Below are 71677 nucleotides of genomic sequence, written 5' to 3'. Positions count from 1 at the left end.
CCCGGCTGAGTTGCTCAAGGATTGCCCTCTTTGATGAAGATAAACGATCTTCATGGGGTAGATTAAGTTTCTGGTACTTCACTATAATAGTTTTCTAATTTGGGCACATTTTCTGTGATGCAAGACATGATTTATCTATTTGTAACTCCAGCTTGACACTGCAGTAATATAATTGAAAGCAGGTGCTAATTATACCTTTGATTGGGCTCGGAAGTTAACAAATAGAAGACAGCATCCTGATTAACTAGCCTGTTTTCAACACATAGCAATTAAACAATAATTAGGACCTTGTCACCAAGTTTTCTTCATAAAAGTCAAACCCAGGCTATTACTTCTTGTGCATAGTCTTTGGATGAACCCTGCATCTGGTGTCCTGAAGTGTGGGATTGTTTCCTTCTTCATCTGGCAATAGGTTTCACTGTGTTTATATTTAATTTGTTCTCACCACTTCCCTGAGCTTTACTATTAATGACTAATATCTATCAAGCACATGATCCTCGCTGTATTTTGTTTTTGCCTGCCTCTATAGAGCAAGCTCTGCAAAACGCTTTTGATTCATTACTTTTAAACCATATTTATTATTTGTTATACCCTATTAAAATGATCAACTGCCTGAATATATACAACAGTCTGAGAAACGGAAGCGCCGTGTGGACTTCAGATGTGAACTTGTTTAAACTTGGCTCTGTAAAACAATGAGATATAATTTTGATTAATCATCTCAAAACACGCAACCCAGCACTCGCCTGAGTTGTGGTGGGAAATGACATCAGCATAATCATCGCTACGCAGGGACTTAAAGTTCACAGGTCTGGACTGAGGAGAAATATCTAACTAAGTAACACAGTGCTGCTGAGAAGAATAACAGCACCTCTTTGAATGAAAGGTGTTCATTTTTACAGACACACATTTGAGAACACAGCGCCAACCCACAGTCATGTTAATGATGGGTACTCATTCAATGTCTCCTGCTCCCTGGAAGAACTTATGATAATTGCTCTAATGTCGTGGAAAATCTGAGTTCGGAAGATGGGCTGAGACTTGAGACCCAGCCAACGAGCCTGAAACTAGATGATTCACTTTCTCCTGTTGAATTTATGATTTGTTTTTGAGTGAAAAAAACTTTCATTTGTTTTTATTTCATCTAAGTGGCTGGGTTTGGGGGATGACGGCTGTCACAGAGGTGTTTTTATTCATTCTGGCAGAATGTGTGACTGGTAGAGACATTGCATTGTTGGCAGTGTGTCCAGTTAGGAACACTCATTAAGAAAGAAAGAAAGAAAGAAAGAAAGAAAGAAAGAAAGAAAGAAAGAACGAAAGAACGAAAGAACGAAAGAACGAAATAAACTTCTGGTCATATCTACAACTGTTTGTGTTCAGTGGACAAACAGCTAACTGTACCAGTGGACAAACAGACAAACTCTACCACTTTCCAATCTAAGGCCCATTCCCATATCTGCAACACCTTTTACATTTCATCCTTGGCCTCATCCTTGCTATAAGTTTAATAGTGAAACCTAACTCCAATGCCAAAATAAACTTCATTCGTCCTACAGACATCCGTTTTGTTTTCAGCAGATTCTCGCTGAATGACATAAAAGAAGCTGATCTTTAAGTGCTTTTCAGAAACGTTTTCAGTTACTCTGTTGACTTTGCCTGTCCTTGGAGGATCAGTGAACTCTTTAATAGGATGCAAATCAGACTTGACTCACAAATGTTCGCTTCGGTTTACCTCCAAAATCATCAAATTGATTATGTCGTCTCTCACTTGGTGTCTTAGCATGTCATGATAGATTGGGGATTGAGTTGCTCAGTGATGGTCCAACAGGTCAGATATGCTGCCTCCTTGATTGGGCAAAGCATAAGCATGACCTACGAGTCTGAATGCCTGATTACACAAATGCAGTAGTAACAGGAAAAATTGTTCATTCAACATCAGTAACCACTTTAGTCAGTCCACTGAGAAATATGTTTTTGGGAGGTGAGAGGAAACTGGAGAAACCCAAACAATGTTAAAACACATACAGTAACCTGGGCTCAGGATTGAACTGTGAGAGCCCAAGGCTCATTGATACATAAGGGGAAAGAACATTATCCCATCTAGTTTGAATTGGCAAAAGCACTACTATGGCACATATCACAGAAAATTTAGTTATGGGAGGAATAGGTCACATAGTGCATGGAGCTCTGCTGCATATAAAGATGCAATCTGCAGACCATTCAGTGTGCCCATGCTAAGGACTGTGCACCACTGAAAGCTTCTACAACTGTACTTTTTGCCTGTTCTGATGAGTCTCAATTTATTTCACTTCATGTGGAGGGCCATTTACCTAAGGGAACTGATGGCACCAGGATGCACTGTGTGAAGAAGACAAGTCAGTGGAGAGAGTGTGATGCTCTGGGCAACATTTCTGCTGGGAAACCATGAGTCCTGGCATTCCTGTGGATGTCAGTATAACACGTCACCTACCTAAATAATGTTGCAGGCCAGGAACACCCCTTTATGTCAGTGGCATTCCCCAATGTCAGTGGCATCTTCCAGATAGAAAATGCACCCTGCCACACTGCAAACACTGTCTGAGAAACATGATGAAATGTTTGAGGTACTGACCCGGTCTCCAAGTTCCCCAGATCTCAATCAAATCTAGCATCCGTGTGATGTGCTGGAAGTCCAATCCTCAGCAGCCACACCTCACAATTTAAAGACTTAAAGAATCTGCTCTTACAGTCTTAGTGCCAGAAACCACAGGGAACTTTTAGAGATCTTGTGGAGTTCATGATTTGGCAGGTCAGAGCTGTTTTAGTGACACACAGAGGACCAACACCATATTGGGCAGGTGATCATAATTTTTTGTACAGTGCAGATAGATATAGCAATAAAAAAAGGTTGAGTACATAATAAAGCCCTGGACAAAGAGTTCTAACAGTTATCATTATTGCTTTTACAAGCCATTCATGAAAGCAAGCAATTCTTCAAACTATGAATTGCAGAGCACTATTAAACCAGTAAAGGAGTCTTGAAACTAGTTGGCAAATTGGGTAAACTAAGTGTATAGATAGAATGAGACAGAGAATAAAAGCCAGCTCCAGTTCTAGTATAAACGGCAGATAATTACAACCAACCCTACAAGCCTGGACTATCATAATTGGCTTTTCTTGACTTTCCTTTAGTCTCTTTCTCATCACTGTGATTTAGCAAAGCCTAAGTGAATTTCTTTTCAGACTTGCACTGAATGGCTCTTCTGTATGTCACTACTCGATCACCAGAGAGACGCCGTAGGGGGTGTATTCATACAAAGGCCAACGTCAACAACAAACACACAAGAACCGCAGCCAGCTGCACAATGCTGGCTCAGATGGACATGTCTTCAGTCGTCTCTCATTCAACAGACCACCTTTCAGAGGTAAATGTTGGGAGTCTTTATTCATAGGTTTGTTGTTAACCAAGTACAGAGACCTTTTGATAAGTGAATAATTGCTTGTTACTTCCACAGGATTAGAGATGATATGTTTAGAGTTCTTTTCCAAAGCCAGGATGCTTTGACTTTTTTCCAAAGCCAGGATGCTTTGACTTTAACACAGCTACCATTTAGTGCTGTTTGACTATGTAATCATCGTCATGAATGAAAGGTGTGTGCATGTTTATCTAAACACTTTCTTCAGAAGGAAGCAAAATTTTACCTGACATTGTTCTCTGTCTTTTTTGACAATTTAACTGATAATGGCTGATATTCTGTAGCACACTGTTTAACAGAGGTTAAAGTGAAATTTGGAAGGTAGCTTGATCTCGCACCACATTTAGAAAGACAGAATTGTTACAAAATCTTGCAAATTTTTATTATATTGATATCTGACTGTTTATATCGTGTTTGATACATTTTCAGAAGATCAAAATAAACAGCTTTCATAGCTGCGTTCTGAGTTGAATGATCACTGATTTGACCTAAATTGCTTTTATTTTAGATCTCCAAATGCAGGCTGCCATTTAATAAGTTAATTGAGATAATTGACTAGGATAGAAAGCAAATTAAACACATTGCAATGTGAAAATCAGATTACACATATGGACTAGCTAGCTAATTAGGCAGCTAGTTAACCTAATCACCAAGCCAGCAAACTAGCTGAACTTAATTTAATAAAGGTAGGAATTTTGTATGTATTATATACTGCTTAATTAGAACAACATGGACAACTCACCAGTAATAAATGTTAAAATCAACTTGATTTAAAGTGATTTTGAATTTCTACACTGCTGTATTCCATTGTTGTCTGATTACATTCTGGACAATACTGAATGAATGTCTGTAAAGTAAGTCATAAAACATGACGCAGGAATATAATCTATACTAATAACCAGCCTGAAATGGATTATTTCCTTATCACAGTATGTCCCAAAGTGCGTTATTTCACTTATACCACATATTAAATGACTGACACACAGTGTTTATACATAGAACTGTTTATAATTATATTTAAAGTTATGGAGTGTCAAGATAAGTCAGCTCCTGTTATCATATTGTTCCCTTATCAACTTTTTCTTTCTTAAAGTTAATAAGACAAAAAAGCACAGCCACGTATGATGCTCCTGAGAAACTGGTATATCAAACTCCACAGACTTGTTCCATAAAGGTTAAATAAGTGTTGCTAAGGCAAGCCCTTATCTATGTAATCATTTGAATGAGTATATAGCTTTCTTTGTTAAACAAGAAGATTTCCTTAATCTATTTATTATTAGGGTTAGATTTTGTGGACCGTCTTCCATACAAGTCCCTTTGAATTAATTGTTACTATAGAAAATATAGTGCATTATAACAAGCTCATTAATATAAATCTGCCATTTAAATTACAGGTGGAACAACTGTCAGATATATAACTGGAATAACGGCACAAAATCCTCTGATTCAAGAAGCCAATTGCGTTGTGGTATAAAAGCTGAAACATGATTAGATAAGAATTTTTTTTTTATCAGCATATGTTTTTGGTTTCTGCTGTCCATCAAGCCACAGGTACAATTACATTCAGATCCTCTCAATCTAAAGGATGTCTTGGATCACTTTAACTCATGCTCTACTACTATAAAATATTGTCTAGATGACATGGTGGTAAGTTTGTACATGATCTCTGTGAGCCAGTCATAAACAGCAGGATACACATAAAGGCAGGAGAGGTGAAACACCATCATGTTTCTACTGGCTTTCCTGTCGTCACATGCCTTAGAGTTACAAAACCACACCGAGAGGGAAAGAAACTGGTTAACACACATCTGCTTCCTCCATTAACTGCTATCATCATCATCATCATCATCATCATCATTCTCTGATGCTCTCCAGGTAAAATTTTATAAGTGAAGCTCCAGCTGTTTGTATGACACATGCTTTCAGCGTATTGGCCTCTAAAATTCAAATGGTAAGCCATTAGAGAGAGAGAGAAAAAAAATTGGTTCTTGTCTGATTTCAGCATGCCTGCATTGCTCAGTGTAAACAATAGTTCATACACTGCACTGGCATTTTATTTAATGGATTCATAAACATATTGGTGACTAAAAAGTCATCTGGCCCACTGAATGAGTCAGGTAATAAAAAATTATACCAGCAGTGTGGCTAGTACTTGTTTTGTAAGCAGTAACTGTTTAATTGTGATTCATAAAGCGGAATTAGAGTGGTTAGGTACAAGCCATTATTTGGTTTCTATTTTTAAATTTGTTCTAGAAAAAGTCATGTCTGCACAGCGTAGTGAACCCAGCGGTTGGTGGATTTACAAGGAGGCTGTGAGATCATTTCTACACTTTCCATGGCTTGTAAATTACTGCCCCAAAAAAAAAATAAAAAATTGCACTGTTTCAAATGACTTTACCACTTCAGCACACCTACTCCTCTATACTTCACAGTGAACTGAGAGCGTACATTGTCTTTAGTAACAGCTGTGGTTAAACTTTCCTTTTCCTTTGCAGGGGCGAATGAACTCAGTTCCTTCTTATACTACGCTTTTTTATTATTATTTTAGACTTTGTTGATTAATTGTAAATTTGTAGCTCTCTAATGGACTTTTTAATCAAATTATTTGTTGCAGCATTTACTAAATTAAATGAACCGACATGCTTTCAAGCAATATGCCTGGTATTAATTTCACAGTGGTCTTATTGGTACAAAACCTACTGAGCGCATGTGGACTTTGTTTTAATGGAAACAGAGGTGTTAATGTGTTCCAGATGGGCTTCTACGAAATCTGACAGCGTGAATGCAGGCAATAAACTACAGCGATACACACAAAGATAGACTCCAAAAACACACACACACACACACATATATATATATATATATATATATATATATATATATATATATGTATATTATTGTTTCTTATTCCAGGTAAAAATGCTGATTATTATTCTTTTGTGTTGTAGGAAACATGCACATTACCTTAAAAAAAATCACAACCACAACTGAAAGAATAACAGGTCCTGGTTTTTCCCACTCCTGAACACAACATTCTCTGGCTTTCCATACTGTCACAATGATCCATGGGAAAGGCTGTATTTATTCAGCAGTAAAAGTTGAACATGACCACACTGCTTCATGTGCCGTGTCTTTGACTGGCAAATCCTGTTTATGTTTCGCCCCTAAAATGCATCAGAACCACTGAAACTTAGCAAAAGTGCAGCGAGACTTCCACATGAAAACCAGCAGAAACAGACATCCATCAAAGCTGTGGCTTATATCAATCGGCTTTAAAGAATTATTTTAGCACATTGTTAAACTTAAAACCTTATTAACTTAATCACTTATTAACTATTTAATTCCTACACTTATAAATATAAGGGTGGCTGTTATTTATTTATTTTTATTTGTTTTTTTAATTAGTAATTCATGTTACTTAGATATTTAAACATTTCTTAATATAATACATTCACTGTAGAGATTCCTGAAAGACACTGCAAGTATATATTATATCTACAGTGTGAATAAATAAAAGCAGCACATCTCTATACACCAAGAATAAACATAAAAAAAAATCATATCAATACAGCACAAACAGCAAAATGATCATGGATAAATAGCAGCTTCAATTTGTTCATTTACTGTAACGGCATGTAAATAAATTACGCTTTTCAGACTTTCAAACAAATATTCGAGCTGAGCAAGAGACCAGAATGAAATATGATTGACCAAGGCATTTTAAACACTAACAAAATGACAAGAAAACCAGGAATCATAAGCATTAAAGAATGAAAAATCTCTGTCATACTACATACTAACTCTTTAAATTGGTGATATACTTTATCGGAAATGAACTTTGGAACATTGGCAGTTTTCATACTACTACTGCTACTTTATCTTTTTCGATGCGAGGCATGATCTAGAATATAAATCATTTAAAGTTTGCCAACTAAATGTGAAATGTTTAAAAAAGTGTGATACTCAAAATCTGACATTTAATACATGTTAGCAAGGGTAGATCCCAGAAATATATATATGCTTAATTTTATATTTCTATATCCTTAAGTCACTCAAACTTTAGTGTTTGTGTGTAAAAAGAATCTTGAGCTTTCTATCTTCAATTCTGATTTCTGATCATGATTTTATCTAGTCTTTACCAAGACAAAAAACAACCAAAATATCTAAACTCAAAAGATCCCCAAAGATTTTTTCCCAGTCGATGACAAGTCCACCACTGGCTGTCTAGCAAATCTCGTATATTCACCCAATCTTCTTTGGGTTAAGTGTTTGTTTTTCTGCTTCCTGTCAGCTGGCAGCTTGCAGCCAATATTGGTTTACTTCAGTGACAGAGACGACTGAGAAAGCTGCTCAACAGGACAAAGTAAAAGGCACTTTACTCCACGTGTTTTAGCTCTTAAAAGTAAAAATAGCTCTTTAGAATTATTACATCATGTCTAAGAAAAGTATAATAATGAAGACTTAATATGGACAAGTTGTTTTTTTTAAATCTTACGTGAAATTTCAGTTGGTTGTTTGCTTATGATATTGTGCAGCGTTCAGCTTGTCTAAATAACAGCAGTGACAATTGTGACAAATATTTAAACATTACATATTAAAAGACACATTTTCATATATTCAGTAGATCGTACCTGACTACACATTCAAGGCAAAATAATGAAGATGGCTAGGAAACCTGTGCTTTGAGTTATATGTTGTAGGTGAAGATATAAATCGAGTCATACAAGGTCATAACACAGTTGATGAAAATGTCTAGTGTGCTTCCTGCGCCATATATTTAATACTAAACGATCAGAACAGCACTGAAACTCAAACTCAGTGCACATGATTAACTTCATATAACAGTATTTCAACACTGTTCAAACAGATGAGAGCTGTCACCCCACTGAGGAAACTGTGGAATAACTTAGTGTGGAAAAAAGCCAGAACTCATTCGTTCATTCACAAGGGGGTTTCTGATTGCCACTGGTTGCCATGAAGAAGCGAGATGCTCTGCAACACGTCCAGCCACACTTTGTAACAGAAGACGTACTGTTCCTGGAAACAGAAAGAACAACAGTAAGTCCATAAACTCAGTCTCATTAATGAAACCCTGCCTGGGCAATTTTCATATCAGTGTCTGTAAATCATATATCACAGTATACAAAAGCAAACACATGCTCTTCCTGAAACTGAGACATTCCACTGAGACAGCTGTTTAAATCAGAGATGATATATTAGTGGTTATCAGGGATGGGTGGGAATCTGGCAGCTTTCGGATTCGTAAACCCTCAAATTAGTGAGGGCTATGAAATCCTAAATGGTAAGTCACAGTGTGATTTTATACCTTTGACTTTACGACTAGCAGCTTGACTTACTGACCTTGGTTTGAATCATCCCGTGGCGCTGGAGCCGCATCTCCCTCACAGTCTCACTCACATTAATCTGAGAAAGCAGATGCAGGTGGATGTATGTTAGGTGCATGTTTAAAGAGGAAACCAGATCATACTCCATTAAGATTGATGGTTAAGAAGCAGAATCAAAATTTGCAAAAGTGAAGCAAAAAACATTTGCAAACTACCATGTCAGAAATATTTACTATCATAGCCACATGTATTTCACTCTGCTCTATTGCCTCTTTCTACTACAGTTAAACTATTATTTTTGGTCTAGTTACTGTTCCTGTTGATAAAATGAAACAAATGCATACTTACGAATCTATTATGGTCTATACCTACTGCACACATTGATCTCTTTACAGTGCAAAAAATATATATCTAAGCAAATTAAATATCTTTAATATAGTACAAATTTCTTTAATATATGATGCATGAATTTATCTAGTATGTGCTATTATAAGATTATGAAACCTATTTCTAGACTTTAAACCTATTTCTACACATTTCACATTTACAAATAGTTCTATTAACAGATACCTTTGCTAATTTTAAGCAGTTATTTCTTGAAAGATCTGCCAATAGAATATGACATTTTTGAGATATTTCTAAGAGATTTTTAAGATATAAGTCATTCATCTTCATTAACTGCTCAGTCCTGGTCAAGATCACTGTGGATCCAGAGTTCATTCTGGTAACAATCAGTGCAATACAGAAGAATTCATGCTTGATGGATGCCAGTCCATCGCAATACACCATACACAATTTCACTTTGCCATTCTGGCTAAATTACTTTTGGACAGTGGGAAAAAATGGAAAGCCCAGATGAAACTCATGCAGACATGGAGAGATCATGCAAAACTCCACACAGACAGTAACCTGAGCTCAGGTTCAAACCCAGGACCCTTAAGCTGTGAGGCAGTAATTCTACCCACTGTGGCAACAATGACACCACTTATTACATCATGACTTCTTATAAATGTGTTCACATTTATTCATTTTGCTGATTATGGAGCTGCTACGACAGTTACAGGAAACCCATCGTCCAGTATCTATATTTTGTCCTCATTACATTAACGTGTAATCACCATACAAATATCTCTTCGGAAAACCATGTACTACATGGAAAGCATGTATCAGACATACTCACAGTGAGGTCCCTTTCTATGTGGCCGAGGATGACGTCAGTGCAGATGAGGACGCCGGTCCGGCCGATGCCTGCGCTGCAGTGCACTATGATTGGCCCGTTCAAGTGTACTGCACGCATGTATCGGATAAAGTGCACTAGCTGCTTTGAAGAGTGAGGCGTACTGTGATCTGGCCACGTGGTGAACTTCAGGTGTTTCACGAAGTGTGTGGCTCCAGTCTAGATTCAAACACATGGTATAACAGGATGAGGATTTGGGGATGAAATACCAGGTCTTGTATTGTGCACAGTAAAAGACAAATCTACACCGATGTTAAGAAACATTGTAAACACTGGAGACGTTATACATACCTAATAATTTTACACACTAAAATCACTACACATTCTTACACATACACTGCCACTTTATTTATGACCACTCTACATTTTATTTCCAGACTACCACAACTGCTCATCACACATGTCTAATGTACAGTTTTAAACCTGCCAACTTAATCTGATCAGATATCTCAGTCTGTAAAATAATTTGGTGAGTTAGGTATATGTATGTTCATTCTTTTAATTTGTGGTATTTTGTGAGATTATTGTGCTGCTCCCTGTCCTAGTCCTCCCTTGCTCTTGTGTTGTGGCTGTTGTGACACCAAATTTTCCCTTAGGATTAATAAAGTTCTCTCTACTCTACTCTGAATGAATGTCTTCCAGTGAATGACTACACAGTGAAAATGCCATTAAAGTAAAAGTCAGAGCATTAACAAGACAGAAGGGATAACTACATACTTCCTACATAAACAGTATAAAAGTAACTGACAACCAACAAAAGTAAGAGTATATACAGTATTTGAAAAATAAGCAAAACATTAATTGAAATTACTGTAAAGCATCAGCATTGCACAATTATAAATAAGAATATAATGGTAGATCCAGCACTACCCTTCAGCACTACTCTCTATGGTCTCTCACCTCTTTCTCTACCATCTGGATGACCTTGATGTAGAAGTAGTCCAATTTTTGGAAATTTTTCAAGATCAGCTGGTAGTGGCTAGTTTCTATGGGAACATCACATTTCTCAGGCCAGTACTTGTGGCATTTGATTCTGCCGCGCTCTACTTCCCGGGTCATCATGGCAATGATGTCAGACTTGTTCTCCCAAACCATCTGCCAGAAGCAGTCCTGAGTGTTGGGCAGAGGTCCCTGTGATGAGATGTAGAAAAACTCATCCGGGCCCACCTTCATCCGGATGTAGCTGGCATTTATGTAGTCCTGTTTCTCTCCCACAGGAACCCGTGTCTTATCATCTGTATGTAGAATTAATAGTCTAAATAAGTTTACATTTCACGTATTAGTTTTTCCTTCTTTTTTTCTTAAACATTCTCCCAATTTTGCTGCAACTAGGTTTTTGTCTCATTAAAGTCAAGAGAATGTGGAGGATCGTATACATATGTATTCATAATACATATGCAACCTGAAACCCGTTATAAATTTAATATAAACTTCAGGACATGCTGTTAAATAGACAGAAAATAACTGACTTCTAATGGTAATGCCACCCTAATGCTGCACCACCAATGATTATTTTCCTATTTTATTTCTTAATGTGAAACAAGTTGATTGTCAGCAGATTAATAGATCAACTCCAGCTAATTAAGTCTGCATAAAAAGTATGTTAGGAAGGAAAAGTATTCAATGGTTCACACATACACATTCACACATTTACTGGAGTGCAGTAATGTACTGTAGCACTGATCAAAAATCACAGGTCGAGAAAGAACGAATCACAAAAGAACTTAAAAGTATTCAAACCATAGTTGTTTTTACTGCATTGAAACCTAATGCTAAATGTGAGGAATGAATTTAATAGATTATCCCCCAGGTTTAATAAATAAGTACAAGTAAAAAAAAAGCAGAAAGGCAGGCCAGGATGAGTATATAGAGAGGAATGTTCTAGACTATTCCCATGATATCCATTTTGGTTGATACATTCATGTTGGTGGGAATACAGGGAGGCATGCTGAGGTGTCTCTGCATGAAACCTTGGTACATGATTTCTCACAGTATTAACCTGGTAGCTTGCTGACCTACATGTAAGACTGGACCTACATGTAATGCTCTACAAGGGGCCTGTCTGTATAAACATGTTCAACAGCCACAGAGAAAAGGGGGTTCAAGAAAGAGTGAAAACAAAAAAAGGGGGGCTTGCAAGGGGAAGTTGAATTCTCTGAGAGTAGGTAGATGCATGCAGAGACATCCTCACAATGGGTGGCATCGGGCTTCTTATAGGAAGCCTTGAACTACTTCCAGTAAAAACATTTAAGTCCCAGGGGCCTCACAATTTGCAATCCTAGGGCCTTTATTTGGGGGAACAGAAGCCCAGTGAGCAGCCATGATAATAAACAAACACTCAAGGGCAGGCGAGGGCCAGTCTGCCTCCTGCCAGCGCAAGAAGTCCTGCATTGTACCGCAATGCCCGCCTCTGAGCATACACATCCCCGGTGTGTGTTCCTCAGGGACTCATATAGCCCTCTCACACAAACACAGTACCAACCCAGAGGTTCAGACTGCTTCCCATTACAGAAACTGTGGAACTAGGAGTCAAAATGACGTAAAATTGGAGGAGTGTAAACTTGATAACAAAAGCTGCAGTGTGAGAATCAGGCCAGGAGAGGAGGCCTGGAAAACCACAATAAGGGAATGGATGTAGTTAAATCATACAGACACACACAAGAAGTGTAAACCGACACCCTTTAATGTGGGTGGGTAGATTGGCTACTCTACATTACCACTAGGTGTGAATGAGTGTGTGAATGTGTATGTGCATGGTGCCCTATGATTCCTTCCTCATGCCTAGTGTCCTGTAATAGATTTCAGTTCTACTGTGACCATGTTAAAGTAGTTAGTGAAGAATGAATGAATGAATGAATGAATAGATGGATGTATGGATGAATCAGTCAATCAATCAATCAATCAATTAATCAAAAGTGTTTTAGCAGTGTTTCTTAGCAATAAAAACTTGCAGGAGGTCTTACAGGGCAGGATTTCTCTGTATCGGTTTTTCTCTCGGTTCTCTGGTGCTTTCCCAACCAGGCAGTTATCGGAAGGTGCCAGATGACCTAATGCCTACAGTAAAAAAGATAAATACATAATACTGTGGGAATAAATATCTCATTAAGAATAGACATGTAACAAAGGTAAGTGAAACTTAGAACTTTCATGAAGGATAATTACACTTTTCCCAACATAACTAAGGCAGATGCTACAGTTGTAACTGGAAGGACCTGGATAATGTTTTTGATGTTGATTATGAAAGTTTTTTGCTAATATACATACATTTACTGAATATCTTTTACTCAAAAGTGTTATAATGGCTTTGTGGGCTGTTCAGTTTGTAATCACAGTCTTCAACATTTTCTAGCCAATTTTATTTGAAATGTCAGCCAAATATAATTATGTAATATATAGAATATATATATGCTATAGATAGAAGACTGATATCCTTTAAGTCAGTGCTAGCTGCTAATATTTAACTCTGTTAAGGGGACACAAAGCAGAAACTGAAAAATAGAAATAGAAAGAATGCAAAATGAGAAAAAATCCATGAAATGATTTCCATTGCCACTGTCACTTCTAGCTTTCTGATCAGGGATAAATTGATAAATCATTTCAATTAAAATCTATATCTGGAATTGATACGTTTTTATATGTTTACTTAAACATGTTTTGTGACAATGTCTTTTATTAAAAGTGCTATACAAATAAAATTGATGATTTTATGTTTATTTAATCTATAGCTAATGAAACATGTAAAAAAAATTGCATTGGTATACTATTTCATTCTAAATTATTCCAAATTAGGCATATTTCAATATGCAAACTGAATATGAAAATTAATTCAAATTTAAAAATCAAGCAATTTCTATACTTTCAAACATCTGTACGAATCATGTAAATGAACAGGAAGGAAAAGAACTTACCATAAACTCCTTGACAAGCTCATGCTGATCCAGTAGATTCTGAAGATTTTGAATAAGACTTTTGAGTCTGGATCCTGAGTATTGGCCATTCATAGGTGGGCTGATCAGGGCAAATCTGGTCAGTTCCTCCTCAGACACAATAGGCGGACCTAAAATTGTTATGTTTAATGTATTTAATGTATGTTTAATATTCAAATATTAAAATTATGTATTTACTGATACTTTAATACAATGATATGACTTCATACTTCAGCTTAAACCTGGTCTCAATGCATTCTTAATGTCTAATATTCAGTCTCATCTACCTGTGTGAGGTGTTGTTTCTGTAGTGGAATGTTGAGTGTCATCATCGTCATCTTCATCATCATCATCTTCATCATCACTGCTCCAGCTGTCTGTGTAATTTTTCTCCATTATTTTGCAAGAATTTTCTAAATTCTGTTTCTGTGGGTCTGTCCTGGAAGGGATATAAAACAGGTATGAACGGAGACCACATTTCTGTGTTCTGAGGATCATGCAAGTTGATTTTCCTGTTACTTTACCAACAAACATCAAAAACTTAAAAAAATAAACTAAAACAATTAATTAAAACTGAAACTGCTAACTGTAGTGCACCACATTTCAGCTCTAGCATGTAGTGTGGGAAAGCTGGGTTTGTTAAATTCATAACTCGTTGGTGCCCCCTTGTGTTATACACAAAGCAACACAAAACCCAGATGCTATGACATTCAGTACTTGGTCTTACTTATTTATTCTAACAGAACAACCTGTTTTATATTTTGGATGATTTGGTACTGTCACGATTAACCTGTAACAGGTTCAATGGTCAAGTGAAGATGTAAGATCTTAAGTTCTTAATTATGACAACCATGTTATTATGCAAACTTAAAGATCTAGGAACCTCTTTACATGAACATTTTGCAGATACGGAATATGACGGAGAACAAAGTTAAACCATTGTCAGCCAGAAAGGAATAACACTTACCTGCTGTGTAGCATATCTTTGACACTCAGAGATGGACAACAGCCCTGAAAGTTAGGTGTACAGTTTCCACTATCCTGAAATGTGTGAGGGACAGAGAAAGATTTAAAACCAGCTGCATTGTTGCACTTCAGCACCTTCTGCTAAGTGTAGTTTGAAAAGATGTGCTAATTAATTTTATAAATTAATACAAAATATTAATATTTAAAAAATATTTTTGTTATTCTGAAAAGCAGGCAGCAAAATAATCAAAGTGAAAGTGTGGTGATTTTTTTTTTTACCTGTTCATATTCCATTCGAACCACAGGACACCCTGGTGTCTGAAAAGACACATGATCCTCCTGCACTTCTAGAAGTGAGCTTACTCCTGCTAGAGAAATACACCACACTTAATTTTGATTTAAATACAGTGTTAACTGAGCAAACGAACACTAACAACACTTCTACCTATTGAGCATTTGAAACCAGAATTGCGTCTGTGTGGATTATTCTAATTGTTACAGAATAAATGTGTCATAGTCTGTCTGAGTTAAATGGAGCGGTGGAAGACCTTTAGTGTTGTTTTCTTGAGGGTCTTCAGTGGAGCACCTAGGGCCAGTGCAGGAAGTCATGGGGAAAGTGTCTCTGTATACAGTCAGCTGAACTGTCCCCTCTGCTCTCCTCAGAATATCTACCACTTTAAGGTGGCTCAATCCTGACACGATCACCCCATTCACCTGCACACAGAGTGACTCAGGGTTTAGTGCTTCTGCTCTGTTCACCTGACTAAACATAACAAAACTGAAAGAAGAAACTTTTCATTGTGAACCACCTCCAGAAGGATGTCTCCCACACGCAGCCTGCCATCCTGCTCAGCCACACCTCCACAGCAGATGTCCTTTATTTGCAGACTACTGCCATTGATGCCACCTACCAGAGAAAAGCCCAACCCACCTCTCTCTGGTTTAGTAAACTCCAGCTGAAGAATGCAGCTCTAAGACAGACAGAGAGCACATATAACATATATGCATAAACATATACAATGGCAGAAAAAGCTGCTTCATGTGTTTAAATGTTTTCTACTATACAAAGCTTTCAACTGATTTTTCTAACCTGAAATACACTCACTACCCAAATTAAAAGGAACACCTTAATGATTATGTAATTATCCAGTCAATCATGTGGCAGCTGTGCAATGCATAAAATCATGCAGATACAGGTCCAGAGCTTCAGTTAACATTTACATTAAACATAACTATAGGGGGAAAATGTGATCTTATCAACTCTGACCATGGCATAATCATTGGTGTAAAACACACTGGTTTGATTATTTCTGACACTGCAGCTCTCATGAACAAAAGTCACTAGAGTTTGGTCTAGCACTTAAATTGGTCAGATTCCTTCAACTCAGGCACAGGTATACCAAAACTAGACAGTTAACATTAGAAAAGCTTTGCCTTCTCTGATAAATCTCAATTTTTGCTGCTAATATTCAGATGCTAGGGACAGACTTTGGCATCAGCAGCATGAATGCATGAGCCCAGCCTGTCTTGTTCAGGCTGGTGGGAGTGTAATGGTGTGGGGAATCTTTTCTTGGCACCCATTGCACCACTTAATGCTAATTGAGCATTGTTTGAATGCCATTGCTTGTTTAAGCATTGTTGCTGCAGCTATACTGAGAGCTAACCAGGAATATACAAGTAATGAATATGACCATGAAAACAAATCCTTTAGAAAGTTAACGAAAAAATGTGTGTGTGTTTGCAGAAATATATGTAAAAACAGAAATACAATACATTAAAGTAGTTTGTTTTCTCAAAGTAGAGGTATCAAAATATGTTCTAAGCAGAAAAAAATGAATTTGATTTTGATTAATCTGATTTTTCATCATTTTGACTATTTACCAGACAAATAATAAAAAAGTGACCCAAACTGACTAATAGGCTATTTGGCGAGGCCCCAAAGACCATAGAAGACTACTCGAAAGACCAATCTTCTGATTTCTGACTGTATAAGTATTTTCAAACAGTGAAATATTAATGTATGAATCAAGGGCAAAGAATTGTGACATAGATAGCTAATAGTGGCTAATAGTGTGCAGAGAGAGGGATTATAAGACTCAGGTTTCAGTGTCATCATTTAGATACAGAGCATAGTTACCTCCTGCTGAGAGGTTACAGAGGGCATTGGCCCAAATCCTTCAGCATTTTCAGCCATGAGTTTTACTGCAAAAACATAGAAAGAGAGACAGACAGAAACAAATATGAAAACTTTGACCCAGAAACATGCAGTCTAAATAAGAGTGAGTTATGCTGTAAACCTGTAACAAAAACACACCCATAGAAAAACTGCACATCTACAAATGTACAATTTCACCCCAATACAAGCCTCATAACCATTTATGAAACAATCTCAAGACTCACGGTAACCTGCCTCCTCTGCTGCCATCCTAGGAGGAGATGTACTGACTGGTGTAATGCTCTGAAAGATGAGCAACACTAGCCTTTTCAGGTGCTGTTGGACCCCCTAGCTAGCCGTCGCCCAGCAACCCAGGTGTCACACAGGATCACCTGGGACACGTCCAGCAGGCATGACAAAAATGCCGTGTGATGGATCAAAGAGGGTAGGGGCACTCGCTAATAATTAATTTTGCACTTTATGCCCTTTGGTCCAGACAAACTGTGTCTGTCAGCATAGAGCTAAAGCAACAGCACTCAGGGAATAGAGACACAGAGACGAAGAAACCAGAGTCCTTACCATCAGCAGTAGCCTCCGCCTCAGATGACCTAGGCTCCTCAGAGGGAGGCTCTAATCTCTTTTCTTTCTTCCAATCAAAGAAACCTGGGGATGAAAGGAATAAGAATAGGGCAAGAAATGCAATTACAATGGAACAAACATTGGTACAATGTAGTTTGTATATATATATATATATATATATGTATATATATATATATATATATATATATATATATATAGTTTTCTACACCAACATCTAAGCTATTACCAAGTACTAAGAAAAGTATCATGAATGGGACGCTACTCTATCATATCATAGGGCACCATGCACATACAGTCACACATGGGGCAATTTATTTTACCCAATCCACCTACTGGCATGTTTTTGGAGATGAGAGAAAACCGGCATTCTCAGAAATTCCACAGAGTCACCCGAGCTGGAGCTGTGAGGCAACCAACTATGAGCTATGACCCAAACCAACAGAATAAAACATTAGTCAGGACTTATGTTGACGGAGGGGGCTCATCTAATCTGAGCTGACACTGCACTCAAAAATGTCGTTGTGGCCACTGAAGCGTTCACTGAATCCCAGGCCACAGTGGCAGCCACCAGAGCAGCTCACTGTCTCACTTCTGTCACTTCAGACTAGAATGAAACATGTCAGCCATGTGCTAAGAGCGTGACATGCACATACACACACTTGTGTCTTACAGAGAGGAGCATGAAGCCTAGCCCAGGGCAAGGTGAAATGCTGTATACTAAACAACTGACAAACAGCTGAATAGAGAACACACATACAAAGAAAATATATAATCTTGAACGAGTTAGGGAATTAATTTAAAGGATTAAGTATCTTTAAAACATCTTATTCTGATGATTATGATTAAGTTCAAATTAAAGTTACCTACCATTCCATTTGCTTTTGGGTGTCACAGGTTGATCATCTCTGCAGTAAAAAAAAAAAAGGATCGGTCAATACATGAAAATTATTATTATTATTATTTTCAGGTATCATCTGCAAAATGCAACCTAAATATTTCATTTATATCCCATAATTAAATGTGGGATTTCTGATTTAATAGATTAAATATATTGCTGTCCGTTAAATGGCTTTCACCCTGTGTGTGTGTGTTAGTGTTTGGCTAGCTCTTTCCAGTGTGGTCTCTGACAAGACACTGTGGTATAGTTTGTGCAGGTCAAGATATTGTATAGTATCTCTTTATGTTAACATAATCTTAACATTACGGTGGTTTTGGAAAAGGTCTTGCTCATTTTACCTCTTTTGAGGTTTGTAAAGCCTTTTGCTCTTGGTCATATGGCCCTTGAATTATAAAAGTGGCTAAAAGTTATTTACAGCTGCTCACCTCATAGCTTTGAGTTTGACTTTGCGTGAAGCATGTTCACAGGTCTTCACTGCATCTTCCAGTGCCATTCCCAGGGTGCACCTGCCATTGATGTAGACAATTCGGTCATTTGGCTGAATGCTGCCCTCCTCACTGGCAGGTGAGTTTGGCACCACTTCCTGAACATAAATGCACTGCCATTTGCTGCCAATGCCACCTCTGAGCTTAATACCTGCACAGCAAAAACAAGACAAGTTTAATTACTTGGAAGAGAGGAAGAGATTTTTTAATTGCCTTGATTACAAGTTTATGATTGCAAATCTATATATCTAATGTAACTATAAGAAATGAAGTACAGTTTAGTGACTGGAATCTTCATCAAGAACATATATATATATATATATATATATATATATATAGTTGTAAAATTTACTCAGTTCAATGTATATTACTACATTAGAACATAGTCATTAAAATCGACAGCAGTGTGCAAAGGTATTAGGTGCTCTCATTTTTTTAAAATTCTTTTTAAATTTTGTATTAGAAGTTTATTTTATGACTATTTTATGCACTATATTTAAATTATTAAATATACAGTAAAAAAATAGTACTGGGTCAATAAAGAAATCATCTCAAACATTACTTTTACAACAACATTGAAGTAATGTTATCAATCTGGATGATTAGAAAAACTTCCTGGCCAATTTTCTTATAACACTGCTCAAACAGCTGAGTGTGCACATACATTTTTAAAGATCTTCGATTGAGTTTTTGCTGGTAACTGCTCTACTGCTCAGACCGTCTCTCAGGGTACAAGAAAGGTATGCATCAAGATTTTTCTCTGTTCTGGTACCTAGGTGGTGGAAAAAACTTCACTAGATGTCTGAACAGCTGAGTCACTGCTGATCTTCAAACCTCTTCCTGAAGTACTTTCTCTAGCACTTAAAAACGTAATAAAAAAAGTTGTTTGTGTTGCTATATATATAGTAACTCCCAACAGAGTTTTTAGACTGATGCTATTCTTAGTCTGCGACCTAGTGAACCATTATCGATCTTTTCATTGACAGAGACTTTCAAAGCACTTTTGTAAGTCTCTTGAATAAGGGTGTCTGCCAAAATGCCTTTAATGCAAATATAAATGCGCCTTTTTAAATATAGAAAATGTTTAATTGCCATCTTTGCTTTAAAGCATTTCTTCACACCTTACTGACTCTTTTGCCCAGTATTCGATATAATGTCCATTTGCAATGCCTCACCCATTTGTCCAGATGTGGTCTTGTATATAATAATGTCCTGAAGGCTGTCTGGTGGTGGAGGAGGCAGGAGGTTCTGTACAGCTCTGCCTAACACCATGTGAAGCCTTTTAGGAGAGTATCTCAGAATAGTCATGGCCACTTCATCAGACACATTGGTCACATAGTGACCATTCACCTGAGAAAGTGTGACATAGGTTAAACAGATTCGCTACAGTATTGACTGTGTTATGTTAAGTATCAGCGAAAGAACAATGTTTTCCAAAATTATGACACATGATAAGTACCATGATTAGTCTGTCTCCTGCTCTGAGACGGCCATCTGCTTTGGCTGGATTATCCAGGACGTCCTGTATGTAATAGCAATTATCTAATTTGCTCCTAGTGATAGTAAAGCCAAAACTACCACTTCTGGATTTAGTAAGAGTTACTGTCAGCTCAAACTCCTTAAAGACTTCCTGAAAACAAACAAACAAACAAACAAACTATAAATATATAGAGAATTAAATATAAAGGTCATTTATATTTCTAAGCACATCAAATACCACTACATCAAAATGTAGTGTAAAAATGAACAAGTCTACACAGCTTGTACCCTTCTTGAGTCTTCTTCATCCTCATCCTCCTCTTCATCATCCCAGCCATTGTTGGTGCTTGTTGTAGTAGGCTGAGGTAGAGGAGGGGGTGATTTTGTTGTTTTTGTTGGACTGGTATGTGGAGAAGGTGTAGGAGGGATCAAAGCACTAGTAGATGCAGTGGTAGTAATGGTCAGATATTCTTCATCAGCTAAGACATCCAGTCCATTGGCCATAAAGCATGCCCTACTTCCATCCATATCCTCAGTGAGCTCACTACAAGCACATGTAATTATTAAATTATTCTGTATTCCACTACAGTCTACTATAAAGAACTGCTACATTTTAAATTATATTCCATTAAATAGAATTACATCAGCCTTTAGCTTTACCAAAATCAACCCTGGCATCAATAACTCAAAAGTATAGAATGGCAAATACAAAATCACAATATTAAGAATTTTTTATTATTTCAGGATATTGAGAAATAATGTATAGATGCTGAGGTGGTATTAATATATTTATGTGGTTGTGATTTTGTTTAGTGCGGTTTAGTAAACATCTTTGTGAATGCTAAATCTATTTGCATTGGCATTTGGTTCATTTGAAAAATGCAATCTGACTTAGAGCCTGTCTGTAAACCAAATGGTTGGCAAATAGGATATTCACAGTTATTTTATTGCAAAATTTCAAAGCAATTTCATTTCTTAAATACTTAAAGCATGTATTCCTGAATAACAAGCATCAGATGAGTAAAACTGAATTATTGTGGATGAAAAACAAATTAGTTAAGTGTGTGCTTAATATTTACTGTAGTGTACTGTAGTGTCAGACAGTACAGGTATCTCCTAAGCCAGTACTGTCCATATAAATCCAAATATAGTGTGGGATGGTACCTGGCATTAGCTGAATTATGGTTGCTTTTTGAGGACGTGTCCTCTTTTACTTCTGGCTTTGGGTATGGGCATGTTGGAGAAGGTGTTGGCATGAGTGGAGTTTGAACAGGGCTCAGGGTTGTTGTTGTTGTTATAAGTGTGGTTGGTGTTTGGGAACAAGAAGTGCTGGAGAGAACCTCCTCATCTGGATTTTCTGTGTTCTGTCCATCAGTAGATGGCAGGGATGGTGGAGATGATAGGGTGGATGGTGTCTCATCCTGTTCACTGTCTTGTCTCTGCTGAATTAATCGGACAGCATAGGGTTTAGGTGAAGCACTGTCCTTTGTTTGGCATAGTGCTATGGACTTTTGTTGGAGCATTTCACCAAAGTCCGGAGAGACAGACTCTAAAGACCGCGACCTCTGCTTTTTACTTGGCAATGGGGAAGGACTCTATCAAAAAGAAAAGTAAGGCAACAAAATATATTCTCTGAAATGACCTTTGGAAAGATATCAAATACACTGATCTTACACTCTTACCTGTGAGATGGATTCCATCTCTGGAAGTTGTCCAGGTGAAGGTCTGCATATTAACAGCTTGAGCTCAGATGGTGTTCCCCGCAACAGCTGCAGGACTTTCTGTTGGTGACACAAACATCTTTAGCACCATGCTAGAGCCTAGCTCTCAGAAGATACACACGTACTATAGAAAATTAAAAAAAAGCTATAGCAAACTTTGCCTTTTCTTGTCACCGTGGTGTTAAACATAAATATTACATCTTTTGCATCTTTTGTATATTTTTAAAATAACACCCATGTGACAAGGAAAAGTGCAATTACCTGAAACTTTCCTGATACGTTTATTCTATCTTCTATTTTAGTCTATCAAATATATAAGCATATTATGCTTTACCTAGAAATTACATAAGCAAAAAAAAAAAAAAAAAGTCATCAAATGTTTTGGTAGCAATCCTTTTTACTTTTGGTTTGTTTTCCAGTTTAAAAAAAATCAGTGTATTCTGAAGTATAAGCAAAGCTTATTTTGTATGTGGATTAAAGGTTTAACAGTTGAGGATAAAATAGCAAAAGATTTAAATAGTCCCTAATCCTTATCCCCTGTCAGACACAATATAATGTGTCAAAATACATCATCTTTAAATGGTGTTGGCTTAAACAAAGTGATACTAGTGATACTTGTGGAGTGTTTTAGAAATTAAGTGTACATGAGCACAGTACCTTATAGGAAAGACCTTTTACGGATTCTCCATTAACAGTGAGGATGACGTCTCCCTCCCTGAGTAGCCTGCTCTCTTCCGATATCTTGTCAGAGAACAGTCTCCTAATGCGCACTACACTTCCTACCTCAGGAGTAATGTCACTGATGAGGAAGCTAAAGCCCAAACCACATAGTTTCTTCTCCAAAGTCACCTCCAGTGTGTTCTCTAGTACCCAGAAAAAGCACAAGCATAGTTTTATGTTAAAATGTGATTAATAATTTAATGTATATAGCCCACATGCTCAATACACAATATAATTTTTCACCTTTTTTAAAAATTTATAGTTACATTTGCAGAACAGATAAGGCAGCTAGCCAAACAAAGCTGTCAGATTTATTTGAAATGTCTCACTATGCTGCCTTCCTGCTCTCACCGCTGTTTCGTACCATCTGACACAAAGCTGTAGTCCTTGGCCCTGACAGACAAGGGCGTTTCCATGGTAATGTCTTGTCTGGTGGGGGTGGTGGTGCTCTGTGCACTTAGGGATGATGGAGATTTCTGTTTCTCCTCACTGAAAGGAAAGCTGGAGGTCTCCATCATCAGAGGAGGCTCCCGCTCTAAAAGTAGAGACACCACCTAAAAAAAGCACGAATCACTTTACATTATATTGGAATCAGGATTATTACTTGACATTATTCTACAAGAAACTTTCTGTTTTTTAGTGAAGATCTTTTTAAAAAAAACCATTTATATTCCAAAAATTAAACTTCAGGTCATCTCCTAAAAGGTGAAATTAAATTCTTAAAGTTATTGGACTGGTAAAGACCAGTGTGGACACACACCAGTGTAGACACATATGTGTTATCCCTGAGCATGTAAGCATACTGGGATTCTAATTTGAATAATATTACTTTGATTTATATTTATAATTTGGTTGAATCATATACAACATATATAGCTTGTTTACAAATAAATGTATAATACACTTGAAAAACTGTATTATATATGAGAAAAGGAAAATACTCCCTTCTCCAATCATGTGTTCTTGCCATTAGGGCCTAAATAATAATTGTGTTTTCTATCACCATCTTCTTTAAAATAAGGTGTCAGGTAAAAAAAAAAAAATTTGACGAGTTGAATATGTAATCATTGTGAAGACAATTATGCTGAAATGTTCTGTGTTTAAATTATATTTAAAATGAAATTTTAGAAATACTATAGTTTATCACCTCTCCAGTTTTTTTCAAACATTCAACAGCTTGCTTGTGTGTGACACCTTGCAGGTTACAGCCATTCACCTCCAGTAACCTATCACCTGTAACACACACACATACACACAGGGCAAGTGTTACCCTGATGATTACCTAATTCATTCAACATAAACAACTCTGAATGACATCAGAAAGGAAACTCAGTTAGATATTTTAATTTAAAACCACTGTGTGCTTGTAGTGTACACTGACAGTGACAGTATATTGTCTTTTTCAGATGATATAGACAGACATATATACTTTTATGAAATAAAAAAACAAAGTTTGACTATATTCCTGTAAAAACTCTTTAATTCAACAATTCAATAACAATTCTAAAAATGTATTTTATTAATTCTATATTCATTAAAACATCAATCCTTAGACCACTTAAGGCCATACCTCCTATAGACTCTGATTTATTATATAAAAAGTCGACTATGGTGTGACTAATTGAATTAGGTGGGATAAATTAAGCAAGTAATTGTACAAATAGTTGTTTTTAAAATTACTTCAAACATTTCTCTTTGGAGCCAAAACAGATTACTTATTTACCAGTCTGTATTCGACCATCTAGATCAGCAGCTCCTCCAGGTATCAGGCTTTTGATATAAATCCCTCCATGGCGAACACTGGTATTGATGCCACCCTGGAAATGACTCACACTGATTATTCTTCCAAAATCTCATTTAAAAGATATTTTAACTGTGTATTGGTAAGTTGTAATTATCAGCATTAGATGGCAAAAACACTGATGTACTAAACTGAGTTGTTTTACTTCTGCATGTTAATTGACACTAAAACTAAAAACTTACTGCAACACAGATGCCCAGACTGCCGTTGAGTTTCTTGAGCCCCACACAGACCAAGTCACCTGGCCTGAGGCTGGACTTCGAGGATGACCCAGGGAATGCATCCTGTGTAGGAAAGACAAGGAACAAGATCAGTCATTTTTAGCTCATATTTACATAATTGTTCACCTTCTATAAACATTCTCAAAATTTGCAGTGTTACAACCCTGAACTGAAATAGACTTTTCCCATTTGATGTACACAGTGTGTCTAATGAGTTAGTACCTAGTAGACCAATCTTTGGCTGCAACTACAGCTGCTTGTCTTGTGGCATATGTTTCTATCTATAAGATTTTTACATTATGATCCAATCTTCTGAGGGATAATTTCTCAAGCTCTGTCAGATTAGATGGAGGCAGATAGTGAACAGCCACAATCTTAATCAAATTGAGTTCTGAGCTTTGTCTGATCCAATAAAATAGGTTCAGGTTTGAACTACTCACAATGTTTGGAACTTTGAGAGTATACATATGTTTGGAACAGGTTTTCTCTTAGAACTGCCCTGTTGTTGGTTCCTATAATAACCTTGCTCTTAAACCTGACCAGTGTTCCAGTCCCTGTTGATGAAAAGCATCTCTAGCACATGATGCTATCACCAGCATACTTCACTAAGGGGATGGTATTCTCTGTTTTTGTTGAGTCTCCATCAACACCAAACGTTTTTTGTCTTTCTTCTTGTTTCCTTCTCTTGGCCTCTGCTTATAATTAAACAAAAAATGCCCTGGACATGTTTTGATAGTGCTTTGGTCTTTATGATGTTGTTTATTTCGGTTTGTCTTCTGGATCATTCCAGGAACAGGTATATTTATATTGAACAGGTATATCATGTGACTCTTTAATTGCACAAAGGTGAACTCCATTCAAGTAGGTATCTGACTTCTGATGGCCAACTGACTATTTCCATGGTAATATGAGTGAGCAAATAGGAGCAAACTACTGAACATTTTCACAGCAGTAAGAGAAAATACCTTTGCTTTAACCTTTTTAAATACCTATTTTTGTGAAGCATTGTGATATACATTCCCAATAAGTCGGTCATTTCCAGGTTGTAATGCTACTAAATGTGGAAAAGTTTAAAATGCATGAATACTTAAATAACTGTCTTCACCTAATAACTTCATACCTTAGTATCTAGAATTCGTACAACAGGGATATGTAGCTTTCTTCCCATTTTAGGTGTGACAATGCTGGATTCAGTGTCCTCTTTTACAGTCCTGTGCTCTGCATTCTGTGTACTTCGAGAGTCCAAGCCTTTCTCCAGCATCAGCCCTAGGTTGCCAGCAGTCAGAGAGCTTTTACGGTCCCAAAAGTCATCTGATTATACAAGAAGAAAACAATTTTGTGTTAAATAATAATAATATGTCAACAAATATTTAACTATTTAAATAATTTGCAATGTCAAGATATACGTTTTGGTTGAGACACTATAAGCTCCACTTCATCTGGGCTGTTCTGTAAGATGTCAGCAGCTGTACTGAAAGTTACTCCTTCCAGGCTGGTTTTGTTAAGAGAAATCAGTCGCCCACCTACATAAGAATCATTGTAAAAAAAAAATACACATGAAACCTGTAGAGTGTGCATCCTTTGGCCATAGAAATGGGGGGCAATATTTTTAGAAAAAAAAAAAACAACTCTACCTGGCCTGATTCTGCCATCTTTATCAGCAGGCCCATCAGGTATGATGGATGCAATGAAGATTCCAAGATCTAATTTTCCTGTATTGTCCTCTCCGACTATAATAAATCCTGTCATGAAAACGGGAATACACTGCAAATGTTATCTTACATAATATTTGTTTGCCTGGCTGGAAATAATTTAAGCAGCCTTTCACATTGGAAAAGAGGAAGCAATGGCAAAACTATTCAATTCATAACAGTCGGGCTACTGTTACACGAAACTCCATTACCAAAGCCATGTTTTGGATCTTTCTTCAGTGTAACACAGATAATTTCTCTTTCTGGTGGAGTTCTAACAGGAGTGTCGGCTGTCAAAGCAAAAAAAAATTGTGTTTAAAAATGACTGCATAATTATAACAGAAATCAGTTCACATAGTAAATGAGAGTACCTCTGGATGAGATTGAGTAAGATTCAGAGTCTTGTTTTTGTAGAGAGACGTTCGACATGATTCGGTAAATTGGAGAACTAAAAGCCCCTGGGGAGCTGAGAGAAACCAGGCAAAAATTGCATTGATTAGATGATGCTCAACAACAGTGATGTATGTAGTCATGTGAAGTTCTCTGCATACCTGCAGCTCTGACTTGGTTTCTTCAGTTCACTCTGGCCTCTTATTCCCACAGTGTCATGTGTTTGTAGCAAGTCTCTCGACTGCTGGATCTTGGCTGAAAGATCATCACATGACTTGCTTATGGAGTTCATAGATGATATGCTCAGACCAACATTATTGAGACCAACTTCTGAGCAGGACATCCTCTTCAACAGGTTTTGTCGAGCACGCCATATCAAAGGATGTTTCACTTTGTGGCAATCTGGAGCAGAAAAAAAAAACATCTACACTGCAGTCTAGGACATTGGAAGAGCACTCAGACACATTACTGTATAACTGTCTCATCTGAATAGAAAGTGTATCATGACAGAGGTGAATAGTGACACAGCAAAAATAACAGAAGTAATTTAATGAAAGCACCTGATGCTGAACTGTAGGTGAGCTGTCGAGAGGTCATCTCGCTGTGGAATTTGTGCTGCGCAGAGCAGAGGTCCAGGAGGTATTGTGCTATCTTGGAACTTTCAGTTACAAAGGAGTGCTTTTTCCCACTAGGGCCACATTCCACAGTGAACTTCCGCCACTACAGGAGAGAAAGAAAAGCAGAACAGCTTTAAACATCACCAGCTACATTATACACTCACTGAGCATTATATTGTCTAATCCGCCAGGTGTCTGGCAACAGTGCAATGTACAAAAGCATGCAGATATGATCCCATAGCTTCAGGTAATGTTAACATCAGCCATTAGAATGTGGACATCTCAGTGATTTCAACTATTTCTATCACTTCTGATTTCTTGTGATTTGTTTTACTGCAAATTCTTAATAGAATATATTAGACCAGCTTAATTATATTCAATATATTTCCAATTGTTTTATGCAATGTTCTGATTAATCTGCCAGAAATGTTTTCTGCATTGATACACACAAAAAAATATGGAATTTAATCATTTAAAAGTGACTTTTGGAACTGTTGTACTCACACTTGTGGAAATACTGTCAGTTTCAGACCACTGAAATCGGCGGATTAATATCCGACAGTTGTTTTTAACTTCATAAACCATAATTCCTTTAGCACAAACTCCAAGAATGAGTTCTCCAATTGCGAGCTTCTTCTCTCGAGCGACTCTGTGAAACAGCACCCCATATTCCGGCAGCTGTTGTGCAATCTGTGGATGTGTGCAAGAATGTATCACAGGAGCAGAATGACAAATAAATGCTGACCTAAAAACTCTCACAAACTGTTGTATTTCTTTAAATACCTAAATACTTCATTACCTTTAAAAATTCTATCTCCGCATCTTCTTTAAGCATATTTGCATAACTGGCATGTAACCTTGGCAACTCGTCCCTTACACAGGGCAAGGCCATTTTTTCCATCACTCTTTTTGGAATGTAATGCTCCATCTGGAAGTAGTTCTTTCCATAAACCTAGATAAAATCAGTAACATTACTGATAAATAAACAGTGCTTTATAATGTAAATTGGAGGAACTGAAGTGGATGTTCTGATAGCCTTGCAATCCACTCAATGCACAAGCAATTAAAGTGCTACACTGTATCTTACCTCTGGTATGTAGTCTCCAAACTCAGCCTGCAGAGCCAAGGCAGCAAGGAACATGGCAGTGTCCTCATTACAGTACACTCTGCCCTCCAAAATATCTCTCCTCAGCTGGATATAGTACTGATGACGTGTGAGTTTGTGCCTTCCAAATCAAACAACAAGAGCTTATTGTCCTTTCCATAAAATGCTTGAGTAAATTCTCTTAAGTGAAGCTATGACCATGCAATTCAGGCTCACATCAGACACAGAACTGCACTTACAATATGTAGGAAATATCATCAGCAAAAAATTTAACACGGAGAAACAGGGTGAATGTAGAGGTTGCTAATTTCTTCCAACAGTCTGGCGCCACTTTGGAGATTTTCGTTTCATGGTTCAAAAAGAAAAATTCGTCATCTAGTCAAGATATAACATGCAAAGGCATTAAGTGATTATATCAAATAAAAGCATTCATTAAACAGGTGACACAATGGAAAATTAGACACTATCTGTCAGAGTAACAGAATATATTTTACCATCCATGAAAGCAAGGCCAAAGTAAAAATGTTCCACAAGGTTTGCATGAGCGACGACCATGTCAAAGACATCTCTTCCCCTGGACTTGATGTCACACCTCACCACCACACACTGTGCATTTGGCATCATCACAATAACTTCCCTCTGGGATAAGGAAGACCTTCCTTTCTTTGACTGTATTGAACCAAAGAGAAACAGCGTTCATTGTAACTGGTAAAAAAAAGTGTGCTTTGACTAATCCTTGACTTTCTCTGTTATATTAAATTTAAGGTTTACCACTATAGATCCAGGTAGCTCTAAAATAACATGAGGCTCATCAGCCATTCTTGCAAACTCAGGTCCAAGACTCTGAAATCCAAAATGCAGAAAACGCAATATCACTAAACAACAAAGAGATAAGTCTATGTATTAAAAGACAAAGAAACAAAACAGAAAAATGTACTTTTGTCTTCCTTTGGTTGAGGCTGACTGTAGACTCGCTGAGAGGAATGGAAGGGATGGAAAGTCTATGTTCAGTTTTGCAGGGCGTATTATGGTATGAATTCCTAGGTGACCAACTGCTTTCACCTCCATTATGTGGAATTCTGGGATATCAAATCAGATGTTCTTCCCATCAGGGAAAACATTTGTCTAATATTATCTACTACCACTTCAAACTGTGTGTCAGAGCTATTCACCTGCTCTGAATGCTTTGGAAGGCAGGCGTCTGTGAGGATCTGCTTTTAAGGGACCAGGATTTCTGTTGATGCACAGCTCCTGGACAACAAAACATACTTACATATGTTACACATATACCATAACCCAGTGATGCCTGGAAGATTAAAATCTAATATCTACCAATTGCTTGACAATGAACCTATTAGTTTTGAGAAGTGCATTATATGACATTTATGACTTTATCATTTGACATTATTTAAGGACTCATCAATGGCATAATTAGTATGATGAGGAGCAAACTATTATACACACAAATAAGAGAAGGATATGTAGCTGCATTAATGATCATCGGTCTTTAATGTCCTACCAGTGTAGTCATGTGTCACATCACATGCTTCCTCCATATAACAAATATGGTAAAAACATTAAATTGGCAGTGCTGTCATCAGTTCTTTGTTTGTGCTCTTTGTCTACTTTTAGCTTCTTCTTTAAGTCCATTTTCAAGGGAAAAAAAGGTTCTATGCCTGTATTTCTCAGTCATTGCAGAAAGTGTGTTACTGAGGTGTCAGCATTATAGGATGAAAATATTAGCCCAAATGAAGATTAAATCTACGGGCTGTTTCACTTGACACAAAGGTCACTGACAGGCTTCCACTGAGGCCTTGAATAAACTGAGCTTTAGAATCTCTTCACTTCAATTTCATTCTTTGTTTGCTTTTTCAACCACAGGTAGTTCTGTTGAGGTTTATTCCATAAAAACTAAAAAAGACACCTGAAATAGCATGGTTGAAGATGCATATATCAGCTTATATAGAACATGACCAAACAATTTTCCAAAAAACTGCTAACTCATGTTTAACTCATATAAAAGCATTTCATACCCTTCTTCTTTACAAAGAAATTCCATTCAAGAAACATACAATTTAGTATCATTAAGAGACACTTGGGAGGAAAAGGCTTGGATTTTCACCCTGTTTTATGTCTGAGTCAAATGACAATCTGCGTCTCGCTGCTGCACTTGTATTCCCTTCTGCATAGCCAGGGTACGCTATCCGTTTTCCTGTCAAGTCAGTAGAGAAATGGGTAATTAATCAAAGAGCTACTACACAAGCAGCAAAGAATAACCTCACACAGACTGGATCTTTCCTTTATCCAAACAGCAGAACACCACAACTCTAAGAAGCTTAGCTTAGGCTGATTATCAGTTTTCAGTCAGCTGTTCAGTGTATTGTAAATCTTTAATCCTATTGTGAATCCCTGGCTGGTATTAAGGCAAGTGTAACATGAGCACTGTGTGTTATTACCATCCATCTCACTGTTAGCATACATCAGCTTTATATCCACGATGAGTCATGAAATAATTAAAATCAGTATATAAAGGATTTATATTTAATAGAGGAAGTAACAGAATGAACTGCATACCATTCTGAGTTTCATTTAATATTTTTTTTAACTGCTTAATGCATTTAAATAGTATCTCATCCGTTTTGTACACATCTAACTTTGACATCATTATAGCAATCTTTATTTTAAAAAATAAAGCTAAATGATTAAAATGATAGATAGACATATTGAGCTAGATATGTAAGAGTAACAGAAGCAGTAAAAATACTATTCACTAAATCAGTACTGACTGAGCATAATTGTACAGGAACTAAGCAGAAGTGAATGAGTCAGGAACCAAAAGGAATATGTTGAGCAAATGTGTTCATCTGTATAAGCAAAAGCCACATAAACATGATACAGTGGCTGAGAAAATGTGTAGAACAGAAGGATGAACATGTAATGCATTTGTTGTAAATAATAAGTACAAAGTTAAATACCTACTTTTGCTCTCATTGGTGCTTGACTTTTTGGGCATTTTGTATAATAACATATAATAAGCCACTACTATAATACTACTAATAAATACTGGGTAATTACTCCATTCTCCATTTTCTGTACTGCTTTTTCTACACAGGGTCACAGGGAACCTGTCTGTACTTGCACAATTCAGACAATTTAGAGATGTCAATTAGCCTACAAAGCATTTCTTTGAACTGAGGAGGAAACCAGAGTACCCGGAGCAAACCCTTGAACCAGGGGGAAAACATGCAAACTCAGTGCACATTGTGCACTTACAAGAATTGACTCCCCAACCATGGAGGTGCAAGGCAAACATCTACTGAAAGACTACTAGCTAAATGCTGATTACTTGTTCAGTAATTACTAAGTACTTCGCCAGAAATAATTAGTCATTAACAGGAGTAACTTATATGTTACAGTAGTGCTAATTATATGTTACAGTAGTGCTACTAACAATTATTGAACAGTGTCATAAAGTCTCACTTATTTAATCCCACAAGTTTGATGTAAAAGCCATAAAACAACTGCTAAAGCAGCTAAAAATGCTAAGAAATGTATCAGTATATTTTTGTTTTTGTTTCTCTCCAGAAAATATACCAGAAGGTGGAATGAATGAGTGTCAAAAAGATTGAAGCAAATAATCACATGACGTATCATGTTCTAGCCCTGATTACTCAACCAGGAATGGCTTATCTGATGCTCATTGTTATTCAAGTGCATGACACTGACAGTTGGAAATATTTAAGTAATTAGATGCACATTTAACTTTTTATATACATTGCAAGCAGTCTTACCATGAAGTCGTTCTCTGACCATCAAACTTCTGCCACTTATCTGCCGCACTGTATTTTCTGACAGAGTGGGTTGGTCAACCTAAAAAAACACAAAAACTTATTATTTAAAAACTGACTCAAATTTCTGTGAAGCTGGAATGATTTGTTCTATTTAAGACACACAGAGTTTTGGAAGAGCTCTTCCACCAGCTGCTGGATCACTTTGTTGGGTGGTGTCAGTACTGAGGCTTTATGGTGGGATTCACAGGCCTCCAGGATGTTGCTGAGGTTCCCTCGTCGATGGGCCACATCCTCACACATGCTCAAGAGGAGGCAGTTCAGAGAATCACTCAACTGAACAGGCTGCACATCAGAACAAGACATTTGCAGATTTGTAGTCCAACAGTGAATTAATTACCCAAACTAAATATCTATCTGTAGCACTCTAAATAAATCATTTGGTTGTTGGACTCACTTGGTTTTGAGGAATGTGATAGTCCACTGACCAGTAAAGTGTCATGCCAAGAGAGTATACAATCATCTAAAAAGAAAAGGAAACATGTTAAATGCACTATACTTTAGAAATTGTCATTATATACTGCATGTATTCTATATTGTAACTTTTTTTTTACTGGCCATCACTATGGTAAGACATTCACTCTATTGCCTAAAGTATGTGGACATCTGACCAGTCACACTCATATGTGCTTTTTGAGAATCCCACTCCAAATATAGTCCCTCATTTGCTCTTCTAGAAAGGCTCTCTGCTAAATTTTGAGCATTAGTGAGGTCAGGCAGTGATGTAGGGTGAGAAGTTGGTGAGAACTGGTGTGCAGTTGGCATTGCAATTCATCCCAAATGTGTACAGTGAGGTTAAGGTCTGGGCTCTGTGGAGGCCACTCACATTCTTTCACACCAACATTGGCAAAGCATGTCTTCATGGTCTTTTCTTTTATGCACAGGGACATTGTCATTTTGCAACAGGTTTGAGCTATGCTCTATAGTTCTAGTGAAGGAAAATCTTAATGTTACTGGGGCTTGTTTTAGACTCAGTCAATTGTAGAATCACAGTTATGCATATAAGCCCAAGGCTAATTGTGGACTAAGCTTTTTAAACATTTCTTTTAAGGGGATAAACTAAAGAAGGGCAACAGGATTGATGAACGAACCTTTTTGCAACAAGTTCACCTATTTCCATGCTGACTTGTTATTACTGATATCCAGCACTAGATGGCAGGCTCACTGCCATGCGCCCTTTAATTCTTCCAGTGATGCATGTTCCCTGTCTCTCCTTATCAGTACTCCACTCTCCACTAATAGAGATCAAGTTTAAATCACTTCACTATAACATGTATATATATATATATATATATATATATATATATATATATATATATATATATATATATTATTTTTTATATATTTGAACACCACAAACCACACCACAAATATGATGATGATATAATAATGTACATGCATGTGTTGATATATATATATATAGACCCCAGTTTAAGGTGAGGGTCTGTTTTAGCAATATACATGACTTTTGTGCTAGGACTGATGCTAACCTTCTCCATAGCCGTTCTGCTGCTGGTGGCACGGCCCTGCAGCATCTCTGGTGCAGTAAAGGCACACGCCTCATCTGTCATTGTGCAGTTCTTGAAAGCTAGTGTACCATTTGTAGATAAGAGCAGTGATGTCGGACTTATAATGCTGCAGATGTTGCTTTGCCCTAGAAAAATAAAGCAGACACAATGAAAATACACAATACACAATACAAAATATGTCTAAGCATTACACCATATTTGTGACAGGATTCATGTGCTGGCCTGTATGCCTTACCTATGCTGAAAAGATCCAGCAGTGATTCAGCAGAGGTAAACAGGAGGGCCCAGACCTCATCCTCCTCCAGTGGCCCTCCTCTAGCCTCCAACACTTCAGCTAGGGTCACAAAAGTACTGCTCATCCTGTATATTCACAGGACACACCCCTGAGCACACAGAATCTAGCTCACTAAATGGATGCAGGTGGAGATCGGAGAAAGAAGAAGAAGCATGTGAATTAATGATGGTACAACAAAACAGTTTTTATCAACATCATTACTCCAGCAAAGTATATTTGGAAGTTAGCATTAATGTGATTTTATATCAAGCCTTTTTCAAAGAAAAGAGAGGATATTTCAATAAAACCTGTTCAATCTAAGCTTGCTTACTAGATTTAGTAAGCTTGCATTCCCCACCCACACAGTATTTCTCTGCAAGAAGCTTGGTGACGTCAACTTGACTGGATGTCTTCTCTTTTTATACTTAGAATGTCATTCTCTCTTCCTTGAATCTCTAACAGTACACATGGAATAATAAATATACTGTATCTATGTTAGAATGATTTTTCAATGAGATAAACATATTGTCTAACTTACATATTAAATGCAGCTTTCAGGAAAATGAATAATTTTTATTATTATTAACACAATTTGCTGCATTACTCAAGTTTAAAAACACTGGCTGAAAATAATCACACTGCTTTTATCACCAAGATTAAGATTCCTCTTACAATTCATTTTATTGAAGATAGAAAGACAATGAACTCTCAAGCAAATCAATGAAAATGCATAATAATAATAATGATGATAATAATAATAATAATAATAATAATAATAATAATAATAATTTTACAATTACAAAGTCCAAGATGAATTAAAATAATTAAACTCTTTAAGTGTCTCTTTAACTCTTTAAGTCTTTAAGTGCTAAAATTTAACTGAATGAAATGGACAAAATACTACATATATTCCAAAGCATACCCATCTATTGGTTATTGACGTCCGTGCTTTAAACCAAAACAATAGGACGAACATTATCACTTTCCCAACACATTTAATAGACCAATAAACATGTTTCCTCAGAAATGAACAGCAATCAATAAGAATTACTTAAGTGTTTCAGCTATACCACCAGGATGTTGATAAAATGCAAAATCCACTACTAAATATTGCACATTAATTTTAGTAGATCATCACAGCCACACTGAAAGCATAAATAGACACCTTAAATGTTTTTTTGTTTGTTGTAGGCTACTTAATTGTCAAAATGGCTGACTTATATAATGTTTATGCAGTGCATTTAAAATCATTTTACCTTGAGTAATTCCATGTCTGTTAAAGTTCCCTTGTTGCTGTTTATGAAACAGGACTACAGTCGCTAATCCACCTGCTCCAGAACGCTTTGTTTACCTTCTGTTACCAAGAAAACACAACATACAGGTGTAGGACTACTGAACTTTCTATACTTTGTCCTCATGGCACCTGTAAAATACAACAATCTACAAACATTTGTATGGTGAATATAGGTGTATCTATGTCTGTATCCTGTGGTGTGTAGAAGGACTGTGACTCTACACAGTTTTGGGACTGTATTTACTGCCACTATAGTTAGACTACTGCCATAAGAACTCAATTGGATTAAAGCGAGTCTGAGTATCTCTGATTACAGCCTTCTGTTTTCTGTTTCACTGACAACATGGTAACTGTGGGAGTAAAATGTAACATTATCATTTGGGATATTGTTCATTGCATGGAGAGAATGAGGGGGATGTTACTAACACAGTGCAGTTGAATTTTCTTGTTTTAATTGAAAAAGATCTACAAGATATTGTGTACATTAGGTGAAGTAGGAATTTAAATAGTCAAATGTTGAATGTTAACATCTTGACTGAAAAAAATTGCAATTATACTTTTCAAAATTCACTTTCTGAATACGATATAGACCTGAATATTCTCGGGTAATGCCCCTTTTCCTTTACAACTTTATTTATCCCTGTATCCTCTGAACAGCTTTTGAATCCACATAACTTGACTTTTCACCGTTCTACTTCTGCCAAATTTCATACACTACCTTCTTGACTTCAGAGCAAGAGACAAAGAAAGAAATGCTTTAGATGTAGTTCATTTTGTTTCTTTTTAGGCAATTTAATGTACAAGCATTAGTACTAAAAGCAATAGTAGTAGAAGGAATAGTGGAAATAGAGGCATTTTTGATACTAGTAGTGTGGTGCTGCCACTGACATGCTTCATCATAGTGATGGCATTATCCTGATGTTGAGTTGTGTTTAGTTAGTTATTTTCCCCCCTTTAGATCAGAGAATCTAATCCCTCATAATTCTTAGAATCATATAATTGTCTGCAGCATATCATTAACTGCTTCAAGACACTCTACCATAATGGCCTGCTTGATACAGTATTCCTGAGGCAGCCTCCCCCATGTCCACAGAGTACTTCTGAAGCTCTCTTAGAGGTGCCATTAGGTTACCAGCCACCTCACTGACCAAGAACATCTTTGATCATTTCTGATCCAAACTTCTTCCATTTCAGTGGAACAACATTCGAAGCTTTAGACATGGTTTGATACCCTTGCCCAGGTCTATGTGTCAACACAGTTTTTATGTAGAGGTCTGCAATTATTTATTTTATTTTATTTTATTTCATGGCTTTTAGTCTGACATGCACAGGGAATTGTGGGACTTTATACACACAGGTACTTTTCTAAATCATGTACAATCAAATAAGATTTTTTTTTTTTTACCTGAATTCAATTTGGGGGTGCTTTAGCCAAGGGTGTGATTTACTTAACTACATGAGATTTTAGTGTTTCATTTTTAATGCTTTTTATTTTTTATGGATGGCCAAATAATACCTAAGAAAATATAATGTGCAAAAAAAAAAAAAAGAAAGAAAACCACGAAGGGGTCTCTTTACTTTCATTACATGATTGACAGCCCTGCTTTAGCTGTGAGTCAGGGGCGCGTGATGCCACGGAAACGCGGAGACTCGGTGACGTAGAGCGCAATGTCGCGTGCGCTGCATGCAAGGCCTGTCAGAGCTAGGAAGCGGTGTGTATGCGGTCAGGTCATGATTTTATCAGTCGAACAACCAAATTCTCGTTAATTGTTAGCGTAAAATATTCGTTTGCAACACCTTTACATGAACCGTGGATATTAATATAGAAGGGAATAACCGGAGTTGAATTCCCGGCAGGTAAGGCAGCGTTTTAAACGGTTTAAGGCGGTATTGTTTAGCTGTGGGGGGAGGGTGTTTGCATACAGCACACAGCTGATTTCGCCTTCTCACCAGACAACCTTTCAGATCTGGAGCATGGAAATACGCTTAGAAACACAATGTGCAATATACACAAAAGATTTATTTCAAAAACGACTTTCGGTAGATACAGTGGTTTGTTTTCCGGCTAGCTAAGCTAGTTGACAATCTGCTATAGGTGCCATTCAGACAGCTGGGCTTCCAGCATCTTACTGTTCAGTTAGTTCACTGTAATGGCACGGTTACTACAATAATAAACCGCAATATGATATAAGTGTGCCGATTTCCGAAAATGCACACAAAATGCAAAAAAAAAAAAAAAGACAGCTTTCCTTTCCAGTCTAAAGCCTGGAAAGCGTGAATGCAGTGGGACAGTAATCCAGGTTGTAGCTCTCCAGCTGAAATCTCCAAAAGCAAGAGACATGTCGATTTATCGATCAGCTCATTAAACCGGTTTACGATTGAAGATGGTGTTTTGCACCTGCTAGCTTGAGGCTAATCCTGTTCATCTTCAAGCATCAAGGACTAATTATTTATTCAAGTCCTAATGAGGCTTAGTTTTTGTGTTTGGGTGGGCTTTTTAGTGTATAAAAAGTGATGCATTTGAAGTGTGTGTTTAAGTCTAGTTTGCTCAATCACTGTTTATTACATTACTGAATACCCTTCTTACTGCCAATTCCCTGTCTGTTTTAATAAGGGTTCGGGTTGGCTGATGAAAGTTGGAAATGTTCTGTTAAGAAATGCATTAGGCCTTCTGCATAAAGCAATAAAGAAGTCTTTTACCCCATAGACTCTGAAAATAGTATGGTGGTTTGATCAGTTCACTAGTAAAATGATCCTAATATGTTTACATTCACCTACAAAACTGAATCCATATTAGTTTCCCAGCTTTTAATGAATTAAACATAAGCTTTTATTCCTGCCTCCGTGGCTGCTTTGTTATTGTTTGTTTAAATGCTTTTATTTTACGACCATTATAGGAAGCTGTTGTCTTTGTGGTAATGTATGTCTTTTTTTTTTTTTTTTTTTTTTTTTAAACATAATAAGCATGTAAGCTTTTTGACAGCTTTGTATTGAGAAAAAGCTTAAGCAACAATTGACTATTCTCTGCGGAAGTGACATTTTATTCGGTTTGAGTCTTGCATATTTCTTTTAAAACAGGATGCTATGTGTCTCAGCTTCCAAACTACTTCCAAGCTGCATCTGTAACACACAAAGTTTAATATTGCCTTTTCTTGATATTCATAATGCACAGCATTTCGTTGTTTGTGGTATAGGTCCATAGACGTGCGTGTTGTGTGAATGCTCTGACATCAATTTGCCAGGACGTCACCATGAATAAAAACAAAAGGGAGAAGGAATTCTACAGTATAGATGTGGGAGATTCAACATTCACAGTTCTGAAGCGTTATCAGAACCTGAGACCGATCGGCTCAGGAGCACAGGGAATAGTCTGGTATGCTCTCACTTCTGAATTAGCATTTTCGTAGCAGAACAGCGTAAATCATGGACCGTGTGTTGATATTATGCTCTATGTGTCCTTTTATTCCCTTGTAGTTCAGCGTATGACCAACATCTTGAAAGAAATGTAGCTATTAAGAAACTTAGCCGGCCATTTCAGAATCAGACTCACGCCAAGCGAGCATACAGAGAGCTGGTGCTAATGAAGTGTGTCAACCATAAAAATGTAAGTTTCAGGAAATTGATCAATATAAATGCTTGATGGCTAATTACGCTGTGTTGTTGTTATACTAGTGTTTTGTATGTTATATAGTTGATGTTAAAGTATGATCATCTTTGTTTCCAGATTATTGGCCTTTTAAATGTGTTTACACCACAAAAAACATTAGAAGAATTTCAAGACGTGTGAGTATACTGCAGAATGCTAACACTGTTCATAAAGGGCTAGCTATTGTGTAGTTTCTCAAACAGCTTATCCTTGTTTGGTACACTGAAGGTGAAAGAAAACTGGACCACTGCCTAATCGACCCTAAATATTCTCTCTCCCTCTCTCTTTCTCTCTCTCGCTCCGACACACACGCTCACATGCACACACACACACTCCTCCTCCTCCTCCTCTCCCTCTCTCTCTCTTTCTCTTGTCTCCTGCACCCCCTTCCCCCATTCCGCCCTCTTTTGCCACTCCCTCTCTCTCCTACCAACCCACCAACAGTTACCTTGTAATGGAGCTGATGGATGCCAACCTTTGCCAAGTCATTCAGATGGAGCTTGACCATGAGCGGCTGTCCTATCTGCTGTACCAGATGCTGTGTGGAATTAAACACCTCCACGCGGCAGGGATCATCCACAGGGTCTGTGCTCTATTGCTTAAAAGGAAACACAGTCATACGAAGCCAGCGTTGCACTGATGACAAAAAGCTTAATAATCAGTTAAGATGAGGGAGGGGGAGGGGCAGCATCCTCCGAGCATAAGACAAAAAAGCTCGAGCTCATCCTGCTTGCTGCTGCTGCTGCCGCTGACTGCATTGCGCTGGCGAGGCAGGAACGTGCTGAGAGGAATCAAGGAGAGAAGTGATCTGTCCTGAGTGAACACTTCTCATCTATCACACACGTTCAGGGAGCACCGATCGATTTTTTTTTTTTTTTTTTTCCTCGAGCATAATTAAGTCTATTTATCTAATAAGCATACTTAATAGGAAATGTTCAAGCCTAAAATATATCAGAGCAAGGTCATCTCTAGGTTTTCTATATTAATAAAGCGCCTATGCATTATAAACTGCTCACTGATATAATTGAATCATCAGTAGGGAATTTCAAGCCTATTTGTGCGTAATTAGAAATTAACTACGGTAATTAAGCCCATAGATAAATACTTACATTTTCTTTAGGTAGTTAACAGACAAAATGATTATTATTAACAGCTTCCACCCATTATTTAAACACAGTTCTGTAGCAGCAGGCCAAAATTCATTTCTAACTAATTATTTCAAGGGAAACCGTAAGAGCACCTCCTGAAGTATGACTCCAGCCACAGTTCAAGGCAAATCCTAATTATTTTTTATGATTTCTGATGATTTTTATGAAATAAAATTATATGATTTTTAATTTTTTCTGGTTAGCTCAATCTGTTGTTTACAATATATTATTATCCCAAACCATATATAAATATACACATACATTAATAGGTATACCTGCTTGTTCATGCAGTTATTCAAGCAGTCAGTCATGTGGCAGTAGCAGAGTGATAAACTCCTGCAAATACATGATTTCACATCAGTTTAATGTTCTTATGTTCACCCATTATATTGGTATCGGTATAACATTTCCCACCAAGGACCTGGTGGAGAATTCATGTCTCATAATGAGCTGGTAAATTGTGACACATGTTGTCAGCAACAATACTGGGATAACAATTGAAGCAACGCTCAATTAGTATTAAAAGCTCTACGCTATTTTACCACCACCAGCTTAAACTGTTGGCATAAGGCAAGTTGGGTCATGGATTGTGTGCTAGTTAAGTCACGCCTGTGCCCACTATAGCCTCAGATTCCTATTCTTGGTTGATAAGAGTGAAACCTCCAGTGATTTTCTGCTCTTGTAGCCCATCCACCTCAAGGTTTGGCCTTTTTTGTGTCCTTAGGTGTTTTTCTATTCACCGCAGTTGGAAAGAGTGGTTATTGGCCTTACTGGAGTATTCCTGTCAGTTCTAACTGGTCTGGTCATTTCCACAGACCTCTCTCTTCGGAAAGGTCTTTTATCCTGCCCTAGACCTGTGGAAAGGTCTTTTTATTTTGCACTCAAAGACTGTTGTGCATGGAAATCTCAGGAGACCAGGCCCTGCTCTGTGTGGATAGGGATGCGGGATTTTTTGGTCCAACTATGTTTGGCCCTTTGGTGTGGCATGTGTATGAAGAGATACAGTGACTGACTTTATGTATTTCTGGTTGGTAGTGATTGTGTGAGAGCTGAAAACTAGTTGGTGGGAATTGGCATTTACTGATGTTTGGAGATCATGGGGAAATAATAACACAAATATATCAAGAATCAATGATCCAGGAAGAATTTTCCATCCAAATTAGATAATGTGTAACTAATAAGTGTAAATGATGCAAAAGTTGGTCAAATGTAAATGAACATTTAATGTGTGCACTTTGTACACAGTGTATAAGCTTCAGCTTTCAATCCTGTAAATCCCAATTTGGTTTTCTTTAACACTGCAGGACCTGAAACCTAGTAACATAGTAGTCAAGTCAGATTGTACACTAAAGATCCTGGACTTTGGCTTGGCCCGGACAGCGGCCACTGGTTTGCTGATGACACCATATGTGGTGACCCGCTACTACAGAGCCCCTGAAGTCATCCTGGGAATGGGATATCAAGCCAACGGTGAGTACTGCTGACAAGCTTTCGAATGCCTGACTGGCATTTATTGCAAATGCTTAGCTGCAAACATCATTCTCACATTGCCTTTCTCATCATGCACTTTTGTGTTTTTTAACATTCATATGAAATGTTTTGCTAAGACAAAAAAATGACAATTTCAATGCAGTTTTTTAAAATTTAATTCCAGAAAGTTAAATGTACTGTGAATGAAATCATAATAACTAACTGCTACTACTTCACAAATATTTGCTTTTTAACCACCTTCTCTCTTTCTTTCTGCTACAAACAATTAGTGGACATTTGGTCTGTGGGCTGTATTTTGGCAGAAATGGTTCGTCACAAAATCCTTTTCCCGGGAAGGGACTGTATCCTTGCATGCTTTGCGAACTTTAAAGGAAATTTTTTTTAGAAGAAAAGATGTTAAAATCATGTTAAATCTGTTTTCACTTGATTTATAATACTATATATATATAAATGGATATGTTAAGGTAATTCAGCTAGTATAAGTATAAAACTAACATTTCTGTATTCTTTGTACTTTTGGGCTTTTGGGACTGTACAGCTGATGGAGCAAATGCTTTATTGATGACCCTGATACCATAACTCAGTATGTTTGGTATGTTGCTCTTTTCCGTCTGGGAGTTTCCATTTGGGGTCAGAGTAACTAGTGTAAAAGGTGTTGATGAGGTGTTGATGAGTTCAAGACTGGCTTCTCATTGCTCACAGGTTTGACTCTGAAGATCACTGTGTTATTGAATAGGAGTCTCACCAAGAAAAATAAAATATTGTCTTGTATTACACAGATACACAGTGCAATATAATTATACCACTATCCTAAATATGCTCTACTCCTCCATGTAGCTAAAATAAATGTGATTTTATGAATGAGTTGAGGACAACATTATCTGTGAGGCTTTCTAACATTTGATGGAAGCTGAAATTATTTTTTGTTGTTTTTTTTTTTCTTCACTGTTTTGGTAGTACTTGCATCTTCATTATTTTCACCCTTGCATTTTTCCTTCATGTGTTGCATGCTAATTTAATTTCCGTTTCATTTTTCAGTTGATGTCTGGTCTGTTGGCTGTATCATGGCTGAAATGGTCAGAGGTAGTGTGTTGTTTCCAGGCACTGATCGTATCCTTACCCATCATTCATTGTGTGTGTGTGTTTTTTGTTTGTCTTTTTTGTGTGTGTTTTCCACAACACATCTACACAGTGAGCATAGAAAGTGTAAATTACATAGGACTGGATAATCACAAACAAAAAATATTCTTAATTTATAAGAGTTTTGGTCATCTTTTAGGTTTGAAGACAGTGCAGGCAGGTATTTTTGTGAACTTCATTCACAATCATTTCTTCATGTATGTACCCTGCATGTCAGTCCATTTTCAACCCCCCTATTCTTTCCTGTATGCCCTGCAGTTTGTTTTTTTTAAATATGTGATCTCAAGATATTGATCAGTGGAACAAAGTCATTGAGCAGCTGGGGACCCCATCCCAAGAGTTCCTGATGAAACTCAATCAGTCCGTAAGGACATATGTGGAGAACCGTCCTCGCTATGCTGGATATAGCTTCGAGAAGCTTTTCCCTGATGTTCTTTTTCCTGCTGATTCAGATCACAACAAACTCAAAGGTAAAATGTGGTTTAATAGACAGCCATGCTATAGATTTTTATTTTCTGATTTTTAATAATAAGGGAAGCATGGACAGACTTTTTTTTGCTGTTGTTGCTTTAAATTACCATGAAGAATCCAGTGTAACATTGAACATACTGTTTTCTATGTTTCTAAATGTAAAAGTAAGTATTTCAGTTAAGTTCATCTGTGTAAATGTGCAGTTGAATCTAAAGGCATGTGGGGAACACTGTGCATGTGCATCAAGAAAGCAGTGACTTGAAGGTTCGTTTCTGTGTTGTAGCGAGCCAGGCCCGAGATCTGCTTTCCAAAATGCTTGTTATAGATGCTTCCAAGCGCATCTCGGTAGATGAAGCTCTTCAGCACCCCTACATCAATGTGTGGTATGATCCAGCTGAGGTTGAGGCTGTGAGTGTCTACACACACACACACACATATACGCAGAGTATTATTTCATTGCTCTCTAGTAGAGAGTGCTATTATAAGAGTAAATGTGTGTTTAGTTTTTTCTTCTTCTCCATTCTAGCCTTTATTCATTTATTCACTAGTGGTTTTGTGTAGTCATGCATGTCCTTATATTTCCTCAATTTGTTTATTTGTGCATGGTAAATTCAGTAAAATATTAGGTTTAGGTTGTTCAGCATGTGTTGGCAGATAAGTAACAGCAATCAACTATTTAATTGTCATTTTTGAATAAAGAGAATATACTGAAGTAAGTATCAAAAATTTGTTCATTATTTTTAATGAGTTTTTAAATATTTGATTTATTTACAATAACCAATTGGTGGAACAGTAGGTAACATGGACTCCTAAAAACTCACAGGTTCTGGGTTCTATCTGTCTGTGTGGAGTTTTCACATGGTGTCTCTGGAATTTCTCTGGGTTTTCTGGTTTCCTCCCACTGTCCAAAAACATTCACACAGGCAGATCTGGCTACACCAAATTGTCCATAGGAGTATATAATTGTATGTGTATGCATTGTGCCCCGACATGCATCTAGGGTAAATACTCTCACCCTGTACCCAATAAAGGCTTCGGATCCATCACCACACTGACCAGCATAACACACACTGAAACTGAATGAAGAAATGAATACTGTAATCAAAATTTGTACTTTTGTTGCTTTTTTTCCCCAGCCCCCTCCGGTGATCACTGACAAGCAGTTGGATGAAAGGGAGCACACAGTGGAGGAGTGGAAAGGTGGCATCAGCCTCTATTCCTTTTTTGCACTTAAAGTTTTATGAAATTCGATGCAGGGGAAAGTACCAGAAGTTCAGTATGAATATCATTTGCACTCAGTCAGAAGCCTGCCTGATGAAGTCACTTGAATGTGTTAATGACTCCCTCAGGCATGTTTAAACGGCTTACGCGTGTTACTTAATTTAGAAAAACAGATATTTTGTCACATGTAGGATTGTATTCTTTGGCAGCGTACACCTTGCTAGCTTCCATGACGCGTCTGTGTGACTATTTCTCTCTGTCTGTGTCTATATCTTTTTGCATCAGAGTTGATTTATAAGGAAGTGCTGGACTGGGAGGACAGGACGAAGAACGGTGTCATTCGTGGCCAGCCCTCCCCTTTAGGTTAGTTAAACTGATTTCTCCAAAAAAATGCAGTCAGGAAGTGCTATAATGTTAATGCAATATACATTCGCACATTTATATTAAGGATGCATCAATACTAATACTGGAACCAGTCTTATACCATGCTCATTTACCATGCTTGTTGAAATAAATAAAATAATATTAATAAATTCTCTAGTACTAACATGCTGTCATTTGTCTGTCATAAATCCTTGAGCACAAATTTAAAATCTTAAAGTAATTTTACAGCAATTTTACAATTAATGATGCCATTCAAAGAAAAAAAAAAACAGACTGTAAACTGTTCTCTGTGTAGATATCAACATCTTCCCACAATACAATTAACATATTAAATTTAAAAGAGAGCAGAAGGAGTTTATTGCTAAAGCACATGCACCAGACAGTCTTTCTCTGTGAGAAAAATGTGCTAAACACAGCACTATATGTGTGAAAATAACAGCCTAATGACACAAAGAAAACAAAAGTGTACTGTACTTACAGCTGTAAAGTTGCAAAGTAGAAAATGATGCTCTTCTCCACTAACTTGATATAAGGAGGCCAATGTTGATGCATTTGATTTAAAAACTGCTAGCTAATATTATAAAGAATAAAACAACCAATATTTTATACAATGACTGAAACTGATTAATACTAGGTAGGTTACTGATTTTTAGTACTGGCATTAATCACAGAGTAACAAAAACATTTAATTTGAAAAATGGTTTTGATGTAGCTAATTTAGAAATAAGCTGTGTGTAATGATATCTGACTGATGTGTGTGTTTCTCATAGCACAGGTGGAGCAGTAGTCAATGGCTCGCCTCAGGCTTCCTCCTCCTCCTCCATCAACGATGTGTCCTCCATGTCTACAGAGCCCACCATGGCGTCAGACACAGACAGCAGTCTGGAGGCCACAGCCGGAGCACTGAGCTGCTGCAGATGACTATCACCTTCCCCTGGAGCATCGCTATGTGTTGCATGGTATCAGATTTAGGCCAGTCAGTTTTGCTTTTCTTAATGCTCATCCTTTAAAGGTCTTTTTTAATCTCTATTTTTATTGGCTGAAGAAGGTTTGCAATGCAAAGGCAAATGTAAATACACAGGCAGTGATAAGTGTGTAGGTTGGCGTTATTTGCTTCCTCTCTAAATACTGCAATATTCCATCGTCATTTTATTCTCCCTGTCAAGAAGCTCCAGCAGCCCCTAACTACTGAACGTGAGTACTTTTAACACGCTCACACTATTATTCCTGTCAGAGAACATATTGGTGTAGAATGTAAAGACTAAATTGTAAATATATATATTTTTATTTATTTTCTTTTACTTTATATTTGTGGGTGTTTTACGTTTGAGTGGATATATATTTGGAGCTACACGCTTCCTTAAAGTATTTTGATCATTTAGATAGTGAATGTAAAATATTAAATAGTGCATAAATTGCTCACAGTGTAGAATAGCTATTTAATTTTTGTTGCTTTTCAGATGGTTTCATCTGCTTGGTGATTTTTACAACTCAGACCTGGGTTTTATTTGTACATTTTTGTTAGAGCAAGGAATCATTTATGGCATCCAAACTACTTAATATACACAGTATAAAGGTTATTTAATGAGGCAGCATGGATCCTTAGTTCAGCTTTTGGTCTACATTTTTTTCTTTTTAATTAATTTATTTTTCTGGTTGATTGTGGCAAATGACTCTGAGATATTGTCTGTCAATCATCTAATAATGGCTTTCAGAATCATTATTCCCAATTTTGGTACAGCCGATTTGAACTGTAATTCACATTTTACGTTAAATGGATATTTAATCCAGTTGAAACTGTAGTAAAGGTAGTTCTCTTATACTTGAAATGCTGTCCTGCATTGAATGTGGAGTAGGTCACTGCAAATGAAGGAAAGTATTCTCATTTTTGTATTGTAAAATCTATTTATAGTTCATGACGTCATCTGATTTATTTTTGTGACAAAAATATTTCACTGTTCTTTAAAGGTATTTTTATTTATATTTTTGGAAATGACGGAAAGGTTTGTAATGACTGGTGCTGTAAAAATAAATGTGTAGTGTTTTAAGTATGTCGGTTGCATTAGCTGCTGCTGTACTGCGGTGCGGAAGTCTTTTACATTAATTGCTGAAAGTTTCAGGTGGGGGGGGCACTTTTCTCCTTTCATGTAAGACTGAAAAGGAAGCTGTTGATTCTGAATCATGTTTATGAATGTTGAACATTAGTGAGGACGTTGACACTGTTTTGTATGTTTTGCTTTTTAATAAGAAAACCCTTGAACCAGGTTGTGGGTTTACATCATTTTCTAATTTTAAAGTGCTCTTATGACAGAACGCCCCATTGGAAAGTGTTAACTGCTGTAGATTAACGTGGAAGTAAATTGGAATTATAGTTTCACCTGGCAATAAATTAGAATTTGCACAAAAGCTGTTAGCATGTATTATGTTAACAGGGGACAGAGCAGGATCAGCTTCAGTAAAATTTGAACTACCTCACGATTAATTTCCCATTTTAGTTTCTCTGTGAATTTTATCATTTGTGTGTTTTTTTTATTTATTTGTTTCAAAGTCGTAATTTTTACAGTGTTAGCAGTGAGTGTATGGATTTGTGCAAATGATCTGTTTGTAGATTGTGCACCATGTAGTTTTAAATGAGTGGGTGAATAGCTACCACAACCCTCAGTAGGATAAATGAGGAACATTACTATGATTTGCTCTTACTCTATCGCTCTCGTTTTGTCAGTTCCTGTAGAACACTCTTTGAAATCTTTTCCTATTAGTAATGAGAATCCTGTCATTTCGATTTTTCTTTCTGAGATGGAGCTGAAAGGAGTTGTGTATGATGTGGGCCATGTGGTTCTTTTTGTTTTTTACTGATAAACCAGTCTGAACCTAATATAAGAGCCTAGTTTATTACACTTACACATTTGATTTGGATGCTTGTAGCATTTGGAAACTTCACACTAGCCACTAAATATAACCATACACAACTTGGACATTTCTTCAACTACATGGGATACTAATGGAGCTAAGCTGAGAATGCAAAATACCCATTTTCAGGAAGACTACACGAGATGGTGATGGCTGCAGTAGAACGCTCCACACATGCAGTTATATGTAAAGCTCATCAGTGTATACCACACCATTAGAGTGCCCTGGCATTCAACAGTGTTGTAACCACTGCAAATAAACACGAATCAAAATTAGTGCCTGCTTGTGATTATTTCACGTTTGCTACATGAATGTGTTAAAGATTTCTTGCAAGTGCACATGACAAAATATCCTGCATTTGTATTTGCTGCAATGGACAAATTATAATTGTATTACATACAGTACTACAGTACTAATGTATATTTTTGCAGTTCTTTCAAGTTAGCTGACATTCCTAAGTGGAAATTTGGTCAAATCTGATAAAGGTCAAATCTTTGGGCACATCTGTGACATTGTTGCCTGTGGTGATATCTTTATTATGGTTTCCTTTGCTTTCAATCATAATGTCAAATAACTGATGATATGAAAACAGTACAACCGCGATTTTGGCACTCTCATGACGGGAAAGCACAATAACATTTTAACTATACAAGTCATTCATAGTCATTTCTGCCATTTAGCAAAAAACAGCATGTTTATTCGGTGTGTTTTTTCAGAAACACTTGAGAAATAAATTATACAGCAATAATCCTCTTAACTGTGACAACCTTGATGTTAAATTGATTTAAAAAAAAAAAAAAAAAAGGAATAAATATACAAACTATTAACTAGAGTTTATTTGTTAGCCTTGCCACCATTCTTCTCAAATGTGCCTTTGCCTTTTTAGCAAACTGCATATCACTTTCAGATAAAGGGAATTGCTAAATGAGGTGGGACGTGTAACAGTCATCGACTAAACCAGTAACCATTTGCCATCTATTTTTTAAAGACTGGACAGCCCTAGATACTTTGTGGTCATAAATTTAAAATAACAATCGTGTAAAAGATTTACAAAATATGGAGCTATGAGATGATATGTAATGCTTCATCTGTGGTTATGCTGTAATGTCCCAATACCATGCATCAACACAAAAGGCACTATCATGGAAATAATCTGTTTTATGAAAAGCATTGGGAGTAGGCAACCATAATTACATCAACTGCAAACAATCAGTGATATCATGCTTTGGTATCATCTGTGCATACTGGAAGTGAAGTGACTGAGACGCCAGTGATGGAAATAATAATAATAATAATAATAATAATAATAATAATAATAATAATAATAATGAAACGTATCCTAAAACATCAAGCTGAAGTTTGAGGGGGAAGAGAGATTTGCTACTAATAGATGTGAGTTGATCAATTTTGCTACAATGAAACATCTTGAAGTTGCCTTAGAATACCCATGATACATGAGTAAAGAGATTTAAAATTGCATCTAGTGTTAAGTGTCACATTTTGTTTGTCCTTGTCCCCATTGTTAGATCTCCTAAAGTGGAGAAAAACTCCTCCATCTCGCCCTGCAGTAGTCGGTTCCGGTTCTCCGCATCCTCACGGGCTCGCTCTGAGTTCCGCAGTTTAATTTCCAACATTCTGTACTTCTTCCTCTCCTGGTCTAATTCCTCCTCTAACCTGTCAACCTGCTGAGTCAGCAATGCGCTGTTCTCTTCCAGCCTGTTAAAAAAAAAAAGGAAGGAAGGGAAGTCTTAAAATCATACAAGCATGCATTCATTCATTATATTTCTTGACATGCAGGGCATCACTGTATTCTAAAAAGAATAGAATCTACAAAATGTAACCGGTTAAAAAGAAACTTTAAAAACATGGATTCTACCAAACCTAAGCTCTTAGAAAAGATCTGTGTTTGGATTTCTGAAGGAACCCTTAAAGATTTTATTCAGATCTGTACAACAGGGAGATCTTCTTTCAAGAAAGGTTCATAGTAGAACCACATTAGGAAGCAAGAAACATTAAAGAAAGATTTTCTGTGGTATTGAAAGTATGGACATAAGTAAGTATTCACAAACCACCCCCACCCCCCTAGACCTTTTATACAGTTTGGACTTAATTGGAATGATGCACTATATGAAAAAGTGTTCAGTGGGGTTGATGTCAGGGCTCAGTGCAGGCCACTCAAATTCTTTTACGCCCCTTTGGCATACCTTGTGTTTATGGAGGCCTGGCCTCAACCATGTAGAACACCTTTGGGATAAACCGGAACAGCCACTGAGTGCCAGGCCTCCTTTGCGCACAGTGGCATTGTCATTGTCATGAACACGTTTGGTTCCAGTGTTTTAGTGCCAATCAAGGGAAATTGTATTGCTACAGCATACAAATACATTATTTCCAATGGTGTGCTTGCAACTTTGTGACATCAGAATGATGGTTATGTAAATACTTATACATTCACCTATGTTCCTTTTTTTTATTTGAGTAATAATATTGTTAACTAGATTGATTTTTCCCCTCCTACCTATATAATATTTAAGTCCTTTTCAGTATCAGGTTGTAACACCATAGGCTTAAACTTCAAGGGGGGTAAATACTTACGCTTAAGGCACTGTGTGTCTGAATGTAGAAGCACCTATGAAGAGTAACCTAATCTTGGCTATCCTCTTATTTATTTATTTATTTATTTATTTATTTATTTATTTATTTATTTATTTGGGTTCCGTAATATGTTTAAGACTATATTAATTGAGATTAAACTCAATGTCAGTGTCTTTTTATACTGAAGTATTTTTATTGAGCTACTTTTTGAATAAGTGAATAAAAATCGAACCATTCCTACTTACCTCCGTATTCTAGCTTCATAATTAATTTTTTGTTTCTTTAGCTCATCCTTCAGATCAGTTATAAGGCTGGTAAGAGTTTGTGAGTTATCATCAGGGTCTGTTGATTCATCCACGTTACTGTCCACGTTCCCATACTCACTGCATCCTGTGCTGCTTACACACAATTCCAGTGCTTCACTACTTTCTGTGATATCTTTCTCCTCCACCCTTGTCTCTATCCATTTATCCTTGTCCGAGCTCAGTGCAGAAGTCTCGCTGCTCACCGAGTTCACTACTGATATCTCACAGGAGGAAGTGGACCAGGGAGAGCTGGCCACACTGGGCACACTCACACTGGATGCAGTTACGTTGTCGTAGGTGGAAAGGCGATGAGACATCACTGAATCCTTTCCCACGCGCTCTCCAGAAGATGTGCGCCGATGGCTTCTCAGAGATGACAGGCCATTCATCAGCCAGTTCCCACTGTTCGATACGTCCACAGATGAGCCTCCGATTTTAGGCAGCTGAGCCCGTGTGCTGCTGCTTTTAAAAGAGTATTTCCAGGAAGGGAGAGATTTGGCCTGTTTGCTTGGGCTGATCAGCAGCCCAGCTTTTCCCTGAGGTGCCTGCTTTGCATTATTGGCCATGCCCGTGTTTATATCCAGAGATGTGGCACTGCCACCCATATGGTCAGGAAAACTAGAGATCTGGCTAGAAGAGGGACAGTGCTGTATATCCTCCTCTGAACCCCAAGCCACCATGCCACGCTGGCCCTGAGCAGATGTCTGGCTCTGCTTTGTGGACGTCTCAACCTCCGTGCCTCCATATAGTCTTTCATGCTCGCTGATCAGCACTGTCATGAGGTGCTGCACCTGAGAGGTTCCTGAAACACACACAGCATGCTAGCTTTTCAGTATTTCATCTTATCTTACATTTGTTGCTTCTAATGCAGTGACATTCCATCTGTACTTTACTTTACTTTGTGAGTTCAGGCAATTACTATATTTCTATAGAAACACTGCTGGACACTCCACTTCCAAAACAACTGTACAATTGTTGATATGGTGAGATTTTCTGTAAGAGGCCTTTCATTCAGCATTGTTGGAAGAATTCTCCAATGTCAATGGTTTGTATCAGAGGCAACACTGTTTTCTGACATGACAAGATTTGTGACATGGGAAAGTTTGCAGTAAAGATGACTTTGCACACTTTGGGCTGGTGAGAGAATGCTATAAGATAAATGGAATAATATAAACAGTATAATAGAACTAGATTTTTTAAAAAATAGATGTCCCACATTAAATGTTTCTATAAATGGATTAAAAGTGTTACATGTCATTCTGTAATCATTTAAAACGTTGTATTGATTACCAAATTGCTGTGGCATAGAAGGTAAACAATTGTCTGAAATTAACCAGATCAAGGCAGGCTGCATCACACCACAGTGATGCTGATTATTTTCCTGTAATTAATGTTTTATTCCTGACATAACACATTCATCATTAATAAACTGCCAAAACAAGTAACTGTATTATTTCCCAACTGGGCCTTTAGTTCCATTTCCAAGCTTAGCTAAATTGAATGCCTCTAGTCAATAACTGTGTCCTGTTTTTCTTTTCCTATTTATTAAGCTTACAGTACTTAATATACTATTACATATGAATTATTCTGGCTCCTCCATTCTGGCATACTCTCCAGTAAAAGTGACCAAAATGTGTGTCTTACCCTCCATCATTGAAACAGGATCCTCTATTTTTGCTCTGAGGATATTTGGTCCAAATACTGTTGCAAGGTTCTGAACACTCATTTTATTTTCGTTAGCGTGAGACTGGACTTCATCCAAGAATCTAAAATATAGCATGAAAATACTGCAGGGCTTAAAAGGTCGTGTAACATTCATATACGCTTATTAATATATTTGTAGACTGTAACTGTAGTTATTTGCCTAGCTTTGCTGACTTACTTGCAAATGTACTTCAGCAAATTGTAATTGGCTTGAGGAAGAGTGTTCACCTGCTTTGTCAGCTCACTGAGGCCCTTTAACAGAAATATAAAGGCACATTAGAATTACACTCATGGTTGAAAAGTAATGCTCTCTCTGAGCTCTGCTTTGTTCGTAATGTATATAACATTCTTAAACTGAAATAAATGACAGTGTTAGATGGACAACGGTAATCTGATAACAATACTTCTCACCACTTCCTCGTCTTTGAGCAGTAGCTGGGCACAGGTGAGGAAGTCCTCATATTTGTTGAAGGGGATGACGGGTTCAGGCAGCTCCCTGAGGTACAGCTTCAGCAGAGATGCCACCGTGTGAACATCAGTATTACTGCAAAACATTATAAATGTCTGTGTAGGCTACCAACTACAGCTGTTATACAGCACATACAAATGTCCAGTACTGAAATTCTGCTGCCATAAAATGCTTCCAGTGTGGAATTATTAAAATAACACTTAGTCAACAAGTTGTGGTACACCAGTGGAGATTCTGCATTGAGCAGATATGAATCCTCTCCCTATCATATGAGAAATTTGCTCTTTAGGAACTATTTGTGTGCTGAGCCAATGATTTCATAGTGGAAGGGATAAAAACGGTTGTGTGGATCAAATGCAGATGCTTGCATGTTTCTTTTTTAGAAGTTAAAAATTTAGAAACAGCTGTACAGAATTTATTTGAAAGGGGAAATTTGTGGTGTGTGTGTTATGAGGTAAGACCTGGATTTAGCTGCAGTTTTCTCCTTTCTTTAAGCCCTTCTATTGTTCCTCATTTTACCATTCTTAAGACACAGCAACCAGAAGATTTTTATTAAATACTGTATACTATATACTTTTGAGTAGTCTCATCATTTATTATTGAGTAGTTCACTCTTATAACATGGAAACCAATTCTGTGGACTCTTTCCAATAAGCCAGTTAAATGTGAAATGTTGCACAGAGTAATATTAAGTTCAACGAATGATTGTATATTATATATTTAGATTTGAATTGTACATCTTTAACAGTTTCTTATCCTACCTGTCAAACTGAGGTTTGCCACCACAGTCAAAAGCATCCTGGAGCTCTTTGACTAAGTTTGCCTGTCCTGGCATGCGGAAGAGACCCTCTTCTTTCAGACCTTGCTCTCGTATGAAGTCCACACACTGCTCCACCAGCAGAGGTGCCAGTCGCGTCCCAAACTTTCGCTCGTATTGCACCGTATCCTCAAGATGCTGTCCAAAGATCCCTTTCACAACATACAGAAACATAGGATGACATTTAAAAAGGACACCTAACCCCCAGAACATACATCTATCACCACACAAATAGTTAATAGTTGCATTTAAGATTTAGCACTGATTACCTCTGCAACTGTGATGCATACACAGCTCAGGGTGTGTGAACAGACAAGAGCTACACAGCAGCTGACTATCCTCAGTCATTAGATATATTATAGGTCTATTCAGATGTCAGTATCACTCACAAAATTCCTATAAGCCCTTGCAAAGGAACTATATGATATGGATGTCTAATTAATCCACAGTGGAGCATTTGTTCTGCCATCCTGTTTAGGAGCTGTAATCTAAGCTAAAAGATAGTGGAGTTTTAAGGGAAAACGAACCACAGGCACTTGGACAGGTATCCTCTTACCTGTGATTGGTCCAGCTAGTGCAAATAGCTATTTTTGTGGTAAGTCTGTCAGCTATATAAATAGTCTCTAAAAGGTGATGACTCTATTTTTAATAAGGTATGCAAATAAAGGTCTATTAATCAATAGAATTGTAATCTATAAATCAAATAATGGCCTAATGCAGAAAGTGAAATCACACACTTATCCTAAAAAAGTCACAAAGACTGTTGAGCCATGCGTGTATGAAGCCATAGTAAGTATATCTTAATAGGATGCTTTTTATAATGGAACACTTGTAAGTGCTCGTCTAAGATAGAGGATTAAAAGGATTAACACAGATAGTGATAAGTGCTGTTTTTAGTATAAGCACTTCCCTGTGGAATCCACAGTGCACATGTCTGGCATGTGCCAGGTTATTGACTGTCAAAAAGGGAGGGAAATAAAGTTCTTGGATACTTTCATTTGTAAAGGAAGTATAAAATAACACCACAAGCATCAGGCTTGTAACATAATGCCTAAAAATAGAGTCATTTTGGCAGCAGGCTTTGTGTGTTTACTTGCTATTTGTGTGTGTTAGTTAGAAAAAAGAGTGCCTGATGTATTTTCCCCTCTTTGACTAAAATATTGAATGTGCTACCTCCGCCAAAAGGTGCCCAGATGACCCGTCTGATGGCTTTCACCCAGTCCTCCATGTCATTTTGGGAGTTTGCCATAAGCAGGATGGCATCATGGCTAGGAGCTGATCGGTCTTTTTCTCCTGTACCACCTACAGAGAGAGAGAGAGAGAAAGAGAGAGAGAGAGAGAAAGAGAGAGAGAGGAAGCAAAAAAAATCTTTATGTTATTAATTATTAAATCAATACCAGATACTGTGTCTTTTACGAGGTGATTATAAAACAAATCGTTTTAACATTTTTGTAACAACATCAATTGTATTGACATTTGTGAAGCATAAGAATCAGGATTTTGAGTCAGTAGCAGAAAGATGTTCAACATAACAAGCCAACAAATTCATTTACACTTTACTCAAATAGCAACATTACAACAGACACTGATTTCAGTCTGTACCTGGTGTCAAACCTAGACATTGATAATATTGGATGTTTGACCCACTTTTAATTTAGTTGTAATTTAATTATTAACCACTAGATGGAATCAAAGTAAAGGGAGTTTTATCCTGCACTTCTCTCCACAATTATTTAGGCATTATATTAAGTTCAGGTCAGGTGTTGTGATAAGCTCTGGTCTGGTTGTCAGTTAGTTCAGGTCAGGTTTTTGGCAAGTTCAGGTCGGGCTTTTGGTATGTTCATGTCAAGTTTTATGGTTTCTTTTTTATGATAAGTTCATGTCAGGTCTTCGATAAGTTCAGATCAGTTTTTTATGGTACTATCAGATTAGGTTTTATGATAAGTTCAGGTTTTGTGGATGGCTGATTCTATTATCTGCTATAGGTGCCTGCTTATAGGGCAAGAGGTTTGGTTCATGTCAGTTTATAAAAGAGCTGTGCAAGCTGACATCCAGACTACTCCCTAAAGAGGCTGCATTCTATCTTTGCTCTGTCTTTAGAGCTTACTGAAAGGAGTGAGGTGCAGTAACATTGTCTTTCAGCAGAAGCACACAGTCCCATAGCACTTTTTCAGGGTAGATCCATAGTTTAGAAAAGATGTAACAAGCTTGATTTGAAATATAGAATCAACTCCAAAAAACTGTTTGAAGGATACATAGACTCTCATCCTGTTTGTCTACTAAAAAAAAAAGAAGAAGCGAAAAAACCTTAATGCTGAAAAAAAGAAGACTAGAAATATATTTGAAAACACTCAGATCATTATTGATTTGCTTTTTAAAGGCCATAGCAAATGGAGACATTGTATGTGGTTTTGGTACAAATCTGGGTCATTTCTTTCATTTGAAGTCACAAGAATGATGCAGTGCATTAATATACTTGTCATTTGTGCAGTTTGCTGCGGGTGTTGATGCATGGTCATGAACACTGCCCATCTGGGTCAACACTCTCCCCATCCACCATAAACCGGCTGACCTCACATATTCTCAACTCCTTGGCTTTATCATTCTCGACTCCCCTGAGAAAAAAGCAGCCTCCATATCTGTGCACCACAACAGTGCTGATATCCCAGAGTTTCACATGGCCATGCTTTAATGTGTGCAGCTCAACACTAGCCCATGCAATGTGTCCTCAGTGGACAATGCTTTTACTATGAAGGCTAGCATTTTTTTTCCCCTTGTGACGGAAGGTCATGGTGGTGGACTGTTTATAAGAGGGAGGCCCAAGCTGTGATGTGCATTGTTAACATTCCAGAGGACTGTAAGCACTAAACAGTGTCAGAGCTTAATGGCCACCATTTAATATTGTAGGCACAAAAACAAATCTGCACATGGTTTGTTCTCTGGATCGGAGCCAAATTTACACTACGCTGCTTTAAAATGTCTCATATAATGAGAATGGCATCCTCACAATGCTTAACACACTACTACATATAATTTGATAATTCAACAAACTTTATAATTCCATGTTGGCCATTAGCACTTATATCATATTTCATCAGACTACACATATGTTGTATTCTTAATAAAAGATTCTACAAAGTGTGAGTTACAGTAAGAAAGTATTTATAATAAGGTTTAATCAGCAGCACCCAGATGTCCACTCTCACACACACACACACACACACACGACATAAAAAGACAGACTGCCCTAAAGCAGAGGGCTTTTTTGACCAGCAGTAAGAGTGGAGATCCAGCATTCTGGCCCCTCAGGCTTAGAATTAAAAAAAAAAAAAAAAAACTTGGATGCAATTCACCAAAGACACGCAAGCTTTTGATGAGGTGAAATTCTGCCTTTCCCTCCCCACACTCTGGAAAAGATGAGAAATTGGAGTCTAGATCAAACCAGTAATTTGAAAGGGAGTGATTTTAATAAAATCAACAATCACGCTTCTCTCCTCAAAGGCACTAAATGCTTTAAACTAAACCTTGAAATGAATCAAAGCTGAGAGATTTTTGTAGATATTGTCTGTAGAAAGCAATGTGTTTGATGTGTTGAAGAGCTGTGATCACATGTTACAATAAAAGAGATCTCTGCACTCTTTCCTGGAGGACTAGAATATGCAGTAACAGACATTTGTGCTCTGTATCCTTGTTGTCTCTGTGAGCTACTGCTTTATGGCCTGATTGTCTCCTCCTCCCTGCAAATGTATACTGATCTATGCTGGAGAGGCCTCTCTCTCTCTCTCTCTCTCTCATTCTCTCTCTCTCTCTCTCTCTCTCTCTCTCATTCTCTCTCTCTCTCTCTCTCTCTCTCTCTCTCTCTCTCTCCAGACTTCCTATTGCTTCCACAACAATTTCATAAGCTCATCCATATAATATCCAAAATTGATCACTAAACTCATTCTCACATACATACTGGAAAAAACAGATTTTTTTTCCAAATACAGATCAAAACAAAATAATGGTATGGTGAGATTTACATCTGCGAGTGAAGGCTGCCAGAGTGTGTGCAATCAATCAATACTCTCCTTTCAGTTGCACTCAGAAATGATGCTGAACTCAGATATCACTGCATCACTAACAGCAAGTAGCAAGGCTCACATATCAGACAGCACTGCTGCCAATAAACATCAGTCAGAAAAAAAAAATGTTTTTAAATCCATCAGGAAAAACAGGAAATCACTAACAGGCATTATAGGGCTTTGGGCTTGGGAGCTGATATATTAAAGATCAAGATCAAAAATGAAATCTTGCACATGCAAAGCTTACTGGAAAAAGTTTGGAAATCACCATTGACCTTTGCTCTTCTATTTTTACAGTCTTTATATAGCCAGTGGTCTTCCTGAATTTTTTTTTTTGCTGCTCTGATCTCAGAGGCTTCCCCTTTTCACGGTGGCTATCAAATATCCAGACAAAAAAAGTGCAAACTCAGCAGTGCTCCATTTCTGCATCCAGACTGTTAGATTACCATGCGGAGCTTTGATAAAATTTACAAAGAGACTGTGGGAAACTGCCATAACTCTCCTACTGTATATCCCCTGCATGGCAATTATTTATTTACTTCCACTTTGTTTCCACCCACATACAATGGCTTGAGGCACTGTTTAAGCCTTGGTTGATGTTACTGAGAACATCGTAAACCCACTGACTCTATTTTACAGCTATTTTGAATGTTTCTACATGAAACATATTTGTGCAGGCAAGGTTTGGTCTGTATTAGAAACAGAGCCACATCACAGAAAATAGCAGTTTTGTGTATCAGAAAACTCACAAAAAGTTACATATACTCTAAAAACTATCCATAATAGCTGGGAAAGTAAAGGGTTAAAATAGTAGTGTCAGATCAGAGATCAGCAGAACACCTTTCAGCACACTTCATGTCAAATTACAGAGACACATTCATGCAAGACTGTCTCACCAGCAGCCCTTATGCTTCTTACAAAGCCTTCCAAAAAATACTTATAAAAATAGCTCACGAGTGAAGCCACAGCTTCCTGGATCCTTTTTTGTGCATTTCCCAGTCCAGATGTTCTAGTCTTTACCACCAGCAGCTCTTTTTAAAACTCAGCAAAATGAATGAAGCTCCAACTACTCCTATAAATCCCAACAAAAGTACTGGCAGTATTCCCAAAGAGCAACCATGTCCACTGTCGTAGTCTCCTCTTCCGGAGTATAAAGACATGGGATGGAGATCCTGAGTGAGAAGTTTGAGTAAAGCTTACCCTTAAGCTGAGCAGCGTGGTGCTCCTGCACTCTGCAGCAGCTGAGCCCCATGTTGGCACACAGCAGCTGCTGAGGGCTCAGCTACACAAATGCCATGTCAGTTCCACCCATGGCCCTCCCGGAAGGTGAATCCTTTACACAGGTATGTGCCAGGGGCACTTAAGTGCACGAGTGGAAGAATGAGAAAGAGAGAGAAAGAGAGAAAGTGTGCCAAAAAAGAACCAAAGAAGTAGCATTACGGCCAGAAACCTGAAAAACAAGTCCTTCATTTGCTTCATTCATTCATTCAGAAAAGTATTTCTGTTCTTTTTTCCCCTCCTCTTCTTCTTCTTTTTGCCGGCACTTCGCTCTGGCAGACACAGACTCAAAGCCATACATGCACACCCACACGCACACATACACACATACACACACACACACCACCACCACACACACACAGCCCCTCCAGACTGGGAGTGGAGCTCTGGCTTGCCCTCACTCACCCTCATGAGACACGCCACCACCAAGCACATCTTTGCCAAACACTGCAAACACCGCCCCCCCACCCCCAAACACAAACAGAAAGAGCTAATCAATCTATGTGTGTATGTGTATGTGTGTGTGTGTGTGTGTGTGTGTGCGTGTAGAAGTCATTTTACATGGGAGAGGGTTGATATTTCTGCAAGCCTGATGCACATATCTCTGCATGTCGCCCAGATCTTATTTCCCCTATTAAACTAAACGGCTTATTAATTAAGCACACATCTCTTTGAAGATACTTTCGGAGACCACATGGTGATTATGTGTTACACAGATGCTTTGATTACACAGTACTGGACCTGGGTGTGTGTGTGTGTGTGTGGGAAGAGTGAGTTCGGGGGGTTGATGTTATCTGATCTTACTGTACATTAGTAATGTACTGCAGTCCTGACATGAGTCTTCCCCAAATGACCATCAGCCACAAGCACATGCTCAGTTCAGACCTCCACTGTGCAGCCTCACTCCACTCACTGCTCCTGCTTTTGTGTCAAGATCAGGCATTAATGGAGCCATTGTTTGACTGTCTGACATCTAGTGCATGTGAAAAGAACGAAAAGAGCTGGACATTTAAGGACATTTAAACATGAGGCAATTGTGCAAAAAAAGCAACATATTTCCTTTGAAAATGCCTGAATCTAGTCAAAAGATCAAATTACAAAAATGTCACAGCTAAGATTTTAAGATTTTAAGATAATTTAAAGCTTTCCCTTATAGATACTGCAAGACAAAGTGCAACTGCCTTGTTCATTTTAGTTAAACCTCTTATTTTATTATAAGTGCATCTAAAGGTAAAACACATTTACCCACCACACAAAACATTTTATTCTGCTTTATTGGAGTGTTCATCTGGCCTCAGATAATCCAGGATGTAAGACCACCAAGAAGTGGATGTTCCCTACAATACACCAGCCACTGCATCACAGAGCACAGTGGCTGGTTATTTCCCACATGACAAAAAAAAAATCCCCTAAAATAAAAGGGTCAACATTCTACATCACTTTGAAATTATTTTACACTCTGATGCCACTCAATAGCTTTTTGTGTTTGTCTGCACTGCAAATCAACCTTGCAGGTAGACAGTACCCATTTATTGATTTAAAGATTCATGGAATAAATAGTTGAAATAATTCACATCAATAGGTTTTCCTTTTAATTATTTATACAACTGATACAAAAATTCTACACACACAACTGTTAAAATGACAGATTTTTGAGATTAAAAGAAAAAAAAAATGAAACCAAGATAAATCATGCCAGATCTTTTTTCACCTGATATAGCAACTAACAAAATTCAACTGAAAAACAAGTAGAAATTTTTTAAGGGTGAGAAAAAAAGGAGAGAAAACAATAACATGGCTGCAGAAGTGTTCAAAGCATTTAACTAATACTTTGCCAAAGCACCTTTTGCTTGTAATACATCACAGCAACTTTTTGGCTAAAAGTCTATAATGGAGTACTGATTTGGCCAATTTACTCAATTCTTCCTAAAATGCTGCAGATCTATTAAATTGTGAGGGGACCTTCTGTGCACAGCCCTTTTCAAGTAATTCCACTGGTTCCCAGCAGGTTTTAGATCAAAACTCTGACTGGTCCACTCCAAAACATCGATCATCTTCTTCTTGAAGCCATTATTTTGTTGACTTGGATTTGTGCCTTGGGTCTTTATCATGCTGAAAATGTTTCTTCATTGAGGCCTGCAGGTTCTGTGGCAAAACAGATTGGTATTTGAAGCAATCCATAATTCCTTCTAACACGATCAAAGACCCAGTCTCAGCTGAAGAGAAGCAGAACCCAAGCATGATGCTGCCACCACCATGCCTTTCTGCATGATACTCTTTAGATGATAAGCTGTCTAGTTATCTGCCAAACAAGTCTATTAGAATGTTGTACCAAAAGGTTCACCATGGTCTCATCCCATTTAACACATTTTGGCTAAATTTGGGCAAGCTTCGATGTTTTTTTGTGTTAACCTACCACATAGCACAGACATTAAGAATAAGAGATTGTTATCGCATGCAGGGAATGACCAGATGTTCCTGCAGCACCTTAATTGTTGCTGAAGGCCTCCCTGATAAGTGTTTTTCATATTCTTTTGTCAGTTATGAAGGGATGCCTTGTTGTTGGAAAAAGGCACTATCATGCTCTGTTTTCTCCACTTGATGGACTTCATGGTATATCTAATATTTTGGAAAAACAACAATCAACTGTGAGATCCTCTAAATGCTTTGTAAGCTCTTTGCAGCCCATGGCAAGATGATGTCCTATAGAAAAATCTTTATTTGCTGTTAATCACTACACTGATTCAACATGATTCAGTTGAATTTTGAATACACAGAATTTAGTCACGTTAAAGTTAGAAAACAATCTAACATGATTAATCTCGGTTTTATTTTTTACATAAAAAACCTGCCATTTTGACAGGGCTGTGCAAACTGTCTACATCCACTGTGTACAAGGTGTTATCCTATTAATGTCATTTAATCTCTGACTTCAGTCAAGCATCATACTTGCTTTGTCATTGTTGTTAGGTATAAAGACTGACTTGCATACAAGATCATATAGGAACGCTGTAAATTTAGCCAAAACTAAGAACATTGTAAGAAGTGTGGCCACATGTGCCCTTCAGCAGCAGCCGTTTTTGACCCTGCAGTCGGATGGATATAGCGCCAGCTTGCGATATTTACTTGGTGTAAATGAAAGAATTCCCTCATCAGCTAGTTACGACAAAAAGGAGGAGCACTTTACATCAATCCACATGTTGCTAGGCACTGCAAAAAAGTATCCCAATAAACAGGCAAAGCACTACATGTTCCAACAAAGTGTGGCAAGTGACTATGCAATCTACATAATTTGAATGCACTGTGACCAGTTCAGACCTGATGAAATGACAGACTAATGACATAGCAGTTATATATAGTGTAGTGACTAAATTAGAATGACTGTATTTGTTAACAAAGAATCCACATCATTATTTTGAGTTGATCATGAATTTTCCTTAGAACTTCCTGCATTACATAATATTTTCAGTTCGTTATCAAAACTCAGACTAGCCCACTAACAACAGTGAAGTGAGGACAGGCCTATAATACTGACTGATCCCTGCAATAGCAAACTACCAATTACCAAAGATGATCACACAGATTATAATGGTTTCATAACATTGCATATTGTGTGAAACAGATTAATCAAAGTGTGTGGTGGTTCCCAGGAGACATAAACAGAATCTGTGTCAGCAGATGTGATTTTCATGGGAAAGTACTGGTGTGCACCTGTAGCTGGAGCACAGACAGGGGGAGGAGGGTTGGGAATTGTTGACTTTAGAGGTTTTTCTCGTTTTTTTCTCTCGAGCTGGTATGTTCAGTGAGATACAAAATAGCTGATAATACAGCATGTTAGATAAGTCCGCAAAATAGTGAAGGTCTTGCACAGAGGGCATTATATGCTACGCTTACAAAGCAGTGTAATCAGTTCTAAGTGACTGATGGCTGTCAGATTTACACAGGAGAGTCTTTAGTTGTCACAGATGTTCTTCAGGTAGCCTTCCTGCTAAAGGAAACCATGTGCTGAATAGTGACTAAAGCATTAATGAGGAAGCAGTCTATCATCTGCTGCAATAATCCGAGCCTTTTCAGTACACTGCCCTTACTGGGAGCTCAGATTCTTTCCTGCTTCTATTAAAGGTGAACTCGAGGGCGATCACACGAGCACTTCAAACAGCATTACTTAAGCAACCAGATTGCTTCGCTCCAACTCACCTGGAACTATCTCAAAAAGATGCCGCCCAGGCTCATCAGGATTGGCACTTAGCTCGTTCACTTGGCAGCCGTGTAATGGGATGCAGCCCTGGACAAAACCAAGAAAACAAGATATAGGCCAGTTCAAGGATAAAATGCACACACACACACAATTTCTCTTCCAGTATTGGCGGAATTAATAGCTATTTCTTGGTGATTATTATAGATTAGCGCTCTGTGAAGACATTTTAAATTGATTCTGTTGGTAATTACTAAAAGAGCGATGTACCTATGACATAAATGTCCTGATAAAATGCCGAGGGAGCAGAGCTTGCTGTGTTATATGCAAGAAGCTATTTTATGCTGTATTTGCTGAGACATGCACAATTATAGCACTTTCCCATTATAAATTATGCACCTCTAGCTCTGAACCTTATCCTAAGGATTTAAACCTCACATAGTCAATTCAATAGCTATAGAACAGTGCAACAGAAACTGCTTACTAAGCGACATTGGCCTTTTTACTACCCAGACACGGTTAAGTTAAAATATCAGCATTTATGCATTGATAAGGCTGAAATACCAATTAATCCATTTAACTGTGCTGGGCACTTTTCCACAGCAGAAATTGGATTTGGTTATAGTGAGATGGCACATGAGACTTTCATTAAAAAAGAAGCAAGAATTTGAAGACATACCGTCCTTTCTTTTATACCGAGATATCCTGTCACCACCTTAGCCTGCACTACTTCTACAGTTCAAAGGTCATCTGCTCTACATCTGCTAAGCAGTGTGTGACTTATGAGGCTTATGAGCAGCAGCACAGGCTGTTATCAAATTAGCTTTTCAGGTCAAGGGTGTGAGTGAGTGGCTACTCAAGCAATGTGGTGTGAGATGTGGTCATGCCCCCAACGTCCAGTTTTTTCAAAATGTATTTTATCTAATGGACCTGATAAAACAGCCTAAGTAAAGGAGGCTCATTGTGTGCTATAATATCATGACCCCTTCAATCCAGCCATTACCTTAGAACTGAAAATAACTAATAGACGATGTGAGGAAACACACTATTATAACAATGGTGGAAAGTATATAAATATATAATCCTTCACAAAAGGGTCAGGCTCTTCTCTATATTCTACATGGGGTATTTTACACAGGAAACATTTTATGATAAGGGAAATAATAGTACTTAATTAATACTTTTGTAATGATCACATGTTTAAACCTACCTAAGACATGTTCTTAAGATGGTTATATGTTTATATTAGTTGACCTGCAAACACACCCTATACATAATGTAAATCCTTAATTAACAATTTCATATGAAGTATTAACAGAATATGTTAACAAAATATCAGTGCTTAATTATAATCAATATTATTCATATACGATTCATTTGGCTGCTAATATCCACTTCACTGTTCCTTATCTTTTCTTTTTTTACTTCATTTTCCTCCCACTTCCTACCCACTAACTAGCTCACCCCTAACATACAAAAGCTACAAACTGAGGAGGGTGTTTCCTTCAAAACAAAGCCAGCTACTGTATCTTTACAAACTGCTAATGTTCACGGTCACAGGACAGCTGAACACACTCAGAGGAACGTGCTACTATAGGGCAAACCCTTCTGTTGCGTCATTTTAAAGCCCGTTGGTACATGGATTTATTCTTCATTATCAAAGCATTAGTCAAAATTTAATATGTGTTTATTTGTGGACCTTTTAGTAAAGTATTACTGAGAAACATATTGATTTTCTAGGTCAACGCTACTGACCACAAATGTAAGTGAAGTAAGAGGTCAGCACACTTCCTTAAGTAACATATGGTAATACATATTCACGATTCTAGCATAGACCAAGGGAATTTCTGAGCAACATAATTGGCCATGGCACCATAAAATGGTGGATATTTTACACTGGATACATATTTTTTTAATAAATAAACTTTTTTTACTACTAAAATACAAGTATACTAAAATAAAAGCCTTTTCAATAGTCTTGCCAAACAGCATGTGCAGTACAGTAACATTTACATGTGCTCTCGGGTCATGGGTGGATAATAAGTGTTGTGTTTTGAAAATACCTGAGGCTTGGTTTCCTCTTCATCTTTGTAGAAGTAAAGTTGGTCAGTTTTCAGCACAAACCAGCGCAGCTGCCAGTTCTTCATTATGCTGCGCTGTTTCTTTAGCCAGCCAGTCTTCAGTGCTTTTTCCTGGAGGCTAGGGGAGGACGGCCGACTCGATGCCCGGGTCAGTTCCCCCATCACCATGCTCTTAGACCTGGCTGCATGTACACATATGCGCGTGACAAAAATTATAACCATTCAGAAGTCTCCTCTTGTTTATTGACATTAATTAAAAACTCTCAGAGACTCCCACATGTTGTTTATTTCTGCATAATGCATTGTTTAAAAGAAATGTATAGTTAGACATTATATATATTCAGCAGTGCATGTTCTTTATTACCAAGAGCAACAATTGGTCTTCCAACAAAGACTAATATAAAGTGTAACTCAGTCAGAGAAGCATACTTTAATTATTAACAGCCAACTATTGTGCATATATAACAGCTTAAAAAGATGCATACACTGATCAGTCATTATAACATTAAAACTACTGATATGTGAAGAGAATATAATAGGCAGCAAGTCAACAGTCATTTCCTGAAACTGATGTGCTGGAAGCAGGAAATATAGGCACAATCTGTCTAGAGTGCTAGATGACTGGTTCAGAGCATCTCCAAAACAGCAGGTCTTATGGGGGGTTCCTGATATGCAGTGCTTAGTATCTACCAAAATTGGTCCAAGGAACAGGTGAACTGGCCTCTTTCAGCAGGATAATGCTCCCTGCAAAATGTATTCAGGAATGGTTTAATGAACATGACGAAGAGTTCAAGGTGTTGACTTGGCCTCCAAATTCCCCAGATCTCACTTGGATAAGAATCTGTGGGATGTGCTGTACAAACAAATCTGGTCCATGGAGGCCTAAACTCACAACTTACAGGACTTAAAGGATCTACTGCTAACGTCTTGGTGCCAGATACCACAGCATACTTTCAGAGATCTTGTGGAGTCTATGCCTTGATGTGTCAGAGCTGTTTTGGCTGCACAAGAGAGACTTACACTATATTAGCCAGGTGGTTTTAATGTTATGGCTGATCAGTGTAGATATCATATGTAATATGATCAAAAGTAACTGACCAGTTCAAGGGCAAATTACATCATTCACATGAGGCTTGAGGGTAACAAAATAATTCCTCATGCATTTCATCTCCTTCAGCTGGAAGCAACAGGCCTAGGATATCAACACTTCAGAATGCTATCAGGTTTCTTTTTCAGCATTAGTCAAAAAGCGAGCTCTGCTACTCTTAGGTCCAGCCATGCACTTTTGCCCATTGTATCTTATTTGCAAAGTCACAATTGCGTCTTGTGGTCTCTGGCTATAATGTACAATCCATTCCCTGAGTCCATTTATCTGAAGGAGGATAGCAGGCACTGCCAGAATCTCATTAAATCACTGTGGGTAATGGAAGCCTCATCAGTGTTAGTGTAGGCTACTCAGCCCAAGGGGAGCAAAGAAGAGGAGGAGGAGGAGGAGGAGGAGGAGGAGGAATGGACTTCTAAAATAATTTACACCTTAAAGCAGAAACTGCCAGGAAAAACCTCACTGTTGACAATAAAAATTTTAGGCCAGGATCTACAAATTTAAAAGCAAAGCGTAAGGATTTAACAGTTGGTGATGCTGGATGCATGATCATACTTTCTTCCATTAACCCACTTGTCTGCTCATTGCCAAATGATTTAAAAATAAGGGAAGACTGATGAGATTTCTGCATATTTTATGAATTCTTATTTTAGGACTATGGGAATTCATTTTTGTGTCTGACCTCAAACTATCCTTTCTGTCTCTCACCAACTTTAATATAACATGAATATTTGATGTTAAGTATTAATTTAACAATTAATTAATTCCTGTAATATTCAGACAGCTAAAACATAAATAGCCCACCAGAGGGAATGATGTTATCAAAGGGGTGGGGAAAAAAAGGTTTGGAGTCTGGTTCTTCGTCATTTTATGAGGACACCTTGAGGTTGGCATGAAGAACAGCATGATAATGAATACTGCATGGTTGCACTGGGCTTGGTTCTGCTCTTGTTCCCTCTTACCAGAGATAACACATTCTGGCTAATTCTGATCCATTATAAGTTTTATAGTCAGTTCAGGTCCATGATGATCATAGTAACAAAAAATGCTGAAGCAAAGCAAATAAAATGTCTCTAAAATTCCTGTCAGGGAATGGGCATGCTGGGAAATGCATCTGACTCATGCATTTTCAGGAGGAAAACTGAGGGTAAAGATCTTACATGGTGGTCCAGCATTCATTCGACAGGCAGTAAATCTTATCTCAGGCATGTACATAAATGTCTTTCTGGCTACTTGAAACAGCACATAGTTAATGGCAAGAGCATCTGTCCAATAGCCCAGTAACACTGAGAGAATCTAGTGAGTGAATCGAATGACTGAATGGCTCCAGATTCAAATTTATCATCCATTTGTGGATCTTCCATTTGTGATGGCACTCATCCAGATGTGTTTTCTAGCACTTAATCAAACCGTCTGAACAATATACCAGTGCTGAATGAATAAATAAACTCGGCTGTTCTATGTCATAGAAATGCAAATATAACTCTCTTCAGAAAAACAATGTAATGTAATCCCTTCACATATTAATTAAATTCAGGCTGCCTGCACGCATGACCTGGAGATGGGGCTAGGCTCGTGCCTCATTAGCCTCATTATCAGCATGTGTCCAGCAAAATTCACTGTGCTATAACAACATGAGTTAATTATAATTATATAATAATAAGTAAACATAATAATGTGTAAATGCTGATTTTCAGTCAGAAACACACACACACACACACACTTTCTGACAGCTTATCAGTGAGTGGCTGAGCTCCAATTGTAATAAATTACTGTAGAGCAAAAAATGATGTGGCCTAGGTTCTCTGCTCAACATGAGAAAAACATGCTGGTGGAGCTGGTCTAACATGACAAGTGAAGCCAGAACACTCATCAAACGTGACATGTTCCATATGCAGGATGACAGAGGCAGAGGTAAGCAAGAAAGCAGTGTGGTTCAGCTCTCTGCGCCTGTATTATGTTGCACAGCAGGCAGGGGGATCAATCCACAAATAGCTTTTTACAGCCAGAATGCATTAGTGCTGAAACAGACAAGCACCACGCCTTTAACCTGCTTTCAAGAGACAAATGCTCAGCGCAGGAGCATGCACTCTGCAAACGCACACTGGACCAGTCACTGTATGTGGTCCATCTCAATATTTCCAACTGTAATAGCCATTCTGCGAGTACAATCACCAACACTCTTATACGAGCAGCTTGAGGTGGTCCTGAAGGAGCTAACGTTCACATTCAGCTGTGATGATTTATTATGTGTAAGTCCCCTGTGCCTGAGTGTTCAAACTATAATGTACCTCGAAACTAAGAATAGGATCTGCAATACAATCCTAATAAACTTTGCAGCAGAACTACACATAGAGCTTTTTAGTGACACATCCCATATCAACATATCACAAGACATTATAAATCTTCTGCTTACTGCCATAGGTAGCATGTGTCAGAAATAACACTCTGCATCATTAAGTCATAACTTGTCTCTGTCATGCCGCTTTCACATTTACGTCAGCTCATAAAGAGCGTGAATCTTCACTTGCTCAATGAGGCAAGTGACATGCAGCAGGAAATCATTTAGGTCAATATTCATACAATTTCATACATGAAAACAGGTTACTAAGCAACAGAGCAGTATTATCTAGGCAGAGCCATACAAGAGCATCATAAGAAACGAGATGAAACAGGATGCTGAGAGCGCAGGAGGCAATGCAATGTGTAGAGGCTGAGGGGATGGGAGTGGACAGAAAGAAGCAGTGCAGTGCTTACCTCGCCTCGTCTGTCTCATCTTGGGGCTCAGCATAGTGCTCATCGCTGGACAGCAGTTCGCTCTCCCATCCACATGTTTGGATGGATCTTCACTAGTCTCTCCTACACTGCCTCGCCCTGTTGCACCTCATCCTCCAGCTCTAGTCAGCATCCCTCTATCTCTCTCTCTCTCTCTCTCTCTCTCATGTACCACTGGCCCACTGCTCTGAGCTACACATTTCCTGAGCCCCTCCCACTATCATTATGCAGAGGCAGCTGGAAAAGAGGGACCTCTTGCACACGCTCAGATCTGCCCTTACCCATGATGAATTATTTATCTCCACCACCACCCAAATGAATTCCACTCTGGCCTGGCCATTAAATGCCTGGATGATTACTGTCAATAATTCAGCGGAGGAGAAACAGAAGGGGTCTTTGCCATTTTCCTGCTTCCTTCCTCTAAATTGGCTTCACAGTGTATATTTGTTGGTGGTTGCGGTATCTGGGCATGAGTGTGTGTGTATGTATGTGGGTGGGTGTGTATCAATCCTACTTCCCTGTTTCTGTCACACATTTTCTTTTCTATTTGTCATCTGTCTACATTAGTCACAGGTCCAAGGGGAAATGTTATTTACCAAAACTGGCTTTCATAAGCTTTAATAAATGTGTAGTCTCAGTCTATTCAGTCCAACTCTATTTCACATACTTCTGAAATATTTACTTTCTAAAAAATTATTATAACAGAATTATGAATATGATACAGACAAGATGAAACTGAGACAATCCAAATAATGTGCACTGGTTTGTTTAACCTTTATTTAAAAATTTTAATTTAATTTAATTTAATCCTTATTGTAATTCTTTATTGACTATTAGAATCTATAAAGAGATTGTACTCTATATATCATATCTGTATTTGACAAATAAATCATGAAAAATATCTGCTAATTTGACATAATTAAACAAACTTTTTAATACTGCTTTAAAAATGATTATGATTATCTTATATATATGATAATCAATGATATACAGTTGCTTGATATATAGACACAGAATTCACTCATATTACCATATACTTAATTATTTAGAGTAATTTTTAATTTCATAATCATCTGAGGCTCAACAATATGGGAAGATGTGGGTCATTACCTATAGGCTTCCATGTGCTCTGCACCTGGTGAGACCTTGTTCTTTTCATCAGGAAGCCTGGTCCAACTTCACAACATACTTCACATGATGTCTGCAGTCTCCATGTAGGTACTGTAAGCCAAAGGTTAAGCCTGATGACACCATGTACTCACTGCATTTAGTCCTCCATTTACTTTAAGCTGGAACATTAAAAAATGAGAATACAAGCATTTCACCAAAATGTAAACAGCACTAGGGAGCAGATTCCACAGTAGCAATTCTCAATAACACAAAGATCAGGATGTATCCATGTGCTTAACCTACTATCTCTAATCAGGTGCATTAAAGAAGCATCTCCCACAACACAAACTCTTGATAGCACAGATAAAAATGGTCGGAAAGCTGACAACCAGGAAATATGAGAATGTGACGTCTGACACACAAAGCAAAATCTGTGAAGCTGCTTTACTCCCAGGAAGTGTTGACTGGTTAACACAGAAGTGAAAATGCCTTAGCTTTGTATAAATAACAAAATTTTCCCTCTATGTCATTCATTCAGAGGTTTTTACAACAAAGTAGAATGACATTATCTCATGTATATCCATACATAATCACTTCCATACTGAATCTGTCCCTTTTGACCCAACCTTCTGCAGCACCATCTGTCTATGTCCTTATATGGTCTGAGTTTCCTGTGGTCATTAACCCTTATACAGTGCAGTTGATTGGTTGCACCCGTTCTTCACTTCTAACATTTTATATATGCACGGGGACATTAATTACAAGTAAGAGGCTGTTTAGCCTACGACAGCACAGTCGATCTAAATGGACCATTTTACAGCTTCATCAAAGTCACCTGTCTGCTTTCCATTCACAGTTCTATCATTCAACCACAAACTAATGTCACAAACTAACCTTATAAAATCTAAACAAACAGAAAAACAAACATATATGCACCAACAGTCTGGTGTTTACCATCTGATCTATCTCATTAACATATTTCATTCTTCAGACATAGCATGATTTTTGGTTTTGCACCAT

At 37.6% G+C, this 71677-nt stretch overlaps 3 protein-coding genes across 15 annotated transcripts; 1 reads left to right on the top strand and 2 right to left on the bottom strand.

Moving 5' to 3' along the window:
- Positions 1-6872: 6872 nt before the first annotated feature.
- Positions 6873-34611, bottom strand: ptpn20 (protein tyrosine phosphatase non-receptor type 20). 2 transcript variants are annotated; one of them, XM_058379799.1, is made up of 46 exons: positions 34425-34611; positions 34151-34314; positions 33058-33123; positions 32766-32945; positions 32604-32682; positions 30935-31024; positions 29985-30063; positions 29750-29891; positions 29584-29655; positions 29307-29481; positions 29052-29187; positions 28795-28933; positions 28507-28659; positions 28212-28397; positions 27651-27810; positions 27252-27492; positions 27072-27166; positions 26913-26990; positions 26644-26751; positions 26416-26532; positions 26130-26320; positions 24971-25072; positions 24711-24804; positions 24135-24220; positions 23352-23541; positions 22925-23130; positions 22229-22327; positions 21711-22141; positions 20835-21090; positions 20527-20697; positions 20243-20417; positions 19008-19218; positions 18552-18589; positions 17664-17747; positions 17067-17131; positions 15739-15900; positions 15478-15643; positions 15209-15297; positions 14931-15004; positions 14251-14402; positions 13946-14094; positions 13001-13091; positions 10938-11272; positions 9981-10196; positions 8817-8879; positions 6873-8492 (listed from the first exon to the last, which is right to left on the bottom strand). In XM_058379799.1, the coding sequence occupies exons 1-46, from the start codon at positions 34546-34548 to the stop codon at positions 8397-8399; spliced, it is 6576 nt and encodes a 2191-aa protein (XP_058235782.1). In that variant the 5' UTR covers positions 34549-34611; the 3' UTR covers positions 6873-8396. The 2 variants fall into 2 exon arrangements, with proteins under 2 accessions (XP_058235782.1, XP_058235780.1); XM_058379797.1 differs by lacking the exons at positions 17664-17747; positions 18552-18589; positions 19008-19218; ... (29 more) ...; positions 34151-34314; positions 34425-34611 and adding an exon at positions 17330-17401.
- A 2807-nt stretch (positions 34612-37418) lies between these two features.
- Positions 37419-48443, top strand: mapk8a (mitogen-activated protein kinase 8a). Of its 6 annotated transcripts, none has more exons than XM_058385553.1 (13): positions 37419-37614; positions 38655-38672; positions 38952-39130; positions 39232-39361; positions 39482-39540; positions 39848-39986; positions 41856-42021; positions 43081-43152; positions 43470-43652; positions 43937-44061; positions 44790-44853; positions 45160-45237; positions 46034-48443. In XM_058385553.1, exons 3-13 carry the CDS (start codon positions 39009-39011, stop codon positions 46177-46179), a joined length of 1284 nt encoding a protein of 427 aa, XP_058241536.1. In that variant the 5' UTR covers positions 37419-37614; positions 38655-38672; positions 38952-39008; the 3' UTR covers positions 46180-48443. The 6 variants fall into 6 exon arrangements, with proteins under 6 accessions (XP_058241536.1, XP_058241535.1, XP_058241537.1 ...); XM_058385552.1 differs by having other exon boundaries at positions 38655-38677; XM_058385554.1 differs by lacking the exon at positions 38655-38672 and having other exon boundaries at positions 46029-46182.
- Positions 48444-48872: 429 nt separating this feature from the next.
- On the bottom strand, positions 48873-71258 carry arhgap22 (Rho GTPase activating protein 22). Of its 7 annotated transcripts, none has more exons than XM_058385537.1 (11): positions 70961-71258; positions 70658-70768; positions 65653-65852; positions 63592-63679; positions 55229-55357; positions 54000-54207; positions 53181-53313; positions 52948-53021; positions 52710-52831; positions 51006-51867; positions 48873-49884 (listed from the first exon to the last, which is right to left on the bottom strand). In XM_058385537.1, exons 1-11 carry the CDS (start codon positions 70977-70979, stop codon positions 49662-49664), a joined length of 2169 nt encoding a protein of 722 aa, XP_058241520.1. In that variant the 5' UTR covers positions 70980-71258; the 3' UTR covers positions 48873-49661. The 7 variants fall into 7 exon arrangements, with proteins under 7 accessions (XP_058241520.1, XP_058241526.1, XP_058241527.1 ...); XM_058385543.1 differs by having other exon boundaries at positions 70658-70836; positions 70961-71256; XM_058385544.1 differs by having other exon boundaries at positions 70873-71029.
- Positions 71259-71677: the final 419 nt, after the last annotated feature.

The sequence above is a fragment of the Hemibagrus wyckioides genome, linkage group LG03 (assembly GCF_019097595.1).
Source record: "Hemibagrus wyckioides isolate EC202008001 linkage group LG03, SWU_Hwy_1.0, whole genome shotgun sequence".
Classification (NCBI taxonomy): Eukaryota; Metazoa; Chordata; class Actinopteri; order Siluriformes; family Bagridae; genus Hemibagrus; species Hemibagrus wyckioides.
This window is presented reverse-complemented; position numbering and strand designations above follow the sequence as displayed.

Excerpts from the sequence above, each read along its gene's own strand:
- arhgap22 (XM_058385537.1), bottom strand. Across the intron at positions 65,853-70,657 it reads GAGCACATGGAAGCCTATAG|CCAGGTCTAAGAGCATGGTG; the intron begins GTAATGACCCAC and ends GTGTACATGCAG. Across the intron at positions 53,314-53,999 it reads GGCAAACCTCAGTTTGACAG|TAATACTGATGTTCACACGG; the intron begins GTAGGATAAGAA and ends AATGTTTTGCAG.
- mapk8a (XM_058385553.1), top strand. The coding sequence starts at position 39,009 with ATGAATAAAAACAAAAGGGAGAAGGAATTCTACAGTATAGATGTGGGA. Across the intron at positions 39,541-39,847 it reads TTAGAAGAATTTCAAGACGT|TTACCTTGTAATGGAGCTGA; the intron begins GTGAGTATACTG and ends ACCCACCAACAG. Across the intron at positions 44,854-45,159 it reads CACAGTGGAGGAGTGGAAAG|AGTTGATTTATAAGGAAGTG; the intron begins GTGGCATCAGCC and ends TTTTTGCATCAG.
- ptpn20 (XM_058379799.1), bottom strand. The coding sequence starts at position 34,548 with ATGAGCAGTACTTTTGTGACCCTAGCTGAAGTGTTGGAGGCTAGAGGA. Across the intron at positions 28,660-28,794 it reads TTGGAGACTACATACCAGAG|GTTTATGGAAAGAACTACTT; the intron begins GTAAGATACAGT and ends GATTTTATCTAG. Across the intron at positions 27,493-27,650 it reads CACCTACAGTTCAGCATCAG|ATTGCCACAAAGTGAAACAT; the intron begins GTGCTTTCATTA and ends TTTCTGCTCCAG.